At 37.0% G+C, this 72,089-nt stretch overlaps 2 protein-coding genes across 3 annotated transcripts; both read right to left on the reverse strand.

The window, feature by feature from the left end:
• Positions 1-1,479: 1,479 nt before the first annotated feature.
• LOC306882433 (synaptotagmin-14-like) lies at positions 1,480-39,786 on the reverse strand (the record flags this gene model as incomplete). The annotated part of the gene is made up of 9 exons (XM_079437045.1): positions 39,767-39,786; positions 24,927-24,974; positions 19,385-19,537; positions 14,854-15,078; positions 10,114-10,385; positions 8,365-8,814; positions 7,389-7,578; positions 6,769-6,825; positions 1,480-1,793 (listed from the first exon to the last, which is right to left on the reverse strand). The coding sequence occupies exons 1-9, from the start codon at positions 39,777-39,779 to the stop codon at positions 1,480-1,482; spliced, it is 1,722 nt and encodes a 573-aa protein (XP_079293171.1). The 5' UTR covers positions 39,780-39,786.
• Positions 39,787-43,403: 3,617 nt separating this feature from the next.
• LOC306882207 (U3 small nucleolar RNA-associated protein 25 homolog) lies at positions 43,404-54,484 on the reverse strand. Of its 2 annotated transcripts, none has more exons than XM_079436691.1 (13): positions 54,315-54,484; positions 54,174-54,213; positions 53,729-53,888; positions 53,410-53,643; positions 53,145-53,233; positions 52,414-52,612; positions 52,109-52,302; positions 51,394-51,610; positions 50,935-51,137; positions 50,570-50,752; positions 47,172-47,281; positions 46,568-46,813; positions 43,404-45,723 (listed from the first exon to the last, which is right to left on the reverse strand). In XM_079436691.1, exons 3-13 carry the CDS (start codon positions 53,799-53,801, stop codon positions 45,465-45,467), a joined length of 2,007 nt encoding a protein of 668 aa, XP_079292817.1. In that variant the 5' UTR covers positions 53,802-53,888; positions 54,174-54,213; positions 54,315-54,484; the 3' UTR covers positions 43,404-45,464. The 2 variants fall into 2 exon arrangements, with proteins under 2 accessions (XP_079292817.1, XP_079292816.1); XM_079436690.1 differs by having other exon boundaries at positions 44,209-45,723; positions 54,329-54,484.
• Between the last annotated feature and the right edge of the window lie 17,605 nt (positions 54,485-72,089).

The raw sequence follows: 72,089 nt of genomic DNA on the forward strand, positions 1-72,089 counted from the left end.
ATTATTGTATAATTCGATTATCACCATTTTGTAGTGAGATTATATAACTTATTAAAACTATTTGAAGGCATTTAAGGGATTTCTTCTATAATGTATAGTTAAAATATAATCAATAAAATAGTGCTGTCAAATGATTATTCGTGATTAATCGCATCCAAAATAAAAGTTTTGTTTACATAATATATGTATGTGTACTGTGTTTATTTATTATGTATATATAAATACACACACATTCAGTATATATTTTGAAAATATTTACATGTGTATATACATGTATATATTTATATTATATTTTATATAAATATATTTAATATATAAACATAACATATTTTTCTTAAATATATACATGCATATGTTTGTATTTATATATGCATAATAAAAATACACACTCATATATTATGTAAACAAAAACTTTTATTTTGGATGCGATTAATCACGATTAGCACTAAAATAAGGAAATGCTTCTGTTTTACAGGGTTTCCAGTACATAAAATAATGATTGTATATGTAAACAAATAATTGATATACTTTACATTTTTTACACATTAATTCATAATTTTATTATAAAGGTATTGTAATATTTATAAAGTGTTATGAATATCTTATTATGTACAATACATCATTATTATTATTATATTAAGGTGTGTGTAGAAAAGTATAGTTAAAACAAAAGTTCCACCGTTATTGGCTGTTAATGTTATATTGAGAATGAAACAATATTTTTTCTATTTGTTTTGTGGTGTGTTTCTGATTTCCAAGTATTAAATTCAGAATGAGGAGAATGAAATAGCTGACGCATAACACTGGATGACAGGCTGTATGTGGTGAAGTCTGGATTGGCACTCTCATAGTACATTTCAAAGCGGAATGAACTAAATCCCGTATTAGAACATGATCTAGAAAATCTGATCACATGTTGAGGAACCCAGCCATCTGTCAGAGTTTCCATTAAAATGCCTCAGAATGGCATCTAGTCAACCTGACAGTAATTGTACCCCTGTACAACTTTGGTAGGTCTGAGTAATGTAATCTTAGGACACCAGTTATAATCTGAGTGAAGATATTTTAACTCGTCTCATCTCTGTAGATCTTTAACGTCTGGATCTCACACAAATATTCATTAGTTTTTTTCTCTCTTACTGTGCCTTAAACACCACAACCCCATCTTAAGCTGAACAAAAATAGAAACATCAAGTCAGAAATATACAAATAAATATCTAAATAAACACAAAACTCTGTCTCATTAGTGTTTCCTCCATTAACAGTCTGGCATCTCTAACCCTGTTCTCACCATTTTCTCTAACCCGTTTCCCACAATGCATAGGGAGAGAGAGCAGATTACATCCCCAGAACTACTCGCGTTTCTTATAATGCACTGCAGTGAGGACCAGCTCTGTCATCTTGGGGTCGTTCGAGGGCTTGACCTGCTCTCTGTCACCCACGCCATTACACACATAATTACTATCACTTGTTGACATTCTAGGACTCCAAAAGACTGTGCCATCGACACACCTGTTGTCCCTTCGATTCCTTCATCTGTGTCCAGTGCGTCAGCTCCTCCTCCCCAGAGCTGTTCAGCCCCAGGGAGATCCAGCCAATCATCTCCTTCCGTTTCATGCTGCGCTTGTTGTAGACCGACAGGATGAGCGTGACGTCGGAGAGCTGGAACAGAGCTACTTGGAACACAAAGGTCTCCTTGTAGGTGGGGTTGGGTTGGCCTCTGCAAATGGACGTCTTGCACTTGGACATCTCTTGACCCATTGAGTTCAGTAGAGTCAGCTTTACATACGTGTCTGAAACAGAGAACATTTAGGGTCAAATTAGTAAAGACTAAACTTGATTTGATCATGAGAAATTTGAAATTACTTAATTTGAATATTAAGTCTATTATTAAGAAAGAAAACATAATAATATATAATGCAATTATTTATTTTTACCCGACTGGGATTTTTTTTTAATTTTTTTATGGTAAATCTCACAGAGTTTTGTTAGATTTATTCTTAAAAACAAGAAAAAAGCTATTAGTGACCAGATAAAGAAACATAGTTATAAAAAATAAATATATCTCGTTTAAGGCTGTTTAGACATGTTGTTTTTACTGCAAAACTACACACATAGACGAAAATACACATTTGAAAAATGGAAAATCAAAAATACAGTATAATAAATAATAAAAAGAAAAAAATAATAACAGTTTTCAGATGGGAGAAATAAATTACAAAAAGATAATACTATTACAAAAATTGTAGGTTCGGAAGTTGGGACGTTAAATTAAGTAACAGGATATAGCTTTGTGGTACAGTTCCTCTGCCAGCATGGAGGTTTTCAACACTACGTTTCCAGCATGGCAACGCTTCAATCTTTGGATTTATCTGAAAAGCAATTGATTATTCCATTCATTAATACAGGATGAAATTTATTAGCTGAAAATGGGCCATTCAGTTTCTTTTTTGCATTAACGCTTGGCACGAATCAATGCTCACTGATTAATAATTGAGTCCCGCATCACTCCTCTGTCTTCTCCTTTCAGAACCTTTTGAACTGTGACTCTACAGATGCATTCAGAGCAGACTCTGCGGTAGCTCCAGGCCATTCACCGGGTTTAATTCAAAGTGCAGTTGAACTCCTCTGAGCATGCTTTCTGCTACCCTGCCTGAATACACTACAATACAACAGACGTTGGTATTCTCTGTGTCTTTGTGTCATGGTGACGCTTCTGTTCCACAAGTCATCGAGTGCAGGCTTCCTGTGGAGTTATCCTGCTGCGTTTTCAAGAAAACGTTTCACTCTCTATTTTTCCAACTAATAGAAGAGCCGAGCTAAAGAAGCGCTGATTTCAGAGATGGGAACACAGACTCATACCTGACACTGAGGAAATCATCTCCAGCTCCTCAAGCTGAATGTGAAAGGATTCATTAACGGTTGAGAGGGTTGATTAGACTCTGTGATGCAGTTATTCAGAAATCTGAACACTTCCATCACAGCCATAGAAATCAACTTCTAGTAGTCTACACTATGTCCCATTGCCTAAAATCCTGGTCATCTGAATTGCTAAAGTTATTTATAGACAATTACTTTCATATTTCTGCACTAGGATTACATATATCTACTGTATATTTAGCAGTTTTTGTATCCTAAATATGACGATACCCTTGCAATGCATCTATTACCCAAAATATAAAAGCTATTATATATTTTAAAATATGATTATATATATTTTAAAGCCATTATATGTATTGTATGTAAATTCATGTAAAAAGCGTATAAAACTTATACCATGTTAAAGACTAATTTATATTTATTAAAAATCATATTAATGAAGCAAGATAAAAAGATCACAATTTACATAATTGTCATCACGGAAATAAAGCCAAAACAAAATATTAAATAAATATCACATTATTATCATTTGATTATTATTAAAATAATAAATATAATAATAAAGATTTATTAAATTTATTAACAACAATAATATTAATAATAAATGAAATAGAAAAAGTTTGAAATATATTGAATTAATGTCTTAAGTACGGTGACGGGGAGGGGACGTCTTCGGTTCACTTAGTTTTGTCAAGGCCACGAGATATTAATTCGTGGCCATGAGTTTAATGCATAAACAAACCTACGTGACCATAGCAAGCTGGGATTATCAGAGATGGATAAAACATTTTTATTAACATTAAACATTTCATTTAATATTAGTATATTATTATTATTGTTATTAGGTTATATTAACTTTTTAGGGCTATATTTTTATATTTATTTCAGATAAATATAATATTTTATTATTTCCCCTTTCAATTCGTGTATCGCTTTACCTAATTAACGTTCTGTATAATTATGCTATGTGCTACCATATATTTTGCAAATACTGTAAACGCCTGACAATTATGCCAATACTTTATGATTGTAGGTTATTTATGCCCGTGCGTGATGATAAATGAGCGTGCTGTGTTTTACAAATGAAACTACGTGAATGATTCCTTTCTCAACGAAACACTTGCAGTAAGCTATAATATTAATCATTATTAATTTGCAGAAAAAAAAAAAAATATATGTTAAATTCAACCTTTAAACTGCATTTCAAATAGGCTATAAATTCCAGTCAGCATAATGAAAGCTTTATTGGCATGTCGAGCTTTTACAGTAGGCTTATTTACAAAACTAGTCAGAACGTTATGTAAAGAGATCGAAATGAAGGGAAAAATCGATTATAAAAATAAAATAATAGGCTAATAATAATAATGATGATGATGATAATAATAGCTAATAATAGTATACAAATATTATGAAAAAAGACGATCAGTTAATGGACACACACAGCTAGCGAGACTGTGGGATGGATAACATTTTTTCTTGTAGGTCTATTTCCGTTTTGCCCTTTTTTGGTCATGTTTCCTGTTCCCTGATTAGATTATCCTGTTCCATCTGTGTTTATTAATGATCTCATTAGTTCCCTTTGTTTGGTTCAGGTTTATAAGTTCTCAGTTCTCCCTCAGTCTTTGTCCGATCTCAGTTACGTTTAGAGTGTGTTTTATCCAATATCCTGAGTTTATTATTAAATGTTACTTCTTACGAAATATCCTGATGTCTCCAGCATCTTCCTGCCTGACACACCGTTACACTCGAGGCCACAACATAAGGATGTCGTTACCTCGACAAAATGATCTTGTGGCCACGACATAATATCATGTTCCCACGAGTTAATATGATGTTCCCACAAATTAATATCTCGTGGCCATGACGAAACTAAGTGAACCGAAGACGTCCCCTCCCGGTCACCGTACTAAAGTTAGCAGTGAGAGCCACAAAAATATATTTTGTTAAAAAAATCCCAAATATTCCACAGTCTCCAAAAACAGAAGAACCACTCACATGGCAACAAGTCTAAAAAGATTTCTACATCTTTCTGGCAACTACCAGTCACATGACAGGAAAGATTCAAATAATCCAAGCTATTAAATGTATTTGAAAAAATCCAAACATTAAAGAAAGACATGGTTAGGGGACGCATGCAAACATCACTATAGAGGACAGAAAATAACAGCATACCATCCAACATAACGTCTACAGTAACAGCGTTTTAACCTTCTCCATGGATGAATGGATAACATACAGGTGCATCTCAAAAAATTAGAATATCAAAAAGTGAAACTTTCAAATTTTCTAGATTCATTACATGTAAAGTAAAATATTTCAAAAGAAATATATACAGCTCATGAAAGTAAAAAATCCAGTATCTCAAAATATTAGAATATTTACATTTGAGTTTCAATTAATGACCATCCCTACAGTATAAATTCCGGATATCTCTTGTTCTTTGAAACCACAATAATGGAGAAGATTGCTGACTTGGCAGTGTTCCAGAAGACGAACATTGACGTCCTCCACAAAGAGGGTAAGTGACAGGGGGTCATTACTGAAAGGTGTGGCGGTTCACAGAGTGCTGTATCAAAGCATATTAAATGCAAAGTTGACTGGAAGGACGAAATTGGGTAGGAAAAGGTGCACAAGCAACAGGGAGGATCACAAGCTTGAGAATACTGTCAAGCAAAGCTGATTTAAACACTTGGGAGAGCTTCACAAGGAGTGGAATGAAGCTGGAGTCAGTGCATCAAGAGTCACCACACCACACCACACTTCTTCAGGAAAAGGGCTACCAAGCCACTTCTGAAACAGAAACAAATGTCAGAAGCATCTTACCTGGGCTAAAGAGAAAAAGAACTGGACTGTTGCTCAGTGGTCCAAAGTCCTCTTTTCAGATAAAAGTAAATTTTGCATTTCATTTGGAAATCAAGGTCTGGAGTCTGGAGGAAGACTGTAGAGGATCAGAATCAAAGCTGCTTGAAGTCCAGTGTGAAGTTTCTGAAGTCAGTGATGATTTGGGGTGCTGTGACGTCTGCTGGTGTTGGTCCATTGTTTTATCAAGTCCAAAGTCAATGCAGCCGTCTACCAGGAGATTTTGGAGCACTTCATGCTTCCATCTGCTGACAAGCTTTATGGAGGTGCTGATTTCCTTTTCCAGCAGGACTTTAGCACCTGCCCACAGTGCCAAAACCACTTTCAAGTGACCATGATATTACTGTGCTTGATTGGCCAGCTAACACGCCTGACCTGAATCCCATATGGAATCTATGGGATATTTTCAAGAGAAAGATGAGAAACAGTCGATCCAACAATCCAGACGAGCTGAAGGCTCAATAGTGTCTCAGCAGTGCCACAGGCTGATCGCTTCCATGCCACACCTCACTGATGCTGGATTTTGTGCTAAAGGAGCCCCGACCAAGTATTGAGTGCAGAAATGAACATGCTTTAAAAGAACTTTTCTGTTTTGCAAATCCTTTTTTTTTTTTTATTGATCTTAGGAAATATTCTAACACTTTGAGATACTGGATTTTTGACTTTCATGAGCTGTAAGGTCTAATCATCAAAATTAAAACAAAAAACTTTTGAAATGTTTTACTTTACATGTAATGAATCTAGAAAATATGAAAGTTTAAATTTTTCAAATAAGTTACCAAAAAAAAAACTTTTTCACAATATTAAAATTTTTTGAGATGCACCTGTATTTCAAATGTTTTCTGAATCTTCCTTCTATATTGAGTTTTACACTAATTCAAACCTTTTACACTGCTCAAACCTTCAGCATCCATGTAGAAGTGTTCGCCAGTCTAACACCAAGGATCGATAATGAAGAGAGGAAGCGTGAAAACAGAAAGATGGATGAACAGCGTCCGATGCTGATAAAGGTAGCCACAGAAAACTCACCTCGGATTATGTACACCTGCCCACCTATCAAGTGCTTTAGACAACAGAACAAACCGTCTGACAACAGGAGAGGAGTGACAGCAAGAGCAGAGGGGATGGGCAGACATCAGGGAGAAAGAGAGAGAATATCAACAACAGCAGGAAAAAAAAAGAGCAGGTCAAAAGGTCTGAAGGTCCAATGGCATCACATTAGGTCAGATGTAACGTGTTCATAAAGCACATTGCATCACTTCAGGTTAAGGGCCAATGCATAAGGGAAATATGCAGCCTTCATTACATTTCATAACGCTATCTGCAACTATAGCATGAATGTTGTTTCATGACATGATGGTATTTATGAGCAGTTATGAGTGCTTTCTGAAGGCTCTTATATTGTGCTCTTTGACTGAAGTGTGACGGAAGCTTTGGGAAGGTTAGGAGGTCATTTAAGGCAGCGTTTATCAGAAGGATGATGGGTAATTTTGGAGAGAGAAAGAAAGAGGGAGCACCTTTGGGGTCATAGGTGAGAGGTGACTATTTGATCCTGCAAACCTTATATAAGATGATACAGGAAATGCAAGACTGATCTGATGGTGGAATGGCTATCGAAAGCAATCATGTTAAACAACTTTTGGACTCACTGGGAGGTTTATTTGCTGCCAGGTTTTTAAAGTGGCTTCCTTTGATGACCTCCACAGAGAGACGTCCTGTAGTGGCATTGTACACAAGCCCCAGCAGGATCTCCGGAGCCGACCCCTGACCAGCAGATGGGAACGACGAGGCTGTCTCACTGCACGATACATCTGACACGCTTGCCTGAGAGTCACTGCCCTGGGACACACACATAATCTTTGGTTAACTTTTCATTTTAGAAATACACACATATATACATATACATACATATATATATATATATATATATACACATACATACATACATATACATACATGCTATATCACACCATAGGACAAAGTCCAATTTTTATTTGTCAACTACCCATATGTATAAATATATACTGTATATACACACTTCAATATACAGTAATATTATGTGTGTGTGTGAGTGAGTGAGTGTGTATATATATATATATATATATATATATATATATATATATATATATATATATATATATATATATATATATATATATATATATATGGCAAAGCTCAATTTTCATTAGTCATTCCAGTTTTCAGTGTCACATGATCCATCAAAAAATCATTTTAATATGCTGATTTGGTGCTCAAGAGTAATTTCTTCTCCTTATCATAATAAAAATATTGTCAGTCAAACAGTTGCCCTGATTATTATTTGAAACTATGATACTTGAAACTGATTTTTTCAGAACTATTTAATTACTGAAAAGTAATAAAAACAGCATTTATTTGAAATATAAATCATTTATAACATTTGTTTTTAGTGTCACTTTTGATCATTTGAATGAATCATTAATGAATGCATTCTATCTTTAGATACACATACATATACATACATTAAATTTTTTATATCTTTTTTTGCATTATGCTGATAATTTCTCTTGAAAAAACATTTATTAAATCAGAAAGAAGCATTTTAGTAGTTCACAACTTTTGGACATCACATTTGATCACACTCACAGGTATGTTGCAGCAGGGGTCCAGTATGATGGGGACCGACATCTTGCCCTGCAGGTTGAGTTTGGTGAGGTAGAACACCTTCTCTCCGAGAGCCTTCTCCTTCTTCATCCTGCGGATGCTGTACAAGCGGAACCGGACGGCGTAGTTCCCGATCATCTCCGACTCGATATGGCTGAAGTGAAATGTTTCTGTGAAGACGGGGCAGGGGCCACGCTGGATGATGGTTTTGGCCCTCTGTTTTTTGGTGGGCAGCAGCACCAGATGCACCTGCCAGGAGATGTTACCCATGCGTTTGAGAGAAGGAATGTCCGTCAGTGCCGTTATCGTGACGGACAGACGCTGGTCAGATGAATCGTAGTCGAAGATGACGTCGAGAGTTCCATATTGAGCGAGAGGCTCAGGGTCGTAACCTTTGGGAAGCTGAGCCGCCGATCCACGTGCAGACAAATTCTGCAGAGATGATTGACAGAAAAAGGAAGAGATTTAGAGGGAGTAACAGTTACCATCTGAGACTCGAGGTAGTGCATGGTAAGTAGATTAATATGGTACCTGTGCAGGCGTTTACATTTTTATGAGCTCTTATATGACCACTTTAATACTAAAAAAAGACAGTTATGACAAATTACATGATGAATGAAGATATTTTCAATGACTGATGGCTAGGATTTTTATTGCTACCATTCATATATCAAAGTTAGACAGAGGATAAGGCTCAGTACGTTCAGTGCTGCATCACACTGCTGTAAACATCAATTATTACGGAGGTGTCTACAGCACATGCATATTAAATTATGAAGTCATTAGTGCATGATCCTTTGTTTGTGATGTCAAGGTAATGAAACCATTAAAATACTTCAGCTAATTACACGTGACAGTAATGCCCAAAAAACTGAGACATAAACTAAACTAAAAAAGACCAATCAAAATGAGCTTCTCACTATAAAACAGTTTGAAGGTTTTTAAATTACTGTCTTTTTAAATTGAGGGGGTTGAGGGAATTTTGAATATAGCTTACAAAAAAAAAAGAGTTTTATCTTTGATATTTCAGTTGCCAAATGAATTTAGCCCATATCACTGTGGCAGAGAACAGAGAATCACCATTTACATATCTAAATGATCTCAGTCCAAATACACTGATCATTTGAAAATCCTTTCACCATTACTTGCCCTCATATCTGTCAAAAAAAGAAGAAAAAAAGAATATATACACACACACATATATATATATATATAATTTTTTTTTTGAATGATAGTGTATATTGTTACAAAGGATTTTGATTTTGAATCAATGCTGTTCTTATCAAAAGAAAAAAAAATCAGCTTTGCCATGAGTAATAAATTGTATTTTAAAGTATATTGAAAAAAACAAACACACACACACACACACACACACTAGGCAACTATTGTGAAATACTATTGCAATTTAAAACAGGAAATAAATAAATATAAATTTGGCAAAGCTGAATTTTCAGTAGTCATTACTTCAGTTTTCGGTGTCACATGATCATCAAAAATCATTTTAATATGCTGATTTGGTGCTCAAAGGACATTTCTTCTTATTATCAATGTTCATAATAATATTATTATTTGAAACTATGATACATTTGAAATCATGATACATTTTTTTCAGGACTATTTGTGACCCTGGACCACAAAACTGTTATTACAAAACATATCTGGTAACGAGGAGCTTTCATCTTTGCAGTAAGTGATTTTTGTATATTCAGATTTCTCTGCTGAAACACACACCTCTGGGCTGAGCACAGCAGTGCTGTCACTGGGTACATCTTCTTCATAGCCCTTGTTAAGAAAACTCTCTGTTTCCTGTGCTCCGCTGACCTCACTTGGACATTTTCCATAGCTGTGTCTGGGGCTCTCGCTCCCATGGGAAAGGTCATATTTGGCATCGCCCAGGTCAGATGGTGTGCACGACATGCGTGGCGACCCATCCTCATCCTGATAAGGTGGAGGCTGCAGTTCATCCAATGGTGGAGTCCGTCTCATCCGCTGAATACAGTTTACTGATGTGGAGCAAAGTGAGAGAGATGCATTTAGTGCCATTTATCTCAATGCTTGCAAGCAATATGAAAAATCAAAAAAGTGTGATGTGAAATAGCATATATCATCTTTAATTTCTTAGAAAGTGCATTAATTGGAGTGAAAGTAACTGCACAAGGGCAGAGTGAAGCAGGATTGCGATCTCAGTAACTCAATATATTTCATTCTCACATGAGACTGAAGCTGCAGGCTTTGTGTTTTTAGGAGACCAGCACAGTATCTATTAGGCTTGTAGTTTATGATACAACTTGTTATATGGCATTCAAAGCTCTGTAACCCTAAGCTCATCTCAAGAAAAGGTCACAACCTGATTTTTCACACAGTGTAAGAATATCCCTTACACCTGCATCTTCATAAATCATTCAGTTGTCCTCCAAGAGCTACAAATCACTGTTCGTGTCTATGTGCATGATTCAATTAAACAAATCAGTGTGTTTCATCATTTCAAATGCAGAAAATTAAGAAAATTAGAGGATATGCTGATGCTGCTATAGCGGCTCTGTGAGACTCTGAAATTGAGATGAATGGCAAAATGTGGCCTGATTTACCTGCATTCACCCTACAAGTTAAACTGCTCTGTAAAGAGAATGAACCAAGTGGCTGTTGCCATAGTAACATGCTGCTGGTCAGGACAGGAAGATTTAGCGATCTCATAAATACAGCACATTCTCTCTCTCTCTCACACACACACACACACACCCTTCTGTTGGAGTGTGGCTGGGGTAACTGGTTCTGACTATTGGGAAGAGACATTGCTGATGCTGTGAATTTTCAAGTGGGGGATTAGTTATATACTTTCTCTAAACTCCCTCACTTCTTAGATATTAGTTCTCAGTAATAATATTTTTCATTATTTCTCATTTAATATATAAACTTTTGTTACTAATTGGATTATTAGGATAATAATTGAAAACTATAGTAATAATAATAATAATTATTATTATTATTAATAATAACAGTGGCTATTATATACTATATATATATATATATATATATATATATATATATATATAGAATAATAATGATAATAAAGCATTATTATTATTATTATTACTACATTTCCCAGTTTTTGTAATAAACATATTATTGTTATTATATTATTTGTAAACAACAACAACAACAACATCATCATCATCATATTCAAGTAAGGGATCTGCACTCGCTTAATCTTCTTAATCACTTTCAATTTATTTTAATATTGCAACAGAGCAAACAACAATCAGACGTTTCGGCAGCAAGCCTTCTTCAGTAAATCAAACGGCAGCAACAACAACAATTACTAACAACAAAAACAACTGATTTTGCAGCTTAACTTTTCTAATTATTATGCTTATAATACATTTTGTAATGGAAATGATTCAACTATTATTATTTTTAATAATATATTTCCTAGTTTCAAATTATGCTGATAATATAAAAATAAATTTGTAATAAAACTATTATTATTATTTGTAAACAACAACTATAATTATTACGAAATAATAAAGGTTATTAAGTTATAATTACTAACAACAAAAATAATAAAGTTTTTAGTTTAACATTTCAAATTATTAATTATGCTTTAATGACCAGTGTTGGGGAAAGTTACTTTTAAAAGTAATGTATTGCAATATTGTGTTACTCCCTAAAAAAGTAACTACAGTAATTACGTTACTTAGTTATGGTAGTTTATGGAAAGTAATGCGTTACATTACTTTTGCGTTACTTTTTAAATATGAGCAGGGCTCGATTGTTTGTTTTTAATATAAGAAGTTCTATTTATAGCAAATGTAAAAGCCCTTTCACACCAAAAAGTGTAATGAATAGACCTCAGGCTGAAGCAAGAATAAATTCACGTCTGTACAGTAGAACGCAGGAGAAGAAAGTTCAACACTCCTCAGCAATAAAAAAAACAATGAAGCACAATTGTTAGTTTATCTAAAGTCATTTATGCGTATTAGTAGGTTGAACTAGATCATCAAAAGGTCAGCAGCAAAGGCACTGGTTAATAAAATGGGATTAGATACATTTGTGTTGTTTAACATTTAATTATTGCAGGTTTGCGTCATATTCTATTGAGTTTGCATTTCACTGTTTTAATTCATTTTAATGAATACAAAATATTTTTTTTTGCGAGTGAGATCAATTAATGCACATTCACATTTATTCTACAACTGCAGTCACATCACGTTCACACAGCGCACACAACGCCTCTGTACTTCCAATTTCTCACAACATGGGGACAGGAGACTTGTCAATCAATAAATGGGAAAACAAAGTAACTGGCGTTACTTTTTTGAAAAAGTAACTCAGATATTTTCTTGTAAATTAAAAAGTAATGCGTTACTTTACTAGTTACTGATTACGTAACTCGCGTTACTTGTAATGCGTTACCCCCAACACTGTTAATGACTGCATGCACTTGAGCTGATTATGTAAATCCAAATCCTGATGCATGTTTTCCAGCATGATTTAAGAATAATTCAAAGATTTTGTGATTCAATGAAAGCAAGAACATCTGAAGTTCACATGATCAATGTCACAAATTTACTTATGACCTAGAAATAGAGCAGAATCAGAAATATTACTTCTTAATTTTACATCACAACATTTCTTTGTTTTAAACATTTCATAACCATCATAAGCATCAAGATATGACAGTACAAAAGAATCAAAATTAACTTTTAATGATGATGGAGGAAAGAAACATCACTATGATTAAGATGACGGAGGAGCACGTCCGCTCGCCTTCTGTGCCTCAATGCTGAATGACGTCTTTGATCATAAACACTGCAGCATTTTCAACCTCCGGCTATGAACAAGAGCAAGAGAAATGTCTGTCTGTGTGTATGAGAGAGTTGTGCCTGTATCTCAATGATATTTTGATCAACTCTCATGTCAGACATCTCTCATGTTTCAATTTGATCTGAATGTCAGAATATATGCCATAGCTATAAAATTCATTATCATCAGGACTTCACTGAGCGATTACTAACATGACAGTTATGGCTCAGTTAACTTGATTTTCAAGTTAACAAACACTCAGCTCACTTGTTATGTATGAGTGTATGAATGTCGGTATGTCTGCACAATATGATATTGTGTGTTTTTTTTATGTGTTTGCGAGCAGTCAAGCAATATGAGTGTGTATATGTAAATGTGTGTGTGTGTTAGCTCCTCATGTATTATACAGATGGCCTGATGTTACAGCCTCTCCTGCCTCCAGGAAAACAGCTCACGAGAAAAGCATGCAGCTCTATCTGTCTCTCTGTGCAGTAGTTCACAGAAACAGAGAAGGAAATCAGAGAGACATATCCACCAGCTTCCTGCTTTTTTCTTTCTGACCGCCCTTCCCTTTGACACATTTTCATTCTTTCTCTTCATAGCCCTCTGTAATCTCTCTACTCTCTTTACTGGAGTATCTGCAATGATTCCAGCAGAAATTGCAGAAAAATTAAACATGCCATTGGAAGTACAAAAATCATCTTACAGCCCTGTATCTGGTGGGTACGAAAGCAGAGACCATCATCTTCTTACGGAAAAGGAGATTATCATGCTATTCTCTGTTTTGGATGAAGCAGAACAGAGCCAAGAACTGTCTTACACCGTTTTCTCATCTTAATTTATACTGTAGTTGTGCGAGTTAAACTAGTGTGCGGTGGAAGAGAGTGTGTTTGTTTATAAGAAAGGAGAAAAAGTGTATTCTGGCTTCTTACACAAAAATGTGTAATTCATTTGATATCTCATGATCTAAACCCTTTGCTTTCTGTAAGAATCACTCCAGCCAGAGAAAGAGCAACCCACAGTAATTTTTATTGAAAACAGGTTTCCTTCAGATTTTTCTACAGTGTCTGTTGCTGACTGTTCTTAAAAAAAAAAAAAAGAGAGAAGCCAAAATTCCAGTGAAAAACAAACGTCCCCTTCCCCTAGCAGAAGATAAGTAGTTGAGCAGCGCCATCTATAGTGTAATAGAAAAGCATGGTTTTATTTGGGCTCCATTCTATTTCCAAATCAAACATATCATACACAAATCATACTTACACATCACACTACTGTTCAAAATGTTAGGGTCAGTGCGATTTTTTTTTTGTTGAAAGAAATCAATACTTTCATTCAGCAAGGGCACATTGCATTGATCAAAAGAGGCATTAAAAACATTTTTTTTTTTACTGTATTTTTTATCAAATAAATGCAGCCTTGGTGAGCAGAAGAAACGTCTTTCAAAAACATGAAAAGAATCTTAGACCCCAAATATTTAGGAACCCATTTTAGCACAAGGAGTTTCCTTTTTGACCATGGCATACATCATTTTGAATGAAAAGTAACCCCTCTAAAAAAAACAAAAAACAATCACTCTCCCCTTTCACAATGAGCATTACACTCCACTTTCATCCCACATAAATGTCTCATGAGCTGTCAGAAAGCAGCTTTTTGTGTGAGGTGTAAATTTACCATCATCTGCTGAGGCCTCGCTGCTGTAACCATCATATTCAGCCGCTAGGGGGCAGTATTTCTGCCGTGTGTCCCAGCCATAGCCCTTCTGGTGGCCTGAGTTAGTCCCCGCAGAACCACCCCGGAGACCCTGCGATCGAGACACAGCCTCCTGGTACTGGCCAATCACCTCATCATCACTGTCTGACGACGAGCAGTGATAGTCTGCATTCACATAGCTCTTATCTGAGACAAAGAAAACAATAAAAGAAAGGGGGACAATTTAAAAACATGAACAATGCGCCAAATGTTCTCCACCTTTTCTCAACAACCTATTTAAAGATTGTAGCACTAGTATGTCACCAAATGAAGGTAACAAAAGAAGAGAAAATGTGCAATAAAAATAATGACTCCATAAATATAGTTTTGTAATAAAGATGATAGAAAAGTGAAATAACTGTATAAAGATTTATATATAATATGTCATTTAAATTCCCAAACTAGGGGAATTCAATCAAAAAAACTCTTCATGTATATTATGTTACAGATAATGTATATCCTCATGCCTGTTTAGGATTTCTGTAACATTGCCATGCATACCACAATTTAACTCTAATCTTGTTTTAACTTTGATTTTTAACTCTAATCTTCAACACAAACACCAGAGGGCGATATAGTTTAACAATTAAAAACACTCTCACATAATAAACATTCAGGTAATACAGTCATATTATTTTAGCAAAAGTATAAATAAACATCTGTGGAAATTTGATGTTTTAGAGGCCAAGAATGGCAGTGACATGCATTAATAATTTATGCTAAAGAAGGAAAACCAAATACCCTGTATTTTTTACACCGAAAGAGGAATAAGAGACGGGGAGAAAAGCATGAAATAGAGATACATATTAGGTGTCAGCAACCGCAGAGAGTTCAAGTCTTCTCATATAGATAAAAGCGAGGGAAAGCGAAGCAGCAAAGGTCATTCCCACAAGATGAAGAGATCAGACAGACCCAGATCAGTTTGAAAGAGTCCAGGTAGACTTTAAAGAAAAGTTGGTGGCTCCCTTATTTAGACAGGCATCCAGTGAATTTCAGATAACTGAGGGAAAAGTCAGCTGCCTTTATCCTCTCACCTTCAGCAGGTCTCTCACTATTACTAGATTTCTTCTCCTCACAACCATCTGCTGGGCTTCTAGATGTTTTTAGTTTACTGGACTCAGTTCTTTCTTTAACACAGGATCCATTTTGTTGTTGTACCGAAGGTGAATCGTCACCATTTTGTGCTTTGAACTTTTCTTTTTGTGTGTCAGGAGTCTGTGAGAGGTCGCTTTCTGTAGAGAAAGTCTCAGTGAACAGCAGTGAACCAGTGTCGTTGCCTGTAGTCTGAGGCTCAGGGTCCTTCAATAGGCCACATGCAGCCTGGATCTGGATTTCAGTCCTACCCAGAAAAGGATCTCTTTCCTGGGCTTGCCGTGCTGCAGCCTCCTTCTCTTCCGCCTCTTTTTTACGAATCCTCTTCAGCTCCTCGGCCTGGACTTTGTGGATGATGGTGTTGACATGCTCAGCGAGTTCTCCGCTCACCGTGAATGTGACATCACTCAGTGCATAAGCCAGGTCATCAACCTTTTCTGACACCGATTCCAACACGGCAGACATGGAGGGGAGACTTTGCTGGAAGCTCTTAAAAAATGCCATGCTGCCATGGATGGCAGGTTTGATTGGTCAATTTATGATGAATATATGTCTGGACATTGGATCATGTAGAGTGCTCAAAATCTACAGTTAAAAATGACTTCAAATGGCAAAAACATGTTAAACAAAAATGATCTGAGCACCTAAAAGAAATGAAAAAGGAAACAAATCATCTTTAAATAACACTAATTTTTCATATTTATAAACTCATGATTCATAAAGCAGCTAAATTACAGGACATAAAGTCTCCAAGGAGGTGAGATATCCCAGCATGCTCTGACTCAAACAACTGCTTCACAGGTGAGGCAAGTCTGAGAGATCACATCTCACATCATCATGACAGTAATTTATGCTTTTTCAAAATCAGCCACAAACCACACACAGACTCAAAGCAGGAATGAGCCAGATTGCCTTTGAGCACAATCAGATGTGCGTATGTTACGATGTATAATTGTAATTATGTATAATGATTGTAGTTTATGCAGCTGTAATATATGCAGCAGATGGTTCAGGGAATCACAGACACCAGGTTCAGAGTTTTCGTCCAGCAAATTTACTCTACTAGATTCTTATAAATTTGGCAGCAAACATAAGTAGATGTTCCCCTGAGACAGAGGGCAAAGGAGTTCTGTTGATATTTTTTTAGACAGAGAATGCCACAAGGGAGCTCCTTTCTGGCAGGGTGTAAGGTTGAATATCATAATAGTGCTGAAGAGGGTGTCCTGCTTTTTGGCTTAATATGTAAATGACCTCACATCCACCTTGACTGTGACAGAGGAATCATGGCCAGCATCCCTGCAGGACCTCAGAGCAGAGACGTGAAAAACTGCCAGTCTGACGTTACCCTCGACTGCACAAACAGACATACAGCACAGCAAGATACTAAATGACTACAGATGACATTACAAACCACCACAGTCAGTGAACATTTACACTTTGAATCATATTACGCAATTAATAGTGAACAGTTACTATTATATATTTATCAATGTACCAATGCTGAGGATACTACTTTTGTCAAGATATGAGTTATTGATGTAGTTAAACCACGGTCAAAAAATATAAGTGTAAAAGTTAAATTATAAATAAATATACTAAAAAATATAATTTTGCTACACTGTAAGCTACTAAAACATAGCTAATTACTTATATATATATATATATATATATATATATATTCATTGCAGTTTATATTCACATTCAGCATTGTTTTGATCTGCTGTTCATGCAACCCTACCTAAACAAACATGCGTTTTTATATCACAACTTGCCAGTTAACGAAGAACCACTGCACTATTCTACAACTTTACAATTTCATGTTTAGTACACAACCATGTTTATTGTGCTTTGTCATAGGCTCACCGGGTCAAATAAGTGCAAACATACTTATCCAGTAAATGTCATTCTGATTATGCCACTGATTCTGATGCGGAGCAGAGTTATGTAAAGCGCTGTGTGTGGGCAGCTCAGTGATGCCAGGATCCAGAACCTGTCTTTAGGATGTGTGTGTGTGGGCATCAAGTGCCCCTGTCAACAGTATAAGTGAGTAGGTGTGATTGAGTGCTTTATGGTTTAAACAAAAGGTAGTTGTGTGTATAAATGTGCATGGTTCATTGAGTTTATTCAAGCCAGTTTTATTGTGTGAGTGTGCATGTGCATACATATTGACAATGTAGACATTTGAAGAGTGTGTTTGGATTTCTGCCCAGATTCTCTCTCAGGGGATGTTACATGATCCGTTCGTTCATTTTCAGACACACACACATTCGTCACACGTACCATTTATCTAATAATTGGCCAGTGGCATCTGTCCCCCCCGATCAACGTCCGGCACTAAAGATCACAAGCTGATTAGCTCAGTACGTCACCGTGCCTGACAGACAAACAGGAAGGAGTGTGTAGCATATCCCAGAATTCCACACCATCTAAGAAACATCTCAATCGCCTAAGTGGTGCTAATTAAGCTCTGTTAGTAATTCTCAGACTCTGATCTGGAGCTTAGCAGATAATTACCTCTCTGGAGACTGTCACGCAGTGTTTGGGAATTTGGACTCATGTTATCCTGGACCTCTCAGCTTCAAAAACACCACGATTTGATCTCAGTCATAACAGGATGTTATGAAGTTATTTTACTCTAAATTAAAGAAATAAATCCTGTTGTCTTTTATGAATGGCCACTACTGTTCTAAAAATACCAGCGTGAAGAGTTCAAAACACTGTTGCTCAATCCAGCTCAATGAAACGTTTACAGATGGGATAATCCATACTGTACATCCGGCATTTCTGTTTCTCTTCATAATTAATACTAAACCTCAACCAATTCACCAGGGAAAAAAAAATCAATACTCATTTTAGAACTAATAATATCTGCAGTTACAAAACAAAAACCTTCTTTTACGGTGACCCTAAAAGTACTTTGTACACTTCTAGATACATGGGTCACGTTAAAATTGTCTACATAAAACACTGAAACTAGCTGAAAACAAATTTTCAATTTCCCTCAAATTTACACAGGTGTCGTAACAGGTCAGGTTCAATATATACTACAGTTCAAAAGTTTGGGGGTGGTGGGAATGGGCATAACTTTCTTATGCTGAAAGTAAAAACAACAACAACAATATATTTGAAAGAGAAATATTTAACATTATAAATAGCATTATAAATATATTTCCTGTCACTTTTGATAAAAAAAATAAATAAAAATCATCTTCATTTTTTATTTACCGTCCACAAATGTTTGAACAGTAGTGTATATAATTCATTATATATTATAAATTATAAATATGGCTTAAGTGTCCAAGTACAGGGGTCACTGTACTGGATATTATTCACACATAATTGCAGAAAAACAGCGACAAACCTGCTGGCTCTGTGCTCTTTCTGTACTGGTCAAGGCTGGACAGTTGGTTGGCACTCTCAAGGGATAGTTTGTTATTGAGGTAAAGAAAGAGTACAATCACAAGAAAGATGAACACACCGATGCCAGACAGGAACCCCAGAGCCTCAGGAGACACTGTGGAGAGAAAGAGAGAGATTTATTTATTACTCCAATAAGGTACATTGAAAATAAGATTGAATGTCCCAGTCAATTGGGATTACTGTTTGACGATCAGCATTCAAATTCGGACTTCAAACCAAATTGGGTTTCCATTACTTTTTACTTTCCTTGAATGTCCAGTTCTGGAAATTCAAATGTTGAGATGTTTTGTGTGACAGTGAGAACATATTCACATTATTCAGTACTTTGTCTTTTAAAGCAGATTTCTGCTTGATCTAGGATCAGTGAATCAATCACAGATCAGTCTGAGCAGGACTTAAAAATAAAGAGAAAGGCTTTAGTTTAGACATTACTGAGGGAAAGAGACCAGCCATGCAAAAACAGAGCAAAGATGAAATGTTCACAGTAGGTGCAAAGGGTTTAACCTGATCACCTTCCTTCACTTATCAAAAACCACAGAGATGATAGAATGTAACTGCAAGACTATCTGCTAGTTCTGCTCTATGTGGCCATATATCTCAGAATGACAGAGAAATGACCCAGTTCCAGAAGGTTGGCTTCCCACTTAGGGAAGAAATTAACTTAGCAGCGATGATTTCTGCACTGAACTGAATCACAGCTTTCTGTGAGTGTGAACTTGACTCTAATGTTCCACACACACCCATTCTGCAAGAGTAAGTGTGAATTATTCACACAAATTATGCAATGCGATTCTGTCCCATCAGCCTCTCTGTCCCACAGGGTCTGACAGGAATATTAAAAGAGAAATCCTTCTATTTTAAATCACTTTAAATCACTCTATTACGGCTATCTAGAATATCACTCTGTGCTTTTTCCCCCTTGGAATTCAAACATAGATTATGTTATCTCTAGGGTGCTGGTTAAAAATTACAATGAACTTAAAATGTGTCACTGGTAGAAACCATACAAAATATTATTATGGCTGTGAAGTCAGGCGTAACTCCAATGGTTAAGACTAATAAATCATACTACAGATTTATTGATAAGAATGAATTTTGAAATGTTGCTAAAGGGCAATCAGGGTAAGATGAGGTCAAAAGTCATTATGCCAGGGTCACTGCTTTGCCGGAATTGACAGAATCCATAATGTTCCATTCCAGAGTGTGAAAAAATAAAAAGAATGTTCCATGGAATGATCTTTGTTACATAACAGCAGCTTTTAACCATGGCAACAGAGTTCCTGCTGTCACTGAACCTGTTTAGCCAGTTAACTGCGTAATCTAGCTAGCTGCTGCTGTTTTTAGCATTCAACTGGATGTCACAACACAGGACAAACAATGGCCAAATGTAAATAATGATGCTCTTTTGTCATGGTGGACACTCACTGTGAAGTACCATAATTAGCTAAGTTCTTAAGAAAACAGCAAACTTTGAAAAGAATACCTGTTAGGCTGGTGTCTGTTGTTTGTTTAGCCTAGTCATGTGCACAACACATTTGTGTGCATGCGACGGTAATGTAGTGGGCTGATGGAAAATTGAAATCTAATTTTCTTTGATGTTTGCCACAGTGCTTCCTGACATCTAAACAATTACCAACTGCGGTAAGACATCAACAGCATAAGAGAACAATAACAACAGGATAAATTATTATATACTGTAGCACTGGTATATGACTCACAGATTTACAACAGATACAAGACTCATAAACAACCTAAAATATACAATAACTGCTTTGCTAAAAGACACTTCATTAATTTCTATACCTGTTTCTGAATGTAGGCAATGAGTTAATACAGTCTCTGAGTGTTTGAGGTGATTCAAACACTTATAAAACAGCTCTCCCTCCATCTGCTATTTTTAGTAATGCTAATTGATTTACAGCCTGTGTGTTTCTTGATCAATGCAAAGAAAACATTTCCCTCATAGCCCACTTGCCTCCTCTTCCCCATTAGGTTTTCTCTTTCTGTTCTGTCATTTATTGTTATTTCGGGGTTTTCTTCTTTCATGTTCTATTTGAAATATCCCTAAATCACTGTAAGGTGCATTTAACCATCTTGCAGATGGAAAAAAAAAATCCATTAGTCACAAGCCTTCTGAAAGTCCTGCAGTCAGTTGCCAATTTAGTCAAAGAGGCCTGAGTCACAGACATCAGTAACAGGACAAACTAATCCACTGTACTCCGAGTTCTTCCTGTCAGTCTCCTCACACTTACAGAAGGGAGGTGACAGGAAAAACAGACAGCATTCGGTATGGCTCAGTACTCAAAGAAGGATCATTTACAGTAGGCTTTTCAAACCTGTACAGTTTTAAAGGAAGCGTAAAAAATAATGTCATTCTAAAACTGAATGACTTTTTTGCTATAGACAAAAAATGAGGAATTATTAAAGTTAAGCTGGATGCTGTTCCATGAAGTTACAATGAACAGAGACTTTTGAAAAATATGTACAACACCATAATTTTTTTTTTTTTTAGTTTTTAAAGATTTTTAGTCTTCAGTGTAACATGATCCTTCAGAAATCATTCTAATATGCTGATTTGGCATACATGTCTTTACTGTAAATTGTAACATAATACATTTTACTGATCAATTTAATACATCCTTGTTCAATTAGTTTTCTTTTAAAAACATTTTAATGTTTTAAAATTTATTTAAAAAAAACACCTTTACATGATAGTGCCAGTAATAGTTGTATTTTTGGGTGAACTATTCAAAACTATTTAAAATGTTCACATAACAGTAACAATATGATTTAATGCTGTTTTATTGGACCAATACAAATTGTGACTACATAAATCTACTGTAGCTAGTATCCTTGAAAATCAGAGGAAATTGCAAATCAATGGGGCTGAAAAAATTACAATTGGGCGAAAGAAAGAAAGAAAGAAAGAAAGCTTCTGATGTGTGTGAAACAGAGAAAACCCCTTGAGTCCATGTTAGAAGACTGCACACCTGTTGCACAATGCAGAACTGCATTTCAGATGTAAATCCAGGTCATCAGACAGAAAGTCACCTGAGCCAGGACAGAATCTGGGCCAGAGAAAAGTACAGCTGGACAGAACAGGTGCATCTGGCGTAAAGACACTGCTGAGCCATTCAAACCAAAGAAAGCAGGCCAAGGAGGAGAGAAACTCAAACCACACTACATCTTACCCTTAAAACACCCAAAACACAAATCCAGAGTGACCACATCTACCATAAATAAATCTACCTCAAATAAATCTGTTATACACAATGCATGCTTACACTTCTTTAATGTGACATGTCAGAGATAGTTTGTGTATAGCAATGATTCAAATAACCATCTTCACGCATCTTTTTATGGTAGATTATTATCATACTATTATAGCTAGAAATTGTCTTCTTAGATACTGTTGGCTGGTTCTGTTGTCATAGAAACAGGCAAAAGCATGTCAGGATGCTTAGCCACCTCTGAATTACAAAATACTACAGACACAAAAACACTCACAAAAAACATTGCACACCGTTGTAAACTTCCACATAACAACAGATCATAAGTGCTCTCGGAGGCCCACGCACACGCCCTCCGTCATAACACCCTCACACACACACACACACAAAAACATAGACAAGAGTACACTCATAGAGATATATTCTGCAGTGTAATCTGAAACACAACCATATATGTCTGCTAAATGATGCTGCAAACACACACACATAATGTCTAGTCATACTTGAATAGAGAGGGAGCAGGCAGCACCTCCATTACCAGATTTTATAGGCCTCATAAACAGCTCTGCTTTTGAAGGACATTAAAATATCATCAAGCAATGGGCCAGCAGGATTTAACATTAGTCTGTTTAAACTTAAAGTGTTTTCATTATAAAACAGCACTAGTGTGTACAGCACTCTTTTTCTTCTCTCATTCTCATTATGTCTCTCTCCTTCTTTTCCCTGTGAAGTTCATATTAAGCCACTAATAAAATGCAGCTAACTACAGTAGCCATAAAAAAGCAATTTGAGGTAATTGAATACTCTTTAAAAAAAAAAAAAAAAAAAAAACACACAGGATAATTGGATATAGCGATATACCATGCACAGTTTATGAAATTAAAGTAATATAAACAGATCAATATACCCTAAACACCACCAATAAAATTAGACAGCATCATTTGAAATGACAGCAAGATATAATTATGTGTAATACAATATATTATCTCATTTTGTAAAATGATTGTAATAAAAATTATACCGTATATCATGGCAAAACATAAAATAGGAATTCCAATAACATTTAAAAGAACTGATTCAACAAAATGAAAAAGAAAACAAAAAACAAAATTAGAGCAATTTTGTTATGCTATACTGCTGCTGGTTGGAACTTGTTACTGGAAAAGATACTCTAAAACAACTAAACTACTGTCTCACCACAAGTACAGTACATAAGCTTGTAGCATCTCAACTTTAGTGAGTCACTCCATAACACTCATCTCAGCTATAACCTGTCAGGAAACTAGCATTAGCCACAGCAGGAATGTCCTGTCAACAAACACCTATGACTTTGACTGACAGTGGACAGATGCTTCCTGAGGAGTCTACAAACTAACACAAAAACACTATACACACACAGGTGGTGAATAAATTGGCTTCTGAAAATATTCTTGGACAGCTCAACTGTGATACGATACAATTATGTTAATTAAAAAAAATTGATCTAAACATTCACGGTCAACACAGATGGGACCAAAAAAAAAAAATTCTAAATCGCTGGATGCTGGTGTGAAGAGTTATGTCTAAATAGGGTCATCAGTATTGATGGGTTCAGCTCTGAAGAGACCCAGTGCTCATCCGGTCCACCTGGACCATGAGACTTTATTACACTGGGACCACAGATCATCACTAATGATGTTAAATCTGCCAAGACTGAGCTCTCACTAAACAAGCCAACCAGCCGAGAACAAACAAGACAGCTGGACAAACCCCTGAGGAACTCAGAAACAGCAGCACTATCCAACAAAATGTTTAATGTCTCAGCCACCGAAAGCCTTCAGTACATCTAGTTTCTCTCGTGCACAAAAAAAATATTTCTCATACACATAGTTATTATATGCTTTAAACACATGCATTCACACACAGTTTGCAATAGGAAAATTAAAGAATCAAACCATGACAATCTTTCCAAAAGGATAATGGACAAAAAGTTAGGTTTGACAACATACAACAAAAAGGCTGATGGTAAACACTGAAATATGAAAGCTCATTATAACAGATACAACAAGGAAAGTGCACAGAAGGTCAAATAATGACACATCAACAGTTACAAATACATTTAGAAGACACGGACAGGCATGAACGGAGATCTGTCTCTTTCAGTATGGAAAGCAAAACAACAACAAAATGCCCTGACCAGCATAAATGTGCCATGTCTGGGTTCAAAGCAGCAGTACAGGAGGCAGCCATTTCATGTTTAAATTGGCCGCTTACCTTTTCTGATGCAGATAAGCTCATGTATTCCACAATTCCGCTCTCCACCTGCAGAAACAAAGCAACATTTAATGACAAACAATACACACATGCAACAACACATTAAACAGAGACAAACAGAGAAAAAGACAGACACTTATAACTGATGCACATGACACTCCAAGACTTTATCACATTGACAAAACACTGGACACTATAAAACCATGAAATGGATTTCAAAGAAACAATGTGAGATTTCACACAAGAGCAAAATCTTTGTTGATATTTGAAAGCAGCCGGTCCTGATGGGATAACCGGCCGTGTTCTGAGGTCCTGCGCCGATCAGCTCGCTGGTTTGTTCACTTCCATTTTTAATGAGTCCCTTGCTACCTCCGTGGTTCCCACCTCATTAAAAAAATCCATCATTATCCCTGTTCCAAAGAACAATAAACCCTCTTGCCTGAATGACTATCGCCCAGTTGCCCTCACTTCTATAGTCATGAAGGTTTTTGAGAGACTTGTAAAGAGCCACATCTGCTCCTCCATCCCTGATACTTTGGACCCTCTTCAGTTCGCCCAAATAGATCCACGGACGATGCCATTTCTCACGTTCTCCACTCTTCCCTCACACACTTGGACAGCAACAATGGGAATTATGTAAGGCTGCTATTCATTGACTATAGCTCAGCTTTCAACACTATAGTCCCCATCAAGCTGGCATCTAAACTCACTGACCTCGGCCTAAACTCCTCACTCTGTGACTGGATTCAAGACTTCCTCACCGGCAGACCTCAAGTGGTGAAAGTTGGCCAGTTCACCTCAAACTCCATCACTCTGAACATAGGAGCCCCACAGGGCTGTGTCCTGAGTCCCCTGCTCTACTCTCTCTACACGCATGACTGCGTGTCCTCTCACAGCTCCACATCCATTGTTAAATTCGCTGATGATACTGTGGTTCTGGGCCTCATCTCCAACAACGATGAGACCGCATACTTGGATGAGGTAGAGAGACTGACATCATGGTGCCAGGACAACTGTCTCTCACTGAATGTGGGGAAAACTAAAGAACTGATCATGGACTTTAGGAAGAGACAGCAGCAGCCCTACTCTCCTCTCAGGATCAGTGGGACCCCTGTGGAGAGGGTGAGTAGCTTCAAGTACCTCGGCGTAAACATCTCCGAGAACCTGACTTGGACTACACACATCCAATCACAGGTTAAGAAAGCCAGGCAAAGACTGTACCATCTGCGACAGCTGAGGAAATTCAGGGTCTCACCAGCAATCCTGAAAACTTTCTATTCAGGGACCATAGAAAGTGTATTGACTCAGTGCATCTCAGTGTGGTATGGAAACAGCTCCAATCAGGACTGCAAAGCACTACAGAGAGTTGTGCGCTTAGCTGAGCGCATCTCAGGGTCTGCTCTCCCCTCTCTGCAGGACATCTACCTCAAACGCTGCAAAAGTAGAGCTGTTAAAATCTTCAAGGACTCTAATCACCCTGGTAACCGACTATTCACTTTGCTTCCATCTGGTAAGCGCTTCCGTAGCCTGATGGCAAAAACTGAGAGACTTAGGAGGAGCTTCTTCCCCCAGGCCATCAGGCTCCTAAACTCTAACTCTGTGTCATAATATCACTTGACTCCATGTAATATCACCATATCAACAAGTTATTCATTCATAATTTTTTCTCCATGTAAATATCATATATCAATAAGCTATTCATAATTTTTCTCTACCTCATATTGCTGCTATTCAAATACCCTGTACAACGTTTTGCACATTATTTTTTGCACAATCCTCTCATTACTATTTGTCAACAACATACTGACCTGCACATTTATATTTATATTTTTTTATCCTATCTTATCTTATTTTATCTTATGTTTGTACTTCTTCTTAATATTTGTATACTTTATAATTGCACTGTCCTTGGAGCGGACCTGACCTACATTTCACTGCTGGTTATACTCTGTATAATTGTGTTTGTGACAAATAAAACTCTTGAATCTTGAATCACCTTGAATCGGTGCTGTTATTTTTAATTAAAACTAAATTCAAGCAACTAAGCAATTTAAAACTGAATGAAAACTGAAAATATAAAAATAGCTAATTCAAGATATTAATAAACACTATAATTGTACATAAATAATACTAAATTAAAACTATAAAAATAATAAAAACATTATACAAAAAGTATAATAAAAAATTTTTGGGGGGGCTTTTCAATGCAAAGCGATAAACAGGGAAAGCATTGCTGTGTTTTTTATTGCCATTTGTTGTGGGTAATAAATATTTTAAAGGGCCCTTTACACTGTTAAAGTTTTAATATCTAACAACACTTACAGTCAGGGCTGGGTAGTAACTGATTACATGTAACCTGGATTACATAATCAGATTCCAAATATGAAGTACTTGGAATTAGAGTATATTACATTTTAAAATGCTCATAATCAGATTAGAGTTACTTTTTATGTATTACATATTATTCACACAATTTCCATAAATTATTAATAATTTATTGATGTAGTGATTCCTAAATATTTTGTCAGCCAAACTCAAACAACACATTCACGTTTCAGTTCTCTGATATCGGTTAATGGTCACATTAACATGCATGTAAACAAATGAAATATTTAAATTTGTGTTTTTTTTATTTGACATTTTTATAATTTAATTAATTATTCGATTTCAGTTCTTACATTAAGCATAGTTTGGGAAACCGATGTGTTATGTAATGTTTAATGCATTTTATGATGTTAATATACAATTTCTTTTTTAATATATTTTCTCTCTCTTTGCTTTTTTTTTTTATAAATAACAGTGTGGTATGTTTAATGGTAATCTTAAAACAATTTAGACACAAAAGTAATTTAAAATGTATTTAAAAAGTATAAGAATACATTACCTAAATTGAGTAACCTACAGCAAATTATGTTACCAACTACAATTCCAATCAGTAACAGACTACAATTTGTGAGTAATCCACCCAGCACTACTTACAGTATTTAAAACATGTTTTTTGGTATCAACCATCTCAGACAACTTTCTAATGTGCCCCAGCATCTAACTTTAGCAAGCATAACCTACTGTAAGTCTTTAATATGCCCTGCTAAATAACCTCTCAAAGGTAATGAATTCAAACAGGGATCACGGTTTTGTTAATCTGAACTCACACAATCAGTTAAACCTCAGACACACAATCGCAGACATCACCTCAGCAGAACGGCTCACTTTACACTTTGCAGCGGTGCTCGGGTGTTTGCTGAGACAGTTCAGGTCAGAAATGTCTTTAAAGCTGAAACCCACACTCATACATTAGAAAGCGGCAAAAAAGAGTTTCCATTATGTACAGCGTAAGACTAACCCATGATGGTCTGCAGAAGAGTTCAGTTCCCAGTGGTTGGATTCAAACCTGGGACTGACATGGAGCCGTGCGTTAAGGGGTAAAACACATGGGCTGTGTCTATGTGATGAGAATTAGTATTAATAACGTTCAAACACAAATGATGATGATGACCAAGATGGTGAATCATTGTAGCTTTGCCAACACAATTGTATTTTAAAATATATTAAAATGAAAAACAGTCATTGTAACAATATTTCATAATATTATGGTTTTTACTGTATTTTTGATCTAATAAATGCAGCCTCAGAAAGCACAGAGTTTGTTTAAACAACAATATTATTTATATTTTTAAACATGTTAAATGAATATGATTACTGTGATTACTGGATGACATTGTCCATGTTACGTTTCTCAAACCTTCATAGACTAAATTTACCCATTTGACCATTTTAATTCAAGTGCTTCTCAAACTAACACATGAACAATAAATTGTATGGCACTTCAGTCTGAGAACCCTTGGAGCCCCGAATGAGCATTTATTCAACTCAGTATTCAATTGCAAAGAGGTTGTTTTGCTTTTGTCTACTTGTCTTTTAAACCACAGTGGAAGGGTTTAGTTTAGTTATTTAAAAAAAAATCCATTCAACTCAAGTATAGCACATATAGTTTCAAAACAGCTTTACAGAAACTGCAAGTTTCAATGTTACAATTGAGTAATATCTTGTTATTTGTGCATTAAATCTGATTAGCATTGAAAAAGGGAGACTTTGATTCTGGCTGAGAGTTGTTGTGAATCAAATACCTTTGGCCTTTAGTCTGTGGGGGGTTGTAATGTCAGGTTGACCTGCAGAGGTTGTTTGTGAGAAGGTGAGTAAAGGTCATTCTGGAGGAGAGAGATGGAAGCAGCCAAGGATGTCAGTTTATGCATTCTTAATGTGAGCGGTCAACCTGTAACCCGATCGAAACCCCAGACATCTGTGATGTGGAGTCTAATCATGGTAGAATTACATCCAAGACTAAATTTCACAATGTGGATCTTTCCATGTTAATGAAGCTTGATCACTGCTATTATAACAGTACTGTAATTAGGCAGCATCTCGATTACTGCTCATTGGAAGCCTACCGTTACGAAGACAGATCAGAGATGATCTGCATCACCTACAGTACATTAAAAAAAGTAAACACTGCCAGTTTAATTTTGAATATTCCCACATGGTGTTTTGGGTCTATCATAACCCCCTAAAATGCTGTAATTATCCATCACACAGCTGTGTGTGAAATGACCGACAGCTTTATATTCAATCAAAAAGATAATGCTACAAATAAAAGAACTAAAACGGTGTACATAAGAATGATGAAAATAATTCTGAGACAAATTCACACAAAACTAGCCTGCAGAGAGAGATATTACTCCACAAGAGCTATACTGACATGGTCTTTTGTCACACAGCCAGTGTGGTTTCAGACCCACAAAGCAGATTAAAATCACATTAAGCTCTAACAGCTCTGCTAAATATGCAATAACTTCCATCTTGTTGAACTGAAGTTGAACTCACATAATTTGAGATATCCTAGCAAGGGTTCCTGTTGCAATTTAGTTTCAGCCCATTGTTTAGGGACCGTCTAATGCACATTGCACGTTATATGGCACAGATATCTGAACACTGACTTATTACTTTTCAATGGATATTCTGACCACAAGGTTTAAATAATAAATGTAAGATTTATTTACTCAGTAAATGTTAAGTAAAAATACTTTTACTTATAAGTTAAAGAGCCTTTTCCCCATCTAATTAGGTGGTTCACAGTCAGAATAAACTGCAAAGTGGGCCAGTTAGTCAGAATCTCTGATGCCTGTGGTTCTTCTCCAAGGATTCTTCTCTGGAGGTCAGTTCTGATTCAGTCCTGAGGGAAACAGTTTGACTGATGCCAAGTCTGTAAATAAAGTAAGTAAACCAAGCCAAGGTGAGGTAGCAGGGCCAAACTCCAAGTACTTATGTCCTCTCTCTCTTTCACCCATCTCCTCTTCTCAGACAGGGCTGTTTTGTATTTACAGAGTAATTACATTAGTTTTCAAACCCTAGAATGTGGGGGGAAAAAAATGAAAGAGAGAGGGGTAAAGAAGTGCCCTTGGATCTGGAGATCACACTCTGTGAAGCAAAGTCATGTCAAACTTTGCAAAGCACGATATATCCACGGTATAGCATAATATAGTCACATAAACAAAAGTATCTGCATAAAACTAAGATGTACACAACTTTTAAAAAAATTCTGAATAATACAGATGCTGTGATAAAATTTGGGATTTTCATGCAAAAAACTGTTGCTCTTTCAGTATTCTCTACTAAGATTTTTTCCCCTAACATAATGCATTTCAAATTTGTCCCAAAGATCACAGGTGGGTGCAGTTTGTCAGCTCAGTAGGAGAGTTAAATATAGTAACTGAGAACGATAAATACTGACACTGACCTCCAAACCAATTCATGACCAAGGTAAAGATTCAAATATATCGTTTGCCTACAACTTCATCTATATCTAGAATCCTTCCTGCCTGGGCTTAACAGTTCCAGATTTTGTGTGCTATTTTCACTCTCTCTCACTCTCTATTAAGAAACAACATCTTATCCTCACAGACTGACAGATTTACACACAGATCCGCTTTGGCTTCAATAACAACAGCACACAGAAGCAGCTCACCAGAGGGGATGTGATGAAAATGCCACTGAGGAACAGAAAAACCTGTGATTTTCCGATGTCCCAGGGTTGGTTTGCTGTCTAACTACTGAAGCTCATTTGAAATTATCTTTTTTTTTTTCTTAGAGTCTTTTAAATGTGGTTGTGGATTATTTCTTTGGTCAGGCTGAGGCTCGTTAGCATGCATTATGCTCTGTTATGGGTTAAGGATGAGTGTGTACAGTATGTGTGTTTTTTTTTTTTCATCTGTAGCTACAACTATAACATTTTTCCCTTTTTATATTAGATTTAGTTTAATGTTAAATCATTTTTACCATTGAGAATGTCCAACATCAGATTCACAACATCATTCACAAAAAGGGTTGGGAGACCTGCATATTTCATATTGTGAATTCTGACTAGAATTCTGCAAGGCTAGAATAATGCAACACTGGGGAACTGTGAATGTGACGCCATAAATGACAACTGAATAGATAAAATCCCTACAACCATAGAAACGTAAAAAAGAAAAAGGTCTTTAACAAGATGGCAAACTATGCACTTTAAAAATGTATTAGGTGACAAATGACAATAATTTGTCCTGGAGAGTAAAAGGAGCATGAACCAGAGAACAGACTAGACAAACTAAATGACTCAAATGCCACTCGATGATGGGCAAACCATATTTAAAAAAAAAAAGCAGAAGTTGTATTTATTTATTTTAAATTTGTGCTCTGCAAAAATAAACCCATGAAGCAAAGCCTGTTAAATACTAAATTAAGAATAAATTCACCTCTGACCCTCAATTTTCACAGGTGTTTATGTGCTTGTGTGTTAGTAAGGGTAATAGTCTATTAATTTTGGGAACGTGATGCTGAGTACAATTCTAGCAGTCGAAGTCCAATTAATGCGTTACCGTATTTTTAGGGTTTTCAGTGTGTTACATGTGTGGTGAACAAGCAGGGCCCTTTTTATCAGTGGTTTAAGAAAAGTATAATATCTGACATACAGTTTCAAGAAAGAAAACCATTTATAGAAACTGTTTTAAATGCAGTTAAAGATCCATTTTAGGCCATTTACATGCTATTAATCATCTTCAAATTTGGCAAAACAAGTATACGCGTGCACATTGGAACAACAAGGGCATAATTTAATATGAACCAACTTCATCAGCCAACAGTTTAAACTTCTGCCAACTCCATTAAAGAATCATTAGAGCTTGATTCATATGGACAATTAGCACCCTTCCAGACCACACTCTCCAAAGTGAACACAGCTTCTAATAATCACAGGAAGATATTAGAAACTGCCCTAAGCGCATATGGGTCATCTGTGCCTTTGTCAGACACTGTTAGAATTTTAATTTCATCTGAAGCAAAATGTGATTGTAAAGAGAAAAAGGACTCATTACCACTGGCTGAGAAATTCGCTAATTTAGCTGATGCTTTTATCCAAAGTGACTTTCAATTGAAGTATCTTGATCTACAACGTTGGTCCATGAGTGCTAATATACATTCTAACAGCACTGGGACTTTCCACTGTTAATATCACTCTGCCTGTCTGTTTTTGTGTCTTTATGAGAAAATCAACTTTATCAATAATTCAATCAATTGGTTTAAAAACACAGATTTATTCGGTATTGAAACAAGTCCTGTAACTGACATTATAAGTGTGTTATTAAATCACAGCCTCAAACAAAGCAAGAGGAACAAAGCAAGCGTCTCCGTGAATGAGCCAATAATCATTCAATTAACTATTAGTTCAAATCTACTGATTGATTCAGGAATGCCACTACTGTGTGATGCTCAGAGACATGCAATGATTATTTCTGCTGTGGCTTGTTTGGATAAATAATAATTTGGATAATAAACAAATAATAAATTAATTAATTTTTAAAACTAAATTAAAAAAACTAAAACACAAGTTACTCAATATGAAATTATTATTTCATTATTTTATTAATATTAACTAATTTATTGAAATATTGTATAAAAGCAATGTTGGTCTGAATATATATATACACACACACACACACATACAGGTGCATCTCAAATTAGAATATCGTGAAAAAGTTTATTTTGTCTTGTAAGTTATTTCAAAAAGTGAAACTTTCATATATTTTAGATTCATTACATGTAAAGTAAAACATTTCAAAAGTTTGTTTTAATTTTGATGATAAGAGCTTACAGCTCATGAAAGTCAAAAATCAGTATCTCAAAATATTAGAATATTTACATTTGAGTTTCAATTAATGACCATCCCTACAGTATAAATTCCGGGTATCTCTTGTTCTTTGAAACCACAATAATGGAGAAGACTGCTGACTTGGCAATGATCCAGAAGAGGAACATTGACGTCCTCCACAAAGAGGGTAAGTCACAGAGGGTCATTACTGAAAGGTGTGGCTGTTTACAGAGTGCTGTATCAAAGCATATTAAATGCAAAGTTGACTGGAAGGAAGAATTTGGGTAGGAAAAGGTGCACAAGCAACAGGGATGACTGCAACCTTGAGAATACTGTCAAGCAAAGCTGATTCAAACACTTGGGAGAGCTTCACAAGGAGTGGAGCTGGAGTCTGTGTATCAAGAGTCACCACGCTCAGACGTCTTCAGGAAAAGGGCTACCAAGCCACTTCTGAACCAGAGACAATGTCAGAAGCGTCTTACCTGGGCTGTGGAGAAAAAGAACTGGACTGTTGCTCAGTGGTCCAAAGTACTCTTTTCAGATGAAAGTCAATTTTGCATTTCATTTGGAAATCAAGGTCCCAGAGTCTGGAGGAAGAGTGGATAATAATCCATAATAATCCATGTTGCTTGAAGTCCAGTGTGAAGTTTCCACAGTCAGTGATGATTTGGGCTGCCATGTCATCTGCTGGTGTTGGTCCACTGTGTTTTCTGAAGTCCACAGTCAACGCAGCCATCTACCAGGAAATTTTAGAGCACTTCATGCTTCCTTCTGCTGACAAGCTTTATGGAGATGCTGATTTCTTTTTCAAGCAGGACTTGGCACCTGCCCACACTGCCAAAGGTACCAAAAGCTGGTTCAATGACCATGGTGTTACTGTGCTTGATTGGCCAGCAAACTCGCCTGACCTGAACCCCACAGAGAATCTATGGGGTATTGTCAAGAGGAAGATGAGAGACACCAGACCCAACAATGCAGATGACCTGAAGGCCGCTATCAAAGCAACCTGGGCTTCCATACCACCTCAGCAGTGCCACAAACTGATCACCTCCATGCCACGCCGAATTGAGGCAATTAAAGCAAAAGGAGCCCTTACCAAGGATTGAGTACATATACAGTAAATGAACATACTTTCCAGAAGGCCAACAATTCACTAAAAATGCTTTTTTTATTGCTGTTATGAAGTAGTCTATTTTCTTGAGATAGTGAATTGGTAGGTTTTGATTAAATGTGAACCTACCAAAAAAAACAACCAAAGACTTAAACTACTTTAGTCTGTGTGCATTGCATTTATTTAGTTTTAGAACTTATTTAGAATTTATTTTATGAGTTTCACAATTTGAGTTGAAATACTGAAATAAATGAACTTTTCCACGACATTCTAATTTATTGCGATGCAACTGATATATATATATATATATATATATATATATATATATATATATATATATATATATATATATATATATATATATATATATATATATAAATAAATAAATAAATATAAAAACGTTTCTTTGCCCAGTCTTTCTCTTCTAGTTCTGTAGAGTTGGGTTGAGAATTCCAGTATCGGTTACATGTAGCTGTCTTGACTAACTGTGACCCAGACTGATAGCCAGACAGAGAAGAGACAACTTTGCCCTAGAGAGTCTCATTCTTTCTCTCTCTCTCCTGCACACACATTACCAGTCTGACACACAACGCCGCAATTAACAGTTTGGCCCTCTAAGGGAGATCCTATTCACTACAGTCTACATTTCTCTCCCTTTCTTTCTTACTCACACACTCTCTCTCCTTCTCATTCTCTAGGGAGAGAGAGAAGCAATTTAAGTCAAGACACATAAAAGCTAATGGGCATTTGCAAACAAGTCCTAAAATCTGCACTAGATCTGAAATCCCAAACCAATTAGACAGCAGATTCTGATTGCTGGCATATGCCTCCTCTCCACAAACTCCTCCAGGCTGCTTACGGTCCTGTGGAGAGTTTTAAATCAGACATCAGAACAGCTAGTTTAAATAACACTGATTAAAGTCCATTTGTTTTCATGGATCATTTATTGATTAGATGCAGTTTAATCTTGTAATCCGTGAGAGGCGTTAACTCCGCTAATCTGGAAATAACCAGCAGAAGAGAGAAAAAAGGTAATTTAAATGTCTTGTTTGCTTTCTTCTTCACAAGCGCACAAGTAGACCAACAATACACAGCAATTATGGGCCTGCACCTCCACTCTCTGGAGTCCTCCGCTGCCGTTGGGAGAGGGAATGGGGCTCTGTGGGTGTGTTTTGGTGACTGGACTCTGCTGGGACTTCATCTACTTCACGCTCTGCATTCAGACTTTGCATTGGATCAGGTTCATGCTCTATCTGGACTGATCTGAGACATGAAAACAGACTGCAGAAGTCAGACTCTTGAGAGCTGCACCACAGCTGATGCAGTTGATTTCATGCACAAGATGACCCTAAAGACTGACTAAGACCAGTGTGTGGGTTTGTATGTAAATGTTAGCGTAGAGGCAAAGTACAGGCAAGTCTTAGCAGTCTTTCAATTTGAATTTATTTTTGTTTTAATCAAACAGTGTGGCAACAAGTGAAACATTTGATGCAAAATTAAAAATGCTAATCATAATGTCACCAACTTCATTCACCTTCACTCAAAACTCTTGACTATTTAAATGTGGAACACAAAGGCTGTTATTATCAAAATGTCAAAGGAGCAAAATGGAAAACAGCAGACTATTACACATTATTTCTTAACTGATTCCATCCTAGTTTCTAAATCTTAAACCAGAGTTCTACTAACCATTGCATCATTTCTATGTATATTTTGACAAGAACATTTAGAAACAGGTGAAACAGCAGATCTAAAAACGCACATATTTCAATAATTATATGTAACGGTTTTGTGTTGATGTCACTCTGGTGTTAACAGGAAATGGCAGCTATTTAATGTGATTAGCAATGGAGCTTTAGGAGCTGAGGGTATGTTGCCTCCAGGGCTCTGAAATAACATTACTTGTAAACAGCTCAGTCAGATATTGACAAGCTAATTTTCTCATTTACAGGTAAAAGCAGGCAACACACTAATGGTGAGTCAAATGACTGATGAGACTATTCACTGGTGAACAGTAAGACTTATCCACCTATACATTAAATAAAAGCATCTTTAACACAACTCAATGCACTTGAATCATTGCATGCAAGTATCATTTGAGGGTTTTAAAGGTCGTCCTTTACAGACATCCATCAGAGTTTGAAATTCACCTGTCAGCGCTGATGATAAAGTGCCTTCTTTTAGCTATGGCTGAATTACTTCCCTGTAATGTGAAACAAAAGACTGCAAGTGACGTGTGAAATTAATGCACCATGTTTTCAAAATCCATCAAGCTGGCCATCAAGTTCTCTTCCTCAAAGCATACATCTACAAAAGTAAAGTAAACAACTCACAAAACACTTATTCAGCAAATAGAACTTCACAACCACACACACCTGAACATCAGATGTTTGCCATTTAAAAAGTAAAAATGCTGAATTTTTCATTCAAGAGGTTCATGGGAATCAAACAGAAAAGAACAAAAGCAGGAGCTCTCTCAGGGGCAATACTTCACTGAAGTGATAACAGTTAAACAAGAACTCAACAGCCTCTTTTTTCATCCTATTCTTCCTTATCAGCAATCCACGTCCTGCTTGATGTGCAGCTCTTTTGTTATGCCAACATGATTTTGGGTTTTATTCTCTGCAGAACAGCAGTGAAGTGCTGTAAATATTTGATGTGGACTCACTGTGCCAACAGCTGAGAGGGGAGCGGAGAGGAGATATAGTATCTGATTGTCCTGAGGCAGAATCAGTCTGTTTGGATGTCAATGTGCCAATACAGTTAACTGACCTGTGCAGTGCAAAATAACCAGCGCCAATCATAAGCATTACAGGTTTTCTGGGATCTCTACATGACACGTACGCATTTCTATTGAGTACAAATTGCCTTTGTAAAACAGACTTTCCCCTTTTCACTTTTACATTCTTACAGATTTCTGGCAAAAGGAATGAACACTGGATCCTGCAGTGTAGTTAGTTTAGGGGATTATTTATTGCAAGCATTAATATCTGTAAGGTCAAGAGATGACAATGCATCTGACATCATACTAGGGCTGCAACTAACGATTATTTTGATAATCGATTAGTTGGCCGATTATTCTTTCGATTAATCGGATTAAAAAATATTGACCAAAAAAAACACTATTCCACATTCTGCCCAATGTTCTACAAACAAACGTGACAACTGAATGCTATGAAAACATACAGTGCTTAATTTATTAGACCACTTATCATAATAAAGAGAAAACATATTTTAGAAATTTGTCAAAAATTTGTTTAAATTTAAAAATGTTATTGTCATTTATTGGACATAATAATAAAAAATGGCCTCATAACAGCTTGCATTCTTGCTGGTATTGTTTATGTACTTTTTGACTGCAATTGGGTATCGCGAAAAAAAAAATACTCAAACAAAAAATCAAAAAAAAAATAAGTGCTCTGGTTTTCTTTCATAGATAACAGCAATAATGATATTATAGCATTAAAAATAGCCTACTACTGTTACTAAAGAGCTTACACATATTGGAGTACTAACCAGTACAGAAAGCCGAAAAATGATTTTGGTTATCACCAATACTGTTACTTTAGAGCAGCAGTGGCACAAACCTTACATAAACACATTGTTAAACTTACATAAATTTGTTAAGCATTGTAAAAATTGAATATAGTTTAAACCTCTATTAAAAATTAAAATAATAAAGATAATAATAAAGACGAATAAAAACACAAACTCAGTGTTAACCAACAGGTAAGAGTAATGTTCTGCAGGAACTACTTTGATCACAGTCACCTCGTCATTTCTTTATCCTGTAAAAGGCCGTTATGGAGCGTCTCATGTTTATATTCAGACAGACAATTACACGCTGCTATCCCTTTAAAGTTCCTACTCTCATAAAATATTTTAATTTATTTTAAACCTTAAATTAACTTTCAACAACAGATAATTCAGCACAGTGGATATGTTTGCGCTGAAAAGCCTATTAATTGTCTCCCTCTCTACTGTGTTCTGTCCGTCTGACGCGCGTGCGCGCGCCCGCCGCGCCGGCGCTCATTCGGTATTTTAAACTTAACACAGACTGTCAGGACGGACCTTTATGCAAAAATGGAAATGCTCGCGTGAATTTGTGGCATTTATAGATAAGGATATGACCGTAAACTGAACGTTTTTGCGCTGAGGACGCACACGCATCTGTCAAAGCGCCTGACAGGGCAAGCCATTACTCTTATGCATTAACTTAAAGCTTAAAATAAAGAATTATCATGTTTTGGGCAGCTTGGATCACGTGCTTCTCCGGCAGAATCTCATTCTGTTTCCTCCACTATTTTTAGATGCATTTTGTCCATAGAAATGCATTATTCAGTGCCGTAATTTGACTAACCAGCTGAAGTTGGACGTACACTGTGGGCAGACCCGATTAATCGATAATGAGAATCGTTGTCGATGATTTTCATAATCGATAATAATCGATTTTATCGATTAGTTGTTGCAGCCCTACAATAATGAAGACAAAAGCAACCAACTTTAGGGGGTTTTACTTTAGGGGGAACGGTCAAAATAGATTCTCAAAAGGAGCACTGATGAAAAATAAAGACAAAAAAAGAGAGTCAATTTTTTTTAAGTTAATGTGTGCAAGCAGTTTTAAATTTTAATTTTTAAAAGCAAAATGGAATGCATTTAAAACTATTACTAATCTCTCTCAACCAGCACAGCACATTCAGTCAGAACTCTCTTCTCATGTGGAGGCTGTGTGTGGGTGTGTCGGTACTGGCTTGCAGTCATGAGCAATAATAAAAAAATAAAATAAAAAAAAAATCAAGCCTTTTAAACACAATCATAATCCAGTCACACAGTGAGAAATAGTCTTTACATGCAAAATGGCATTGATAAGCTTGAGCCAACTGATACACACCACCTACATACAATATAAGCAGCATACATTCAAAAGCAATTCAAATTTTTGATCTTCTCGATGTGAAGCCAGTTCAGAAACAGGTGAAATGAATGAAATTAACAAATAGCATCTGTGCGAACAGACATCAGTGTTTAAGAGCAACTGAATCCTTAAACAAGAAAATCTCAGCTAAATAGACCTTTCGCGACTCTTCGCGCAACCTGTATGAGTGTCTCAAAACAATACACAAAGACTGAACACTGGATTTAAAAGAGCCTCGATTTCTATACTATCCCCGAGTTACATCATAGACGGCGGCACACTCCCAAACGAAGAAGTGAAAGCACCGGATTTCCTCAATGAAGCGACCGGCACCTGCTGACAGCGACCGGTTCTCTCGCACTGTAGTGGAAGAAACCATCAAATAGTCGGCGAAAGTAACGGAGATGCCGGGTGATTGAGGGAGTCGGCAGTGTGGGAACTGTTCTTTCAGCACCACAATCACTTCAATCCACACTACAACACGCAAACTTTACCACCAACGTCCCTTTAACACAGAACCACTCTTATGCCACAGCATGTGGGGAAATAGTCACATTTAACCACTTCATGTACAGCTAAGCGAGGGGCTTTGGAAAGAAGTGAGTTTGAGAGAGCGGTATTGGCCTACTTACCATCTATCGCCATGATGTTCTGGTCTGGACTGAACCATGGCGCGCGCTTAAGACGGGGTGGGCTCGACCGCTCCAGTGCGCGGGGGAGGAGAGGGGGACGCCACTCAGATGGTACATTCTGGAATGATAGAAAAGTCTACGATGGGCTCCTGCTGCTCCTCTTAGCAGGATCCTGATTAACTGTTTTCAAATAATAATGCTTAAGGGTGGGATGAAATACAAGACAGCAATCAAAAAAACAAAAATAACGTGTTTTGCAGCAAATTAACAAGCCAATTATGTGAATAATTTCGATCAATCGAATTTGTATGTCAAAGCATGTCAATGATTACGTTATATAAATGGGTTCATGGTGGAATATTATACAAGGCACAACTCGAGATAAAAACAAAACAAAAACATAGAAGAATCAGAGTCCAAATAGCTGATAAAAACCTCACAATAATAAATAAAGTAATTCCCATGACTCCAGTGCATCAATTAATATCATGTGAAGTGAAAATATGTTTGCAATAGACATCATTATAAAATGCAAACCATTAATTTATTGCCATATCACCTTCACGGGCTTTTACATAGCAGACAACATTCCATGAACAATACAATAAATACAGGTCCTCATGACATTAAAAATTGGATAGACCAAAAATATATTTTATAGACAAGTCAGTTCTACAATTTTGACATTTTGGTGGTTCCTTAGTTAAAGTGGACAGCAAATATCAGAATTATCATAATGACTATAACATTATTATACGACTCTTTGGAAAGCTTGATTCTGATTAAAAAATGTATGTTACATGTTCATTTGTTATTTAATTTGGTAGGCAGCCATGTATTAGGAGGGATAATAGTGTTATTCCATATTTTCTTAAATTTTTAATCACCTTGTTTAGTTAGGATTTTAAGACTCATTCTGCTTTAAGCAAAGATCAAATATGAATTGCAAAAAAATATTAGCAGTGATCCTACATTTCTACCAGCTCTCCTGGGCTTTTAAAAGATTCATAACCAAACAGCAGGCATTCTGCCTAAAACAGCGACCTTTAGAAAGCATCTGCATTCAAAAGCAATTAAATACACAGCTTCCCATGCTCCCTTAACAGCCTCTGTATGTCAATGTATGTAATTCAGAGATATTATCGAGCTAAATTCATATTTTGCTTTTTCTTTTTAATACGATTATATGATTATAATCGTGTCCAATTTATGAGACAGTGCTCTACACTTATAATTGCATTATTTGTTGTAAACTGGGATCTCTCGGTCTTCGCTTTTTGCTCTGTTCTCAGAGAAGTGCTTGTGCATTTCCTGTCAACTGGGATGTCATTAGATTTCTGTAAGTACCGGAAGCCATTCAGAGCACTTACAGGAGAAATGATGAAAGGGAGAGCGAGAGAAACACATTTGGGAAATCAGCTTTGTCTTTTCAGAGTGTCAAAGGAAAAACGCAGTGTGTCTGAAATACCAATAAGGACTTCATCAGATGTGAACCAGACAGAATTGGCAATTCTATCATAATCCCATCCTGCTACCTTAAACATCACCATGGTTACCCGCTGTTGCCATGCGCCCATTGTTCTGGTTAAAAACACAAGCACGTGCCATCATGCTAGAAATAACAGTCTCCCATCAGTCTCTCTTTCTCCATCTATTCTATCATTTCCCATCCTCTTTGTATCTGCTCAATGGACCTCATCTGTCTTTTCTTTTCATTTCACATTCAATACCTGCCTAAAATAGAAACAAAAACATTTTCAGTGTTAACTGGATCCAGGGACTGAGGTTTAATAATGTGTATTAGGTCATCTACCCCAATTCCCAAAGCCATAACATCACAGAAATGTCACTGACAATTAACAGTGACTAAATAATTTTGATGCCTATTCCTCTCTGGGTGTAAATTGAAATAATGGGGTTTGACTGCTCACACCTCTCTCCATGTATTCTCTATTTGATTGTTAATAATTGACAGAGTAAATGCAGGGACATGCTCCACCAGCTAACTACAAAAAAAGACGACGATCCCAACACACAAAATCAATGGAAACGAGCACTTTAGACTCTGTAACTTCTTGCCATTATTTTGAAAAAAAAAAAAAAAAAACACATGAAAGAAAGAACCCAGTACATATGGATCACTCTTAACCCTAAAATACATATTTAAGTAAAACATTTTTACAAAATGATCCAAATTTAAATTTGCTATATTTCATCTGACATTATCACTTTTAGTTGCTATTTTTATATAAGTATTTAATACAAGTATTATAATCTCATCTAAAGAACCCATATATGAAGGCCTGTTTATTTATTGTATTTTGCATCTGTTGATTGAATTTTATAAAGAATATGTCAGCACAGATAGCGGTTGTGGTTAGTGTGCCGACCTATAAAGCAACTGTGCTTGCAGCGATTCGAGTTTGAGTCCTGACTAAAGGTACTTTGCCGACCGCACCCCCTCTCTCCACAAAAATAAAGAATATGGATTTATTTGTAAATAAAAACATTTTATAAGGGCAAATTTAGCAAATCAGGCAGTATTTGTACAAGGCTGGTAATTGGCATTAAGTAAATGCCAAGCTGTATGCAGATAACCATCATGGTCTATTTTAGTATGAAACTTGGATCAGAGTTGCAGTCAGTGTGCAGAGGTTATCTGACTGGGGTGGTTTGGATGTCTTGGCAGAATTTTCTCTATCAATAATTGACCTCTTCCTCCCTTGCCATCTCTTTAGGCTTGTTTTGTGTGTGGTTATTTTTGGATTCTGAATTGAGAGCCTCTTCCAAATGGTTGTGCTCATCAGTCTCATCTGTGTTGTCATAGAAACACATCCATTAACCCTTTCAGTTTCAGGGAGAGATGAAGAGGAAGATTGATCTGTCCTCGGACAAATCAATACAACTCTTTGGTCTTCTCTTTTACAGAGATGAGGTGAAGCATCTCGTCTCAAAATGAACTTGCATGGATGTTCACAGCCTTCTATATATGTTTCGAGTGTAAGAACGATCTGATCTTTACTTTTTTTGGGCACAGAACCTGCTTGTAATCCAGCAAGGGATGTGTATCCTAACCGTGTATGTTTCTGTCTGTGAGACAAGCTGCTTGAGTTTTTCTGGGAAAACGATAACCTATCAGAAGACAGAATTGTCAGTTTCTCCCCAACCGGGCAGCTTCACTTTAGAAGGCTTTCTAACGGAGAAAGAGCTATAAACACCACCTGCTCTTAAATACCATCAAGTCAGCTCAAAATAGTACATTATTTATGCTGATTAGCTTGGTTGGAATTTTCCATTACCTGCTAATAACACAAAATTATCAAAACATGACTATCATATATTCAGACTAAGATTATTTTATGACAGTATCATTAACAGTAAGTTAATATTGAGCAGCTTATATTTTAGAAACTTCAGTTGCTTTGTCTATTTTTGCTCCGCCAATGAAAATGGTTAAGGTAGAATTATTCATTGTGCGTTCCTGAAAGAATGTGTTTTTGAACGAATCAGTTGAGTGATTCAGTGACTCAAATAATGACAATCACTTGTTTTATTCCAGAATAATTCTGGCTGAATTTGGAATAGTATGAACAGTAATAATAGTATAGTAGTGGTATAGATTATACAGTATATATTTCAATTAACAAAAATATTTTAATAGTTTATAACAACACTGGCCTGGAACATACAAGCACAGAGAAGATTAGTGATACAAAAAGTGAAGAAAAAACCCTGATGATGTTGCATTGTTACATCAGTATTCTTCAAATGCCGTTTGGCCATTAAAAATGGTTTTATAATGTAGAATGCAACATGTGTTTAAAGGCCCCAGTGCAAGTACAGGTGAAAAGAAAAGGTGCTCCTGATACCTGCTACCACCTGATGGGCAGAGCTCCAAAACACAGTTCAGAGCTCTCACTCTCTCCCAACACACACACACACACTAGAGTCATGATGGGAGCACAGAGAAGTTTCCAAGGCAACAGACTACCCACACTCCAATAAACACGAGAGGCTGGACACACGGGAGAAAGCGAGCGATGGATTGTTTCACACAATGGAGAACAAACGCGTGCGTAATTGAGAGAAAGGTCTCCTTCACAGGTCATCTATTCCTTCCCACACAAACAAGCCTGATTGAAATTACAGATGCAAAATATTCTGTTAAGATTAAAAAATGTGACAAACTCCATGACTAGAGGAATACAATTATAAAGACTGCTTTTCTAATGGGATTACATGAAGATCTCCTGCAAGAAATATTTTAGATTTATCATATTACATTTTAAAAAGCTGAATCATCCTTGAACAAGCCCAGAAAACACAATAATAAAAAAAAATGCCATGGGGCTCAGATGCAGAGGTAGGCACACACACGTCACACATTACCGTCTCTTGCACGTTTGCAGCAAAACACTGCCTCAGCTAAAGGACCAAAAACACCAGCTCTACTGTTTAATATTTCATAACATACTGCTCAATGAATCCGCTGCACAGAGCACTTTCTCAAATGCAACCAACAATACATATGAAAGTTAATTTAGATACATTTCCTTAGTTTTGGAGAACTATAATGATACAGATGATACTAATATGCAAGCTCAGCAGAAATAATATTTTGCGGCATCACTGTGCGAGGGTTCAGAGGCCAGCAGATGAATCCCAACGGAGTTTTAGAGAGGATTCAAAAGGCAGCACAGCAGGATTGTGTTCAGCGAAAAAAACTGGGAGGAGATTTGTTGGATGGATCAATGGTTTTGTTTGATATTGTCAGATGCTGGCCTTAACCAAACAACAGACACTCATTTCTTTTATTATTTATGACATGTGAGTGTATACATGTGCCAACTACAGAGAGACAGAGTGCACATCTGTGAAAGAGTGTGTGTGTGTGTGTGTGTGTGTGTGTGTGAGAAACAGCTGCTCCATTTTCTGAGCAAACTGAGCAAAGAAAAAAACCAAAAAAAAAAAAAGAGTGCATCTGTTCACTGGGGAGCTTGAGTGACAAAGCGACTTTAAAACCAAATTGTCAAATGCTCCACTTCATACAGAACCATCACATTGGGAGGTAATTAGATGAATCACAGTCGTTTCCAGCATGATCATTAGAAGTCATGTCATTTAAAAAGGCACAATAAAAAGCAGTGCTTTTGAAATTACTAAATCAAATGAATCTAATTCACTTTCAAAATGAACTTAACTGCAACGGTGTATTTTTGTGATATTTGGTATAACTGTTTTAATGATGACTTTTGCCATATTTTAGCATCAACATTAAAGGAGATTTAATCCTAAAATCTCTTGAAGAGCGCATATCAGCATTAGCTGCTCGACGCAATTTACAACAACATTCAATAAAGTTTACACATGTACAAAACAAATGTACATGATCAATGTAAGTCACAGTGACAACGTAACACTTTTTTGACGGGACAGGTGACACTTCAACTGGTCAGAATTTCTCTTATTGTTGAAAGTAATAAAAAAAAAAAAAAAAAAAAAACACATTGGAGCCAAAGATCTGGGCAGTGAATACAGAAAGACTTTATATTAAAAAAAGAACACAAATACATGAGAACAATATTATATTCAGTCAAATGACTAAATTTTAATTGAAGGTAAACACTCTCTTTTTTTTTTTTTTAAACACTCTGTCTGAGAGGTTGAAAATGTCACAATCGATTTTCACAGTACCCCTTCATGTGCTTTTCTCCTCGCCCGTGATGAAAAGGTGCACTGTTTTTTTGGACTGCAGCATCTGAGCGGCGCGGTCAGCCCCGGCGATGGTAGCCAGACGGTGCATGTCATATCGGGAGTACAGGGCCGTGCAGGAGAAGCTGACAGAACCACCACCCTCTCTGACACCAGCCTGAAGCATATTACACACTTCACTGTAGAAGTGAGGGTACGTGGGCAACCCGTAGAAGATCAGGTTATGGATCCCCTTGATAGTGTATCTAAGAGAAAAGAGAATTAATAACAAGCAAAAATGTTAACCTAAAATAAATTGAACAAAAAATCCATATAATTTAAATGGTTTTAATAATATTTATTTGCTCAATTAAAACATTTTGTTGTTTTTTTTCCAAGGAAATACATTTTTTTTTTTAAATATTGGCCTGCGTCATTTTTTAATGCATTCTATAGTATTGTTGAAAACCTTGGGGTTTTCTGCTCACCAAGGCTGCACTTATTTGATCAGATATTTTATAATTATTATTTATAATACCTGTTTTCGGTTTTAATATATTGTAAAATTTAATTTATTCATGTCATGGCAAAGCTGAATTTTTAGCAGCCATTACTCCTGTTTTTTTTTTTTGGGGCACCATTATAAATGTTTTTTTTTTTTTTTTACTGTTACTTCTGATCAGTTTAAAGGAATAGTTCACCCAAAAATTGTCATCATTTACTTACCCTCTTGTTCCAACCCTGTATAAGTTTCTTTCATTTGTTGAAGACAAAATATATTTAGAGGAATTTTGAAGAACCAAACAGTTGTCGGCCCCAATTGACTTCCATTGTAGAGAAATAAATACTATTGAAGCCAATGGGGATTTTGATTACCAACATTCTTCAAAATATATTTTTATGTTTAACATAAGAAAGAAACTCATACAGGTTTGGAACGAAATAAGTGTGAGTAAACGATGACAACATTTTCATTTTTGGTTGGACTATACCTTTAATGCATCCTTGCTGAACATAGGTATTAATACCTAAATAAATAACTGAACCCAAACTTTTGAAAGGTAGTGTATATGAAGTATGCAAATGATAACACATGTACAAAACACACACCTCTTGTAGAAGTGGAATCTCTCAGAGAAGAGCATAAACTGTTTTTCTCCTTTCTGGAAGAAATGTCGTGCTCGAGACACCTCTGATCTCTGTGAGTACTCGCTCACACTAGCAAAACTGATGTCTTCCTTCTTCAGGTAGTTTCGCAGACGAACAAAATCAAAATATGATGGCACATAGATGAAAGTGTGGGACATGACAGAGTCTCTGTACTGGGGCAGGATCTTATCCACAAAGAACTGGAACCTGAAGGATAATGTAGTTTAAATATTTGCAAACAACTCTTAAACATTATATGTTGAGTGTGTACAGTCATCTGAAAATGATTCTTTCAAAATATCACATTTTGCAAATGCAGTAGTCATGGAAATTCAGTATGAACTTTTATAAACATAGCTTTCAGTCCACAAACAATGGTAGCATGTTACTCACAATTGCTTGTGCACGTTCCAATATGAGTTTAAGTTAAACACCACTCTAAAATGCATCAGTTACTTAAATTATTTCATAGTTATAACAATATTTTCTCTCAAGAGGCTCCTCTGTGCAGACTTAACACAGCTGCCCTCTAGTGTTCAGAATGAAAAACAACAGGCATCTGTACCTCGCATCCTGGTCCATGAAGCTGTCAGACTGGAACATCTGGAATACATGTGGCAGCTGCACGAGTACCTGACAGATTGAGCCCACCTTTGGAATAGTTTTACTGCACACCTAAGAGAAAGAAGAACAATAGTATCTGTATATTTAATCTACCTTCAAAAGATTGGTGCCAGTGTAATTACAACCCGAATTTCAAATATTTTGGGACATTTTTTTTAAATTTGAATAAAATGAAAATTAAAATAATTTCAAATCACATGAGTCAACATTTTATTCACAACAGAACATAAATATTTAAACGGATAAATTTGACACTTTTATCCACTAAATGAGCTCATTTCAAATTTGATGCCTGCTACAGGTCTCAAAAAAGTTGGCATGAGGGCAACAAAGGACTGAAAACGCAAGAAATTTTGAAAAGATTCAGCTGGAAGAACATCTGGCAACTAATTAAGTTAATTGACATCAGGTCTGTAACATGATTAGCTATAAAAGGGATGTCTTAGGCTACGTCCACACGAAGACGGGTTTCTCCGTATCCAATCTTTTTTTTTGCCTCGCTCTAAAAAAATTCCTTAAAAACGGAGTCGTCTCAGAAAATATCTGCGTCCACACGGAATCACTGAAACCGACTGAAAACGATGTCGTACACATGCCAGACCAATATGTGGCGCTGTAATTCTGCCACAGAGATACACAAAAAAACAGAGAAGGAGACTTGGACCATGTGCGTAAACCTTGCGCGCTGAATATAAACTAACACACAAAGCAGAAGATTTTGCTTTAATAAAACTAATGAGCTCAGTAGGTTCTGCAGCACGAACACAGGCACGTAGTCTGACATTGTTGTTGTTGTTGTCGCTGTTATGTGACATAGCGGTGTCTGATTAGGGGCGAGACGTGGGCTGATGACGTCATCGGTTCAGAAAATATACGGATTCGCCGTCCACACGAAAACATGAAACCGGCGTTTTCAAATGTATCCACCCTGGGACCCGGTTTCAAAAATCGGTTTCACTCTTCGAAAACGCCAGTTTCGTGTGGACGAAACGCCTATACTGTAAAAAATTTATGCGTATACAGAGAAACCCGTCTTCGTGTGGACGGGGCCTTAGAGAGGCAGAGTCTCTCAGAAGTAAAGATGGGCAGAGGCTCTCCAATCTGTGAACAAGTGCGTAAAAAGATTGTGGAATACTTTAAAAACAACGTTCCTCAACGTCAAGGGACAAGGCCGAAGACCTTTGTTGGATGCCCGAGGTCTTCGGGCCCTCAGACGACACTGCATCACTCATCGGCATGATTCTGTCATTGACATTACTAGATAGGCCCAGGAATACTTCCAGAAATCACTGTCGGTAAACACAATCCGCCGTGCCATCTGCAGATGCCAACTAAAGCTCTATCATGCAAAAAGGAAGCCATATGTGAACATGGTCCAGAAGCACCGTCGTGTCCTGTGGGCCAAGGCTCATTTAAAATGGGCTGTTTCAAAGTGGAAATGTGTTCTATGGTCATACGAGTCCAAATTTGACATTCTTGTTGGAAATTACGGACGCTGTGTCCTACGGGCTAAAGAGGAGGGAGACCTTCCAGCGTGTTATCAGCGTTCAGTTCAAAAGCCAGCATCTCTGATGGTATGGGGTGCATAAGTGCATACGATATGGGGCAGCTTGCATGGTTTGGAAGGCACTATGAATGCTGAAAGGTATATAAAGGTTTTAGAGCAACATATGCTCCCCTCCAGACGGCATCTATTTCAGGGAAGGCCTTGTGTATTTCAGCAGGACAATGCAAGACCACATACTGCAGCTATTACAACAGCATGGCTTCGTAATAGAAGAGTCCGGGTGCTGAATTGGCCTGCCTGCAGTCCAGATCTTTCACCTATAGAGAACATCTGGCACATCGTTAAACGAAAAATACGTCAAAGACGACCACAAACTCTTCAACAGCTGGAAACCTGTATCAGGCAAGAATGGGACCAAATTCCAACACCAAAACACCAGAAACTCATAACCTCGATGCCAAGACGTCTTCAAACTGTTTTGAAAAAAAGAGGAGATGCTACACCATGGTAAACATGCCCCCGTCCCAACTATTTTGAGACTATTCTGTAATTTCAAAATAGTAAATTTCTCAGTTTAAACATTTATGTTATCTACGTTCTACTGTAAATAAAATATTGGCTCTTGTGATTTGAAATTCTTTTAGTTTTCATTTTATTCAAATTTAAAAATAAACATCCCAACATTTCCGGAATTCGGGTTGTAATTTCTGTGTAAAACAAATAATTAAAAGTGAATTTTTATTCTTGTGGAAAACGTGAAAAAAAAAAAAAAAAAAAAAAAAAAATCACTGAATTTTTCCCAAAAAAAAATCAGATTTACGATTTAAATAGATTTTTCCCCCCTACTTAAAATCAATCTGCGGATGACAATTTTTTTTTCTCCAAAAAATACAAGTTTAACATCTTGCTATTCAGTAGATAGTTCTGATAAAGTGCAAACAAAACATTCAACAGCATTAAACATCAGCGACTAGGTTTTTTTTTGGCGGGACGGTGATCAATGATTTGCAGATCCTGAGCACCACTGACAAGCATCTGATCTTGTATAATGTGTAGTAAGTACTGGCACTCCATAGTATAAACAGAGTACGTACGATCGCGAATCTAGAAAGTGAAACTAAAAAGTGATCGTGCAATCAACAGCAGTTTCAATGCCAGGTATAATAGCGGCTCCCTGATGCCCGCAATTTTATATACAGTATGATTACCCAATGATAAAAAAGTATTGAAATATATGAAAGTATTGAAATACATATTTTCCTCCCGTCTCGTATTTATTCCCTGTAAGGAGTTCCGTAGTACACGTAATTTTCTTTCCATACACGGTATTGGGATGCGGCGGATTGCATGGGGTATGGGTGTCACAATGCCGGCTTAACATCGTGATGTCTATCAGCCATCGGCGATGGACGGTAGCATCGTCTATCGGCCCGACCCTATATAGCAAACGCGCGGGGGAAGGCTGAGCCCATTCCGAACTACGGGAGCCCAGAGGGGAGCGTTGGCGGATGTTAAAGAGAAAACCGATTTTCATTCAAACAAGTTGACTTATATTGCTCTCTATATACATACATATATATACACATACATACATACATATATAGAGAGAGAGAGAGAGAGGGGGAGAGAGAGAGAACTGACCCAAAACTTTTGAACACTAGTGTAAACATATTTAGTTAAACATACATTTTAATAGGTTTATATTGTCAATATGTTTAGTTAAACATAATACTGTAGGAGTTCAAAGATGACCATAAAACATTCCCCTAAGACCAGATCAATTAGATTAGCCCCCCAAAATACAAATACTCTCAGGGTGTCTGATTGTGTACCTGGCCCCTGTAGTTGTGGCAGTATTTGGTAAGGATGTTGGTGATCTGAGGCTCTTGTATGGCACTGAACACCAGCGTTTGTCTGTAATGCGCTGCCCAGTTGTTCAGGTTCCATATGCGCACACGAGAGAAATCAACACCGTGAGAGTCCAGCGGCTGCAGATTCAAATGCTTCAATACATGCTGCAACACAAACAAAGCCATTTATACATATTTAAACACAGAAAAAGGCCAAAATATACCTACATTATAATTTATTACAAACAGAACACAATTATCAAATTACTGTGCTTTTAAATGTAAAATCTAAAATATACATGGAAATTAAAGTGTTGTAAAAGAACCTATGGACTACTGAAACCCACCAGCAAGTGTTCCCAGTTCTGCATGAGGAACACATCCGCCTGGTCCACAATCAGAAGTTCGATGGAAGACAGGAAGTCAAAGTCTCTCTTTTTCTCACTGTCGGCACCCAGAACTGTGCGCAGTCCCAGTGGAGATGCAATGATGATGTCAGAAGAGTAAAACGGAGAATAGAGACGCATACTGCGTTTCATGATAGACACACCTACCCCATCGAGAAAGAAAAATAGAAATTAGGCCCAATGAAAGGTCAATTAAACAAGTGAAACTAAGGTATCAGGTTGTATAATTTCTCTGTCACCAGAAGAACTAAAGGGAATTGAAAGAATCCATTATTATTGTCTTACTTAACCCTAACCCAATATGCAGAGAGAGCTTCAAGTGTTTTAACATTCAAAAATTAATGTGCATCACATATTATAGGTGAAGATTTTCAGTTAAGGGGAAAAAATGTATCGTACCTATCCTGAAATGGTCATCTATATTCCCAGAAAAGACAGAATGGTAGTCATCAGGTCTGTGCAGTTGGGGCGGACTTTCACCTGGCCCCTCTCCAAACTCTTCCTTAAACCTCTTCTTGTTACTGACATCCATTATCTTGCCTTTGGGCTCTAAAAGTGTTATGAAGGTCTGGACCACTCGCAGTGCCCCATCTCTAAATGGCACCAGAATCAAAACCTAAAACAGGGAGAGTTAATTATAGGAATGTGGTAGGCTAATTTAAAGCACTTTTAATCATGTTGTAATCAAGAGAGCACGTCAATTAATTACATTTAAAATGATTTCATAACATTTACATTTAACATCAAATATAGAAGATACTGATGAAAAACTAAATGGTGTTAAAAAAAAAAAACAATACAAATTTTATTTCTATAGCACATTTAAAACAACTGCCGTTGACCAAAGTGCTTTCCAACATCATTACAAACAGTCACACAAACAAAATTCAACAAAATTCAACATTAAAATGTAAAACCTGATCCCTCTAATCGACTCTAAAAGCTCTACTAAAAAGGTACGATTTCAATCTAGACTTAAAAGCATCCACAGATGGGTAAGATTTAATATGCATTGGGAGAGGGTTCCATAAACGGGGAGCAGCCACAGAGAAGGCCCTATCACCCTTAGATTTTAAAACGGTAAAAAAAACACAGCTGTGGTATGAATCTGTACCTTTGGTCTAGTAATGCCCTGGTCCCGAAACTCCACATTCACATCTTTAGTTTCTTTCAACTTCGCATTATTTCTAAGCACACGAGTGTTTGCCTTTAACACATGGTTTAGCACATGAAGACAGTACGCACTCCGCACTTCCTTGGCCTCCCTCAAGGGAGAGCTGTTTGCAAAATGCACATCCCTGTAAGTACCTGCAAAAACAAAACATCGGAGATGAGGATACTGAAAAAAAACTCATAGCAAAGTATGCTTTTAAAAATTAGGATGGCTGGTGTTAAATTATCTTAATTTTGTTGACATACCCATGAGCCCAAGCAATTCCTTCTGTAGGTCAGTAACATCTGTCACAGCGCTTCCTTGAGGTGCAAAGGACTGGTTTAACAAGCACCAATTTGCCTCCAGGGTTTTGTGGATGGTTGGAAGAGGGGCAGAAGAGAGCTGCCCCACTGCTGGGAAACCTTCCAGTGGACAAGCGCACTGCAGAGTGCCCAGCTTTGGCCACTGGAGAGTGTGGAAGAAGTGAAATTTCACACATATTTGTGGTCAGTAAGATTTGTATTATTATTATTGATCGACTATTATTTGATTTATTTATTTAGAAAGACTTTTATTCAGAAAGGATGCAATTAATTTATCAAAAGTGGCAGGAAGACATTAATAATGTTACAAAATACTTCTATTTCAAATAAATGCGGTTCGTTTGAACATTCTATTAATCAAAGAATCCTGAAAAAGAACGTTTAAGTTTTCGCAAAAAATATTAAGGAGTACAATATTAAGCAGTTTTTAACATGCTTAATAACTAAAAAATGTTTCTTGAGCACCAAATCAGCATGGTATCAATATAATAATAAATGTATAGTTATTTAATCAATTAAATTAGTTAATTAAATGACATTAAATGGTTATTTTAAATCATGTTCATATTTCACAATATTACTGTTTTACTGTATTAGTGATCAAATAAATGTGGCCTTGGTGAGCATAAGAGACTTCTTACAAAAACATTTGAAAAATCTTACAACTTACATACCTTAACCTGAGTCTTGATTTTTGATCCTTGTAAGATTCGTCCCACTTCGTCTTCACTCAGTTCAGCCTCCTGGTGCTTCACAAACATGTCTACAACAACCAGAGAGTCAGAGGTTTGAAAACCTGGGCCTAATTTGCTTCTTAAGGAAATCAGTCTTGTCAAGCTTGAGTCTTACACTTAAGAGTTTGCAAAACAATAAATTGCAAGCAAATGTAAATCATTTTAGCTTTCAGAGATGAAAAGATAAATCGCAACAATGTCTCACCTTCCTCCTCTCCCATGTTTTCCTCTCCTTCCACAGGCAGGTTGATCTCCAGACAGAACGCAGCTTCATTCTTCTTATCTGTAAACTCTCCCTCATCGTTCTCTTCTATATCTCCACTTGTCTTTTCAGGGTGGTCTTTATTTTGTGAATTATCAGGCGTTTCGCCTGCCTCTTCTTCTGAATCTTCCTCGGCAACTTCACCTTCCTCCTCCTCCTCTTCTTCTTCACTCTCTCCTAATTGAGAACAAAATAATAATTAGCGCTCAGCACTGTAACTGATATTGAAAAGTAAAAACTATCAGACTGTAAAAGAGCTTACCTTCAACTTCCTCTCCGTTATCCTCATCATCACTTTCTTCATCTTCACTACTGTCATCAGCACCTTGGATCATGGTGGACAGTAGTTTCTGATAAGCAGACTGCTGCTCTTCATCACTGTCTTCCTCAGGGTCAGGTTCAAGGTGTTGTGGACGGTCAGGCTGTTCAGGAGCAGAAACACTTTTATTGTGATGGTTCGAAACAAAACACGGAGAACCAAACTTCAAAATAAAAATTAAACCAGGCAGGGCGGTTTCTATTATCAGATCTAACGTTACCCAAACACGATTTCCACCCTGCCTGTCCTATATATGTAATATTAATCGTGTTGTACATGCAGTAAATGCTTCTCGTTCACTTGGTAGGGGGTTGCTGGAACTCCCGGATCAATTCTTCTAAAATATAAGTCATGGCTAAAGAAAGAATATTAGTCTATATTTACTTACCAAACGCAAAATCCGAGTGTTCTCCGGTTTGTCAACAACACTAAAAAACGAAACCATATCAAGAGTGTTAGAAACGGTACTTGCTACTTCAAGCTCCCAATGTATGCTAACTTCCACTGTTTTTGTTCAAAAAACACACACATCGCTATATTTACTTATCGTGAAAAGGGTGCTGTTCTCCAAATTCTTTTAGATGCTTCTTCTGTTTCCTAGTTAAACTGGTAATCTCTTGATTTTCTCGCCTTCTTTTGCCCATGTTTCTATTCTACACGTGTGTAACTCGCGTATGTGTTTTCTTCACGGATAGTTATGAGTGCCGCCACACTCTAGCGCCACCTGTCGGTTTGGTAGTAATGCTGCAAAGCAAGGGGTCAAAGATTTAACTATTTTATGAAAAAAAAATCAACTCGAAATTAAAACAAACATTTTAATAATAGGTTTTGTCATTTCTTAAGCATTCCACAACAACAGATAGGATTATTGGACACATAGGCATTTTAGTAGAAGCACACGGTGGGCCTGATTTGATGATGTTTTAGCAGCTGTCAAAGCAAAAGAATCATGTCATTGGTTTATCTTCCACCTCATTTTGAGATTTTCTCACTGTTATGTTAGTAGATGTTCTGCCACAATATGATTAGTGCCTTTAAAATGCTCTGTCATTCCCCTGTGAGTCAAAGAATCAGACTTTTCCTCCGGCTGTGTGTCACACAGCTTTAACTAATCACAAACACTGCAGGCGTGGAGGAATGGATCTCACCATCCGTTCAGGTGCAGCAGACGTATCGGGTGTTCATCAGAATCAGAGCAGAACTGATGTTTGATGTGCGTTAACTCGACTGCAGCCGAAAATATCTTGGCCGGTGCATGTGTGCGAATGTGTGTAATTGATTTGATCATTAAACATTGTTCCATAACATTCAATGAAAACAGATGTGTGGATACCAAATACGGAGACATTTTTTAAAAGTTATTTATATATTTATTTATTTAATTCTCCCCGAGAGACCCTCCTCCCCCCAGCCTCTGAGAACATGTGGTCTGATTATAAAGCATATTCTCCGCTGGTGATTAGGGTGCCTATGAATAACAGCGGGGCTGGAGGCCAGTGAAAACAAGGGGAGTGAAACAAATGAACCACACACATCTCGGCTCAGGGGTGAGTCATAAACACACCAAAGGTTAGAAAAACATGGTTGGTTGCCAGCGTGAAGACGAGGTGAGTGTCCGTGAACACCACCGAAAAACGCCATCTCAAAGAGACGAAGCAGAGCTGATCTACTGCAGGCCAAGGGTCTCATGCCCACTTCCTGTGATAAAGCTTTGCGTGTGTGTGTGTTTGTGTGCAACAGAGGCAAATTCATTCACTCAACAGGGCTGACGTTCTTGTAATTTTTTTTTTTTTTTTGCTAAATGTTCCCTCAAATGTATTTCATGTAATGTGATGCGTGTTGAACAGTGGTTTGCTTTTGCAATAGTTGAATTTTGTAGCACTCTGTTTTTACTCTGTATGATTTCTCAAATCCTTGACTTGGACTCACTATATCAATGATCAGGTTGCAGCAGTCAATGATGAAATGCAAGTAGCGCTAGCTGCAGAACTTTTCTTCCATGTTATGATGTATTTCTGAGTGGTAATAAATTATCAGAAAAGAAAAACTGTAGGCTGGGACTTGGTTCTAGGCATTATTTATTGATTGGATTTGGAGACTCGGGCACTGCACTCAAAAATGGCAGTGAGTGCGAGCTTGAAGGGACAAAGTTTAAGCTGAAAGTTATGTCCAGTTATGGCTTTTTTTTATTAAAGGGGTCAGATGATGCGATTTCAAGTTTTCCTTTCTCTTTGGAGTGTTACAAGCTGTTTGTGCATAGATAAGATCCCTGAAGTTCCAAAGACTAAAGTCTCAAAACCAAAGAGATATTCTTTACAAAAGTTAAGATTCGACCACGCCCACCTAAAACGGCTCATTCAAGCACACCCCCACATGTCTATGTCACAGTGTGGGAAGATTTGCAAAACACCGCCCAAATGTTCATGCAAAGAACGAAGGCGTAACTATTATTCTCACTGTAGTGTTGTTGCTGCCACCGACGCCATGTCGTGGAGACGCTGTGTTTCATTGTGAAAGCGAAAGTACTTTGTTTGGGCTTCCAAAAGAGGACACAACTAGAAATCAGTGGTTAAGTTGTATTTACAACACTGTTCCAGAACAGTTCAACCTAAATATTAAAGTGTGTGCAGCGCATTTTACGGAGGATTATTTCCTGAATCTGGGAGCTATGCTCAAAGGCTGTTAGTGGGGCAATTCCAACTTTGCAAGAACAGTCTGGCGCTTCTGACTCACAGCCTGTAAGTATGTTTTCTTATTTAAAGAATTTGCCTTTGACGATTCAAACGCGAGTAGTGTAGAGTAGTGCTTGTTGTTTGTCGTTTCTCTGATCACAAATGCAGACATGGTAATGTTTACGTGGCGTGATGCGTAACATTTCCGTCTCATGCTTGAGGTATTCGGCCAATCACAACGTACTGGATAGCTGGCCAATCAGAGCACACCTTGCTTCTCAGAACAATGAGCTTTGTAAAAATCGACGAGTTTTAGAAATGCGGAGCATACAGGAGCATCAATAATGCCGAAAATAATGTGTTTTTTTAAGCTTAAAGTCGGAAGTAGCATGAAACGGAAGTAGCTATTGTCTTTTTTTCTCTACTGTGACGTCTATCCGAGTGAAACGGCATCTGAAATGAAAGGGCGGGACTTGATTTTGTCCTTCGAGAACTGATTGGATCATTGGAAGTTGGGGCGTTGCTAACAAAATGGAAGCAGATCTGAATTCCAGTTTGCAGTTAGTTGTGGGGGGATTTCTCTCCACTGGATTCACCGCCGACACCCTAGCATGAAGAGTTTTTATTATTTATTAAGGATGACGGCGACGAGGATGATCAACGGCACAAAACATGCCTAACAGCACGCGCGTGAGAAAGAGACTGCCTGAATGACCGAGCGAGTACTCCATCAGGTTAAGTCATTTCATTAAAAAAAAATAGTTTGCGATGTCCTAAGAGTAATGTTGTGGTAATATCCTTTCAATTTTTATGGGTAGTGTACTCCCCCATGGCGCATGTCAGCACTGGTCAATGCATTGATTTCTATATCTTGATCTATCAGCTTCTGCTTTTCCCCCTGTCGTTTACCCCTCCACCCTTGCGCCATCGCTCGTGACCGGAAGAGAAGATGAGTCGTTTTGAGGGGGAGGGGAGGTTAACATTTTTGATTAAAGATTACAAAGGCACATGAATTAAAAAAAATAAATAAAGTGCACAAATAAATTATTTATAATAAACACTACAGTATTCCATTAAAAAATAAGAATTTTCAATTTTGATTTCATGCCGACTTTAAACAAACAATGTTCTTTTTAGCAACGTCATATGACCCCTTTAAACATCAGAAGATCAAAACACTTTAAGATTGAAACACTAACATTAAGATTCATAACATGCATTTAGAAAACAGATAATAGTGAATTTTCAATTCATGCCAACTTTAGCAGCTCACTGGAAAGGAAAAACTAATGGTAATGTTAAATAATAATAAAAAAAAAATGTAACAAAGCATATGGCTTACAAAGTCATTAGGTTTATGTTGATTTTGCATCTTTTTGAAGCCTCAAAGCTTTAATCTCCAGTCAATATAATTGATTGTGAAAAAGGACAATAGACTTTCAAAATTACACTGTTTTGTGCTCACAGTTTGGGAAGACATGATCGAGCAAATAGTATAGTACTTTAATTTTTATATTGTCATTTTTACTTGTCTGAGGAAAGTACCTTTCCAAGACACTAGAGGGCATTGCTTCTTAATGTCATGTCTACTGATTTATTTGATAAAACCTCATGGAGGCCAGTTTTGGGAATAGTTGAGTCGTGAGAATACAGCAGCATTAATTTTCATTAGAGGTGCAAGAGCAGTGTTCAGAATATTCTCTGCCTGTTCCAAAACTGGCATCAAATGAATTGCATAATTATTAGAACATTCTCAGATTACGATAATTACACACATATCAGTTGCGCTTATCCCCAAATTGCATTTAATTGAGCAAATATTGATCCAATTTCCAACTCAATGGAATGGCTTAATTTTTTAAACAGAAAATCTTTATTCTGTTCAGTAAAGGATCCAACATGCTCAAATCCTGTTGTTGATCATTTGTGTTGACCTGTTGCAGCTGGTTTGCATGTGTTGGAGTCTGATTCCTCTTGAAGTGTTTTCCAGCTTGTTAAAGAAATGAGAGACAAAACTACAGCACTCTGAAAGAAAAATGCAGACGTTTACGGGACTCTTGTTAAATTGCCCACATCAAAATGAAACAGCCTCTCGCCAATAATTGGCAGCAGAGTTAGTTTTACAGAAACACTCAGCCCGGGGCAGATAGCGGCTTATGTGTTAGCATGGGGGCAGATAGATTTAGTAGGCTAAAGATGGAAGAAAGCGCAATACAAAATGTGATAAGGGCTAGATTGGGGCTGGACAGCTGCAAGCAGGCGATGTACGGTAATGTAAGCATAGGATGATATATAAAATCTTCAAGTGTTGATATTGGACGCTTGCGCTTGTGAAGTCAGTGGGCTGACATGCATTGAAGAAAGATACGTTGAGACTGTGCCTTAAATGTCCGGCAGAGTGAGATCTCACACCTGGGGTTTCAGTAAACAGTGACCTGACTGAATCCCTGAACTCTGGGATAGGGCTAATGCTATGAAGCTTAAGCAAGAAAACATTTCTAGAGAGAACGTGTGTGTATATAGTTAGCAATCGTTTCCAGGCTAAACTGTCACCAAAGTGAAGCTAAACATTCAAACACACAAGGATGCCCTCAACTGTAACACAAAAAAATAAAATGTAAAAACATAAATGTAAAAATGAAAGCTACGTATAGAAATGTGCTAAATCTGGCAAAACCTTGATTATTTTAAAATGGTTCTCATTTGGAAACGTTAAATAAATAAATCTAAAGAAAATCCTTCAAGGAGTAGGGTTAATTTTAAGTAATTAACTTATACAATTGAATATTAACTTACAAAATCTGCATATTTAGCTATTGTTTGGTGGCAAAACTGAACTAAAAGTGATCTAAATGTGAAAATGAGCTAACTATTAAAACAATAGAAGTCTTTTGTATGTCCCTATTTAGATAGCTGAGAAAATGTGTGTGTGTTTAATTAAAGTTTTTCACCTGGTAGTATTTGTTTCGATAGTCTGTTAACCGCAGATGGAATGTAATCTGTTTAAATGAGTGAAGGTTCACATTTATTGCCCACGGCAACCTGGAACATTCCAAAGCCGCCGATGACAACTTTATGATTAGAACTAATTCACTACTTTGTGTCTGCATGTGTTGCGGCTTTTATACAAATGTACTGAGACTTCACACCAAATGAATCTCAAGGGGAAGAATGTACTGTGGACTGTCCTCAGTGTGCTGAAGATGCTATTCTGAGTAAATGTAGTCCGTCTCTGGAGTCTACTAGTTTTCATTACCATATAAACTGGACTTTTGCTTGCATTTACAGAGGCACTGAGAATTACAACAGTGTTTGTTGAAGGAAATATAAGAGTGCAAGTTTTAAGAACATAATCAAGTATCACCTGCCAATATAGAAGGATCTTTTGTATAATGTTACTCATTTGAATAGTGCCAAATGTTGCAATAACGGACATACACCTGAATGACAACAACAGCCAACAGGATGGCCAAAAAAAAGAAAAGAAAAAAAAGAAAATGCAATTTACCTGCAGAGGCGTGCCTGACTGTCAGCAAATATGTGCACACACACGTTGTTCGTTGATGAAAAGGGTATTGTCTGATTTCTGAAAGACAGTGTTGTCTAATGTTTGTGTTTCCTTGACTCTGTGGAATGAGGCTTGTAGCTTCCTGATACACCCTACCTCATTACACTAGTCTTCCTCCTTAATCTTCCACCTGAATGCACCTGCTGAAGATGAGGAGAAAATAATGCTGAGGGGGAAAGAGTACTAAACAAACTGAGAAACAAATCCAAAAGGTTTTTAGAAAAAAAATATGAATGTTATTTTTGTTAGATAATCTTGCTCTAAAGTGGCTCTTAACCAGGTGTCGGGGCCCATTCAGGGGTTTTTGCAAACTTCCAAGGGGGCCTTAAGATGACTTGATAGATTTAAAATAAATGATGTAGGCCGAAAATAAAACAAAACAAGCCTTGAAGCTAAAACAACTAACAATCTAAACTTCTTTTTTTTTTTTCCAAAACTTCTGGAATTCAAAATTTTGAGTTAATTTTAATTAGAACTATTGGAGTTACTTACTTTAATCTTTTAATATTGTTGTGAACAGTGGACCTTGTAGTCAAAAAGGTCAAGAACTGCTGATTAAAAGTGCATGACATGACATTCACATGAGCATATAAATGAATAATTGTTTAATTAATAAGCATAAGAAAGTTTAACATGTACATACATAAAAATAAAACATTTAACATGCACATTAAAGCTGAATGGTGTCACCTTTTAATGGTAACACTTTTTTTTCCCAAGTGACAATTATACATTTTCTACAAAGCCCCTCCTTCCAACAAGCGCAGTCTGCTCTGATTGGCCAACTGGCACAGTGCATTGTGATTGGCAGAACACCACAAGCTCTTGTCGGAAATGTAACGCCCCTTTCCATAATCGCGAGCTTCAGCTTTCAAAATAAAAGTAAAGACAGTTAATAATGTCCTTAGTTTTACCATCAGTTCAAGCCAGAGAGGGGAACAGAGTCACGTTACAGACACAGTGATGATGCTCGTATGTGTTTGCAAACAAGCTGCGATTTAGACTGCTGATGTGACCCTCTCTCTCTCACGCTCTCTCCGCATTTGAACAGTCAATAGCAAATACTTAAACTAATAACAAAACTTACTGTCTTGATTACAAGTCGCTGATTCAGAAGTGCCAGGTCATAGCAAAGCCAGAATTACCTCCTCTCCTAGGTTCACGACACGGTCGTCCATAAAATGCGTTGTGATAACATCTGGGTTGTGCTGTGCATTAAGCAAAAATTTCCACATTGTGACGTAGACATGTGGGGGCGTGTTTGAATAAGCTGTTTTAGGGGGCGTGGCAGAATCTTAAATTTGATAAAGAATATTTCTTTGGTTTTGAGACTTTAGTTTTTGCAACTTCAGGGATCTCATCTATGCACAATCAGCTTGTATCACTCCAAAGAGAAAGGAAACCCTTTAAGAAATCTAACCAGCACAACAAAGCAACAGTGACTCAACGAATAGCATGAGTTTGGGGCGGGGCCATCCGTTTGACTGACCAATGACAGAACGGGTGAGTGTTTGTAAAACATGTTTGAAAACAATCATTGTTTTAGCAGTTCCGTTTGGTGTCTCTAGTGGCACAGAAAACACATACTTCATTTCTTGTGCACACCCCAATTCTGGGCCCTGTGCACTGAATTTGCTATGTGGCCCCCTCAAAATCACGTTCAGTGAGGGGTGGGGGTTAGTATGAGTTGCAATCGTAAAATGTCAAATGACGTTTGGGGTAATGGGTCATAGGGCCTTCAATTGGGAGTAAATAAATGAATAAATAACACAGGACAGAAACGATGGATATTACTGAATTCATGACAAATGCAACAAACTTAATGCATTTTAGTCACATAGAAAAGCACTTGACACTAAAGCATTGAGTTACTGCTGAAAAATTCTGTCATCATTTCCTCACCCTCATCTTGTTCCAAATGATTTTCTTTTGTTGAACACAAAATACAATTTTGTAGAATGTTACCAAACCATTTTTGTTACTCTTGATTTCCTCCTGAGACCCAGCTATGGAGTTTTTGCCTCTGTAGTGGACATTCTATTTCAGTGAATTTCTCTGAGACCTCACATGTCACAGTTGTAAGTCTGGATGTCATGTACAGAGCACATTCAGGGCTTTACAGAGATACTAAATGATTGGAAGTTTCACCATGACCACACCCTCTCCTAGGTCTTTAAAGATGGCTAAATGTAATTTAGTGAAACATTTTACATCCTTATGGAAATATGATTATATTTTGTAATTGTCATTTAAATCTGAATAATTTTCTAATTGTTTGTCATAAAGCAACATCTCAGGAAAATGTTATGGGTTTTCAAATTCAAATATGACTTCCTGTTATGAAACAGGACATAATTTCATACATGTCCACGGTAGAGGACACCAGGACTAAAAGCATGTTTATTATGCATTTTGGGAGACATAAAAATTGAATAGGAAAATAAATTATATATCTATTTTGTTAAGAAATATTAGATATTATTATGAAAATCTGGCCAATTATTACTCCCATTATGACAATTCTTTTTTCAACATGCTGTCCCAACAGCAACCCATTAATATGCAAATTAGATACAGTAGATACACTGTTTAATGGGAAAACCAGTTTATGGAAATTTATACAGACATATTTCATAAAACAAAATGGTATATCAAATAATTTTGTTATATATTTTATAACATAGTTGAGAATCATCCTTAATCCTGAAACCTAAAAATGTATTGGTGATTTAAAAAAAAAAAAACATTGTTTTTGCCTTTTTGATGTCTATTCATGCCATTATATTTTTAGAAAAACTTAGTCCTAGTGTCCTGTATGGAATAAAACATGAATAAAATATAATTTTTCAAAAATGTTAATCTTCCTTATTATTTCTAATGCGCTAAACAATGTAATGACATGAAAAAATACTAAATTCACAACGGTTTTATTTGTGTGTGTGTGTGTGGGGGGGGGGGGGGGGGGGGGGGGTCTCAGGAGGATATGGACAAAAATGTCTTGAATTTCTCAAATTATGTTCCACAGAAAAAAGAAATTCATACAGGCTTGGAATGACATGATGTTGAGTAAATGATGATAATTTTCACTTTTTGGGTGAATCTCCCTTTAAGAACTTTATCATTTGTACCTAATTTACATAAGATTTTTTTAAAGGTATTTATAAGATATTATGTATAAGATATTTATCTTTAATCAGGCCCTTATTGAATTAACATTTTACTTAAATTAAAATTCATTAGAACTAAATATCTAAAAAGAAAGAAGTATCCACAGTTTAACTGTATTAGTAGGATGGTGGTCACAAGAAGTAAAACCATGGTCCTCATTACCATGGATATATGGATTTTAAAATAAGTAGTCTAAAAGGCTAATAAACTATAAAATTTGTAGTAAAAAAAAAACAAACTAAAAACTAAACATGAAGAAACTACAAAACAGCTTCTATGAAATTAAAATAGCATATTCCCCAATATGTAATAACAGTAACATAAATACATTTCTGCCAACACAGGCTATTTATACAGTGTTATACCATGGGGCCGTTGAATGCTTGAATCTGATTGGCTGACGAACGTTCTAAGGTGTGCAATTATTTTCAGGGAAACGCACGGCGAACGTAGTTCCAGGCAATGCATTACATGTCCGTATCACTTCGCCAAATGATTTGCGTTATTTCAAAGGTCCTTACAGCCTAAAACAGCAAAAGAACCAAAACCCACAATGACACTGGCCAAACAAATAAATATACTAAACAAAATGATACAGGTGCATTTCAATAAATTAGAATGTTGTGGAAAAGTTAATTTATTTCAGTAATTCAACTAAAATTGTGAAACTCGTGTAACTTCTTTTAATTGTGATGATTTAGGCTCACATTTAACAAAAACCCACCAATTCACTATCTCAACAAATTAGAATACTTCATAAGATCAAAAAAATAAACAAATTTTTTAGTGAATTGTTGGCCTTCTGGAAAGTATGTTCATTTACTGTATATGTACTCAATACTTGGTAAGGGCTCCTTTTGCTTTAATTACTGCCTCAATTCGGCGTGGCATGGAGGTGATCAGTTTGTGGCACTGCTGAGGTGGTATGGAAGCCCAGGTTGCTTTGATAGCGGCCTTCAGGTCATCTGCATTGTTGGGTCTGGTGTCTCTCATCGTCCTTTTGACAATACCCCATAGATTCTCTGTGGGGTTCAGGTCAGGTGAGTTTGCTGGCCAATCAAGCACAGTAACACCATAGTCATTGAACCAGCTTTTGGTACCTTTGGCAGTGTGGGCAGGTGCCAAGTCCTCCTGGAAAATGAAATCAGCATCTCCATAAAGCTTGTCAGCAGAAGGAAGCATGACGTGGTCTAAAATTTCCTGGTAGATGGCTGCGTTGACTGTGGACTTCAGAAAACACAGTGGACCAACACCAGCTGATGACATGGCAGCCCAAATCATCACTGACTGTGGAAACTTCACACTGGACCTCAAGCAACATGGATTCTGTGCCTCTCCACTCTTCCTCCAGACTCTGGGACCTTGATTTCCAAATGAAATGCAAAATTGACTTTCATCTGAAAAGAGGACTTTGGACCACTGAGCAACAGTTCCAGTTCTTTTTCTCCACAGCCCAGGTAAGACGCTTCTGACGTTGTCTCTGGTTCAGAAGTGGCTTGGTAGCCCTTTTCCTGAAGACGTGGTGACTCTTGATACACAGACTCCAGCTTCAGTCCACTCCTTGTGAAGCTCTCCCAAGTGTTTGAATCAGATTTGCTTGACAGTATTTTCAAGTTTGCAGTCATCCCCGTTGCTTGTGCACCTTTTCCTACCCAAATTCTTCCTTCCAGTCAACTTTGCATTTAATATGCTTTGATACAGCACTCTGTAAACAGCCAGTAATGACCCTCTGTGACTTACCCTCTTTCTGGAGGACGTCAATGTTCGTCTTCTGGATCATTGCCAAGTCAGCAGTCTTCCCCATTATTGTGGTTTCAAAGAACAAGAGATACCCGGAATTTATACTGTAGGGATGGCCATTAATTGAAACTCAAATGTAAATATTCTAATATTTTGAGATACTGATTTTTGACTTTCATGAGCTGTAAGCTCTAATCAAAATTAAAACAAAAAAACTTTTTAAATGTTTTACTTTATATGTAATGAATCCAAAATATATGAAAGTTTCACTTTTAGAAATAAGTTACAAGAAACAATTAACTTTTTCACGATATTCAAATTTTTTGAGATGTACCTGTATCTCTCCCGCTCTCTCTCCCTCACAGAGCAAAGCAACCAATTGCGTATTACGTGACGTCACGAACGCGCATCACAGAACAGAGCAAGGCAAGCATTTGTGCTTATAAAACTTAAACTTTTTTATTTATTTTTGAAATGACCGATCGTTTCGCTAGATAAGACCCTTATTCATCGTCTGGTATCGTTTAAAGCCCTTTGAAGCTGCACTGAAACTGTCATTTTGACCTTGAACCGTTTGGGTCCCAATGAAGTTCATTTTATGGAGAAATGTTTTCATCAAAAACCTTAATTTCTTTTCGACTGAAGAAAGAAAGACATGGACATCTTGGATGACATGGGGGTGAGTAAATTATCAGCAAAAGTTTTTTTTAAAAGAGAACTAATCCTTTAACATAAGTGATAATGTTGTTAGCGCTACTCTGACGATTTTATCAGTAACATAGTTTAACAACTTAAAAACTACGTGACTTCTCACAAGCGTAACAACAACGGCGCTGTTCGTGAAGAAAATTAACTTTAAGTTTCACTATTGAGACATTGCTGCCGAACACTTTTGAGAGAGGCACAGATTCACAGAGGTAATCTCTCTCTCTCTCTCTCCTCTCATAAATTAGATATTAACGTCATTAGTCTGCTATCAACGGCTCAAGCCTCCGTTACGGTTTAAAATTACGTTTTGGAATTAGCAAGGAAGGCGTTGGTTGAGATGCGGAAGAAATAATCCTACTCACAATAGCAATTTAAGTTTTAAAACCAGACTAATGCCTTGAAATATATCATCTGATCAATGTCTTGAGGTGTGGCAACCGTAGTATAACCTCGCTCGTGGCCGCATCACCACCTCGGGTGTGCATTATTTTTCTAATAATTCAACGGCCCGTCGTCAATTATTCCTTACTTAATAACTTCAAGTTAAATTACTATGGTGCTGAATTGACAGGCCTATTAGCGTTTTCCAATATACCTCATTGTCATGGCTGTTTTCAGCCAGAATCACTAACCTTTATCATATCACACGACTGTATAACAATTGTGTGTCACATCTGAATGGATCAAGCAACTTGCGCTGTTTATCTCTTATAAATCATGGCAGAAGCGCGGCGCACATTATTCAGCGCTGTGCGGAAGACTGATCTGTGCTTTTGGAGTATTTGCTTTATGCGGTTTCGCATGGCTGTAATTTAAAAACAGCGCCTAATATCGATTCGGGGAGGTCTTCCTCGTTTCGGCGTTCGGCCCACTATTTTAATGGAATGTCCGGTGTTCCTGATGGCCAGTAGGCAATCGCAGGCCCCCCAGACCCCTGGGCCCTATGCACTCTGACACCCTTTCCCCCCCACACGCACGCACGCAAACACACACACACACACACACACACACACACACACACACACACACACAGTATCGTTTCACTACATCAATAGAAACTCTGCTTCTGGTCTCTCTCCCATTTTTGTCCATTCCGTCTTTATTTCTAACTAACCATCTTTCTCTCTTGTTGAGTAAAAAGTCAACACTCTACCTAAATTCTTCATTTATTCTCTCTGCTGGAACTCTGTCATCCAATCTCTCGTTCGCTATTCTTTCTTCCAGTGTTGTTCTCTTGGGTGGAATCGGCATGTCCTTGTCGAGGTCTTTTTCCTCCTCTCCTCTTTTGCCCTTTTTCTCTCTCGCCGCGTCTCTGAGGTGGTAGAACAGTAGGCCATATAGCAGCACAGTAGGAACAGTTTGTGTTGAGATTTTTGAGCCGTAGCACTTTTATTCCTCTGTTTTTCATTTTTCCTTATTTTCGTTCCCTTCATCATCTTTCTCTGGGAAAGCAGGCCTGAGAGAACTGATGGAAGGACATGTTAAAGAAAAATGTTCACTTATTCATCTTAAGTAGGCCTACACTAGGTTCACAACTGAACGTTCTGTGTTTTGCGCCTGATTATAAATGATAGAAAAACGATTTACCATGTATCTTATTTTTAAAGGGATGGTTCTCTCCAAAAACAAAATAAAATAAAATAAAAATATATTAAAATGGTTATCATTTACTCACTCAAACCTGTTTGACTTTCTTTTTTTCCTTTTTATTTTTTTTTTTACTGTGGAACACACACACAAAGATATTTATAAAATGTCTCAGACTCAGTTTTTTTTTTTGTCAATATAGGCAAGTCAATGGGGTCCAAACAAAATATATTTTTGTGCTCCAAAGAAGAAAAAAGTCATATATGAAACAACACGAGGGCGAGTAAAAGATGACAGAATTTTTTTTTTTTGTGAACTATCCCTTTAAACATTTGTTAATACATGTCTTTAAACTCTAAAGCTAAAATGGTCAATTACCTTTTTTTGTTGTTGCCAATTTGCCTTTGTTAGTAAGCTAAGAGCTTAGAGTACTAGCTAAGCACAATGCTAACTATTTAAAAAAGCTCTTTTGATAAGCTAGAACCATAGATATATATACGTAGATCCCTCATTAGTGACTGTTTCTATGGGCCGCTATACATAAGCCATCCGGCATGCCACAATCCTGCACAGAACGGCTCTGTACGAATGACTCAAAAATACTGTTCCAAGATGGCGGCCGCATCTACTTGCCTGGAGCGGTCGAATAGGGCGTCTATTTATGTCTATGGCTAGAACAACATACTTTAAGGTCCCAGTGGACAGAATGAATTTTCATTACCAGCTAAAAAAGTTGAACAGTTCCATGGCAGCATTCTGGAAACTCTAAAACTCTGAGAGAAAATGTTTTTTTTTTTTTTTTTTCTTACATCTTAAAATTGTTTAAATGTATGGATTTTAAGAGGTGTTCACTACATGATACAAATGTGGACCATACGTTAATTTCCTCTGTAATACCATACCACTTTGGAAAGTCTGAGTCAGCAGGAGTGTGCAAATGTCCACATACATGTCCAAGGCTTTCATATGTTTTCAATCGCTTGAACATGATTATGTGTCTGACATATCGCTGCTCCAGCCTGTGTTTCATTCCCACCTATTTATCAACTATCGGGCCCTGGTAACCTGGTATCCATGACGACCCGATTGTCACGGTGATTGCATCTGTCCAATTAGTTGTGGTTCATTACTAAGGGATCTCAGCCACGGGACTGAAACAGACCTGATTAGAGCTGCGAAAGGAGGCTAGGGCTCTTCTGTACAGGGGGGAGATGGGTAAGGGCTCTTAAAGCAGAGATCCCCAGGAGATTCACTCTGTCAGGGGCAAGAAGAGGTCAACAGGAGGTTCTCAGCTCAATCATAGGCTGTCATCATCTTTGAATGTCACTGCTGTAATCAGTGAAGGCAGCATCAAACCATCCTCACAGAACAGAGTCAGGACAGCCATCTTGTAAATGAATACCCAGCATGCTGCCCCTAAACTTTGCCCTTTGACCCTGAATGCGGGCACACGAGCAAGGGAAGTTTCAGTAGACGTCAGCAACGATGATGTTCCCTGATTGCAAGGCTCTGGAGAGGCTAAGCACAATGCATTCACTTCCCTCTCTTTCACACACACACACACACACACACACACACACACGCACGCACGCACGCACGCACACACATCAGCTATCCTTGTAGGGACTCTCTATAGGCGTAATGGTTTTTATACTGTACAAACCGTATTTTCTATCGCCCTACACCAAACCTACACCTAAACCTTACAGTAAACTTTCTGCATTTTTGCTTTCTCAACCCCCCCCCCCCCCCCCCCCCCCTCCCCCTCATTCTGTATGATTTATAAGCTTTTGTACCCATGCGGACCTCAATTTAGGTCCCCACCGTGACATGAGTCCCCATGAGTCTGTGTGTATTCAGGTTTAAGTCCCCACCAGGATATATAAACCTGCGCGCACACACACACACACACACACACACACACGCGCACGCACACACACACACACACAACAACTTGAAGATCAGGTCAAGTCACCTTTATTTATATAGCGCTTTTAACAATACAGATTGTGTAAAGCAGCTTTACAGTATCAAATAGGAAAATAATGTGCCAATAATGCAAAAGGTCAAAAGTAAAGACTTAATTTTCAGTTAAAGGCAGGTCATCACTGAATTCAGTGATGTCATCGTCCAGCTCAGTTCAGTTTAAACAGTATCTTCTGTCTACATGTGTTAAAATATTTCTTGTAAATATGCATTTCCAGGGTATAATCCAGGGTTTATACTGATTAGAATGGACAATAAAAACTGAAATCTGTTATTGTCATTGTACATGTGTACGGTCGAAAAACAATGAAAAAAAGTATAAACAGAATGAGATGAAAACCACCATCACGTTTGTGATAAATTCATCACAAATCAATGTCTGCTTTGCAAAATCAGTATTGACAGTTCTCAAATTTACACTCATCACCACTCTGTATGTAAGGGTGTGTTTCTGCTCTCTACCACAGGGAGCTGAAACACACCCTTACACACAGTATCTTCAGTAAAAACAATAATAAGGTCTTAAACAAAGGCTCTAGTGTAACAGAGTGAAACCTGCTCCTCTGCTCTCTCCAAACCGCTGCCATGCTGTCCATCAAATCCCTGAGTTTATCTAAAGTAGACCCTAACACTCTCACTGTTTTATGTCTTTGTCCCCTGCTGTCTCTGGCGGGTTTTTCACATTACACTTAATTCGTTAATGTCTTTTTGATTTTTTTAAGATTTTTCACTGGGTTAAGCAACATTTTATGTTTTTAATTTTTCTTGCCTCCCCCCACCCCACACTTTTAGTAGGTTAATACCTGAATTACCGAAAGATATAATGTAAAACTGTACTATTATTACAGAAAGTTATTTAGCAACTTCTTTAGTTAAATTACCTCATTAAATATTCACGCACTATGTAATGTCACAGAAACTTTCACATGCTGTTTAGTTTCATCATCTAAAACTAGACCTGACAGTCCAGCTTTAATTAATAACCCACAACAAAGTGAGCAGTGTGAAACATATGATGATAATGGGAAAAATTAAGAATTATCTTCATATTTAGTGGCTCTTATTCTGAAGCGACCAATCCAAAACTGTGATGAATTACGTGTTTATTCCAACAGAGGTCCTCGTAAGCGCACTAACTTTATAAAATGGATGGAACATCCGTCCCACCAAGTGATGACAAGCATACCTACAACATTACATCTTGTCATTTTTTTTTCTTTTAAACTTCTTCTCTTTCCCTATCTCTCCATTTCCCTCCATCACGCTCTCTTGGCCTTCTTGCTCTCGCTCTTTCTCTTTCTGTATGTCTGTCTTTCTCTCATTCTTTTGTTCGGTGCCCTTGCCAGATTGGGATTACTCTGCGATGTTATCTGAGTACTTGGGGTTTGTTCAATTGTAATCTGGTTCTTTGCAGGAAGGTAAAAAGCAGAAATGTTTTCCCATAAATCAAAAATAGCATCCATCTGGATCTGTCTCTCCAACTCTTCGCTCTTTTCCCTCTCTCACATGCACACTGAACATATCAGATTTTTGTGGATAAAATCTCAAAACAAAAATCAAAACAAATCAAAACAAATCTCAATTAAATTAGTTTAGTGCGGCAGGCTCAGTCTGAGATGACTCTGAGGCTTCTGATTAGAGCTCCATCTGAAACTGTACATATTCACATTTTCCATGATCCTATCAACAAAAACAACTTGGGACTCGTGATGTCTGCGTCTCTTGTGACCAGAGATGAGATTTCTCAATCACCTACACCCTGCAGCTATGCCAAAACTGCGGAAGACATGAAAAGTTCAGCGCAAGATTTCCAGAAGTTGAGGCCGTCCAGGGAACAGGAAGTCAAAGTCTTCCACTGTGATGTCAGCGATAGAGAGATAGATAGAGGAAAAGATGGAGAAAGCGGAGCAAAGGTCGGAGGCTTCCTCCCTGTTGTCTGAGGAAAAACATTGAGAGTCTACATTCAGTTGAGGTCAGTCATTTGATTCAACAAGGGATTTCGTTAATCTGAGAAATGAGTCCGATTAATACTATAATCTGAATGCTTCACTCCTCTGAAAATCATATTTCCACGTCTCTCAGGAAAATAAGCTATGACTAAAACTCCTCCGGAGATCACGATAATGAGAAAATGAACAATTTAACAAGATTACAGCCTTATTAGAGGTCCAACTATGACAAGAAACACAAGAACAGTAACACATAGTTTCTTGTTACTGGGATTCATTAGAAGATGCCAAGTAGTTCTTCAGCTGGAGTTCTCTGGTTTCTGTGAAAGCCAATCAGTTAAGGTCAAGTCAGAGCTTTGTGATTAAAATTGTTGTCTCAGACAGTTTCACAGTACTTCAGGCCTAAACACCCAGTGTTCAGCCAAATACTCCCTTGAAGCCATGAATGAAACCTATGCTCCTCCAAAACAGTTTAGTAACAGTAACTGTCTTTCTGTTTGCTCTCATCCAGTAGTCAATAAAATAGAGTTGAAACTATTATGACAAAGTGCTAAGGCTCTGTCTATAAAATTCCTGACTTCCTGACATTCATAAAAGGGTCCACGCAGACATGCTAAGTTACTATAAAGAGAGAGAGCAATTTTATACAAACTTTTAATAAACAAGAAGTTAACATTCAGAAAATGTTTTAGACACAACATTGCCAGTTGCTTTGTCTATTTTTGTATATATACCTATGAAAATAGTTCCAAATGAAGCCTAAGCAGCCGTTGTACGTTTCGAACGTTCCTGAATATATCAGTGTTTTTTCCTATTATTATCAGTGTTGCTTGTTTTTTTGTGGAAACTAATATATTTTTTCATTAACTGTCTCTCTAGATTTCTATTTAATGCATCCTTGCTGATGAATGTATGTAAATGTAGGG

This window comes from Barbus barbus (genome assembly GCF_936440315.1).
Source record: "Barbus barbus genome assembly, chromosome: 16".
Classification (NCBI taxonomy): domain Eukaryota; kingdom Metazoa; phylum Chordata; class Actinopteri; order Cypriniformes; family Cyprinidae; genus Barbus; species Barbus barbus.

Bases quoted from the DNA above. Each gene is read 5' to 3' on its own strand.
- LOC306882207 (XM_079436690.1), bottom strand. From the start codon at position 54,429: ATGGGCAAAAGAAGGCGAGAAAATCAAGAGATTACCAGTTTAACTAGG. The intron at 54,214-54,328 runs GTAAATATAGCG...TTCGTTTTTTAG, and splicing joins CAGCACCCTTTTCACGATAA to TGTTGTTGACAAACCGGAGA. The intron at 52,613-53,144 runs GTATGTAAGTTG...CACACTCTCCAG, and splicing joins AAATCAAGACTCAGGTTAAG to TGGCCAAAGCTGGGCACTCT.